The sequence below is a fragment of the Thalassophryne amazonica genome, chromosome 16 (genome assembly GCF_902500255.1).
Source record: "Thalassophryne amazonica chromosome 16, fThaAma1.1, whole genome shotgun sequence".
In the NCBI taxonomy this organism is placed as follows: domain Eukaryota; kingdom Metazoa; phylum Chordata; class Actinopteri; order Batrachoidiformes; family Batrachoididae; genus Thalassophryne; species Thalassophryne amazonica.
This window is the reverse complement of record NC_047118.1, coordinates 68,643,611-68,704,558: the sequence shown is the minus strand read 5'-3', so window position 1 is coordinate 68,704,558 and position 60,948 is coordinate 68,643,611. Positions and strand designations below refer to the sequence as shown.

Below are 60,948 nucleotides of genomic sequence, written 5' to 3'. Positions count from 1 at the left end.
TTGGCAAATTGTAACCTCTTCTACGCGTGTTTTATTTAACAGAGGGACTTTGCGGGGGATTTTTGCAAATAAATTCGCTTCACACAGGCGTCTTCTAACTGTCACAGCACTACTATTATTCTGAACACTATTGTATGTATGAAATTTCCATCCAAAACACTGATTAGAATTATTCACCTCTGAACCTCTCAAAGCCTTCAGATCAAATTCATAAAGACAAACACATGGTTTCTGGTCAATAAATTCATGTTTACATTTTATTACTTCATAGAACCATAAAAGTATTTCACACAGTGTAAAGAACAAAAGTTTTCTAGTCAGTTCTGTCATCTGAAATATCACTTTCGCATATGTTGGAAAAGTATAAACTTGAGGTTGACAGTAGTTTCTTGCATCAGGACTCTGTGTCTTTACGTTAAGAACTCCGGGATTGTTGCATGTACAACTTTACTGTAGGGTCCGTAACGACCAAACTTGTCCTTTCCCACCACAGTGACACACACCTTGTAGCCAGGTTTGTACTTGCTCACCAGCACGCACATGGGCAGCTTGATGGCCGTCACCTCGCCAAGACTTCTCCATTCTGGAAAGACGCCACTGCCTTTAACTTTTTCCACCGCCATGTAGATGCTGGAGGAGGCAGACAGAGGGGGCAAACACATGCACAACATCATTTAAAACTATCACTGTGTGATTCTTTTTGCTCCAGGTCAGAGTGGTAAAACGGGGTGTGACCTCAGACCACTGAACTATATACTATGTGGAATGGGCCCGATCGATCACCGTACCTTGATTTGCCGCTGAGGCGTGAAGGCGGCGGAAGTACAGAAAATGCCATCTTGTGTCCCCCAGAACTTCAAATGCCAATATAAAAAAAGACGCTTGTCACACATGTACAATTTAGATTAATAATCGCTGATTTAGCTTTGTTTTATATGATTTAGCTTTGTTTGCACTGCAAAATGCCATCTTGCACTGCAATTAATTGCACAAATCGTGATACTTGTGAAAGTCGTGAGAGAGGACTTTCAGGATTTTCAGTTTTGCTTTATTATTATGAGTTTTCCATGAAGTTGACAGGCCAGATTCAGTAATATACATTAGTCAGTAATATACATATAATACATATATTATACAGTAAAATATATATATATAATATATTCTAATATATATGTAATATAATATAATAATATATTCTAATATATATGTAATATAATATAATAATATATTCTAATATATATGTAATATAATATAATAATATATTCTAATATATATGTAATATACATTTCGAAAGTTTCAGCCTTTAACTTGGTTTGGCTTCTTTGAAAATGTCAACTTCTTTAGAGCATTATCATATAATATTACTATACTATTTTTTATTTTGGATCCAAATAAGATGCTGCTCCATCTGATGATGAAAGTGAGTACACGCTCTGTACATACATAAAAAGGTATTTTTCAAAATGTGTTCATCACATGCTGTAAAGTTTTGAAATGTAAACTGTAAACAACTCTTTTAAAATTGGGCCATTGCTCTAGTTGTATTTTGTTGTTTCAGACACTAAAGCTGTCACATAGTTAATTTTCAATTTGATAGTGTACATTGACGTGTGAATGGATTGACTGCTTTACATTAACTGTGATCGTGATTTGCTGCAGTGTTCCTACTTCTGCAAAACTAAAATGCATTCTAATATTTACTTTAACTGATTGACCAATTACTTGTGTGCCTTTCTGCGTGTGTGCATGACATTAAAAACTATTTGTGCATTTGTTCCAGCGTTCACCTCATGAAATATTACCACTGAACTCAAACATTCATTATTTGTATATCAATGCAGGGAAATGCAGTGAAAATTCTGTCTATCACACCTGCTATTATGTTTCATATATAGGGGTTGTTTATAAATTTATACCTTGGAAGTAGGGTTATTATTATTGTTAAGGCTTGCCGGGATCAAATAAGAAACATAAGTAATGCATTTTTCTCTGTGCCAGTACACCCAGATAGTCAATTCTGGTTTGCTTTTACCTTTAATGGACAACGATATACATTCACCAGATTACCGCAGGGTTACGCAGAGAGTCCAACTATTTATTCTCAAGTCATGTCAGCATGTTTAGCCAATTTCGTTCCACCGGCAGATAGCCAACTATTGGTGTATGTTGATGACATTTTGATTGCCTCTGACACACGAGAAAACTGCATAACTGACACAGTAGCATTATTATGTTTCTTATTTGATAATGGCCACAAAGTGAGTAAAAACAAAGTTCAGTTGTGTAGGGATAAAGTAAAATATTTAGGACATGAATTATCAGCCACAGGGCGTACTATCCTGTCTGACAGGAAGGAAGCAATTTTGCACGCTCCAAAACCACAAACCAAAAAGCAGATGATGTCATTTCTTGGACTGACTAATTACTGCAGGGCATGGATTCCCTGCTATGCAGAATTGACTAGTCCACTATCTGATTTGATGTACAAGGATGATATTTCAATGTCAACTGTGTTGGAATGGAACAAAGAAGCTGAGGAAGCTTTTGTAAAAGTAAAACAAACATTAGTGTCATCCACAGTTTTGGCACTACCAGATTATAGTAAACCATTCATTCAAACAGTTGATTGTAAGAATAAGTTCATGACTAGTGTTTTGGTTCAAGTATATGGCTCAAAATTGAGGCCAGTTGCCTACTACTCATCTAAATTGGATGCAGTAGCAAGTGCTTTACCACCATGCGTACAGGCTGTTGTTGCAGCCTCTATGGCTGTTCAAAGTAGCAGTAATGTTGTTCTATTCCATCAGTTGACACTGAAAGTTCCACATGCAGTTTCTGCACTTCTGTTGCAGACAAACATGAGCCTTTTGTCCCCAGCAAGACATCTTTCGTGTATGTCCTTGCTATTATCACAACCACATCTTACGGTAGAGCGCTGTACAACATTGAATCCATCCACATTGATACCTTTACCTGAGGATGGTGAGCCGCACAATTGTCTTGATGTAGCTACGGTCTGTACGAAAGCACGCCCAGACCTCCAGGACACACCCATCCCAAACAGTACAATTGTGTATGTGGATGGTTCTTCCACTAAAAACGCTTACGGACAAACACAATCTGGATATGCTGTTGTCACAAATTCAGAAGTATTGGATTCTGCTTCATTGCCATCATCATTTTCAGCACAAGCAGCTGAATTAGTTGCTTTAACTGCAGCTTGCTATCTGTTTAAAGGTACGGCTGTAACAATTTATACAGACAGCCAGTACGCTTTCAGCACAGTGCATGTGTTTGCAAAACTGTGGGAAGAGCGTGGAATGGTGACATCATCTGGAAAGCCAGTGACTCATGCCACACTCCTAACTGCACTACTGAAGGCTGTGAAATTGCCTAAACAAATTGCTATATGCAAATGTGCGGCTCACACCAAAGGCTCTGACAGTATTTCAAAAGGAAATGATTTTGCTGACAGAGCAGCAAAAGCGGCAGCAGCAGCTTCTTCTATTTTTGTTGTACAGGACACTACTCCAGATTTGCATTTAGGTCATACACTGCTTGCTGACATGCAACAGCAGGCAACTGACAGAGAAAAACAAATGTGGATAGCTAAAGGGGCTACGTATGCAAATGATTTGTACGTATGACCACAAAAGAAACCCATATTGCCAAAAAATATGTTTAAATGGGCAGCTATTATGAACCATGGCGTGACGCATGTCTCATCAGGGGGTATGATATCGCAATTGCAATCTATTTTTTGTCTTTATGGGTTCGATGCATATGCAAAACAGCATTGTAGAGCATGCATGATATGTGCAAAACACAACTCACAAGGCAATTTGAGACCCCAAAGAGGCAAATTTCCAACACCACAATATCCCTTTCAAGTGATTCATATGGATTATATACAGCTGAGTAAACATGAAGGGAAGGAATTTTGTTTAGTCATAATTGATGCCTTCTCAAAATGGGTAGAATTGTTCCCTACAAAACATGCAGATGCACTTACAGTGGCTAAGGCATTGTGCAAAGACATCATTCCACGATTTGGAATACCAGAAACAGTCTATTCAGATAATGGAGCGCATTTTGTTAATACAATAGTGCAATACGTAGGAGAAGCGCTACAGGTCAATCTCAAAAATCATTGTGCTTATCATCCACAAAGCGCCGGATTAGTGGAAAGGATGAATGGAACAGTAAAAAACAGACTTAGAAAGACAATGGAGGAAACAGGCAGACCATGGACACATTGTGTAGATTTGGTAAAAATGTATATAAACATAACTAGTACCATGGGGTTGACACCGTATGAAACATTGTTTGGCAGAAAATATCGATTGCCATATTATGGGCAAATTTGGGATGTACCTGAGGAAGCCAATTTGGCGGATTACATGAGAAAAATGTTAGAAGGACAACGAGGGAGAGTTCCAAACACTGATGATCCCATTTCTCCACAGGAGGACCCTAAAGTGGTACCTGGAGACTGGGTGTTGATAAGAAGCATCAAGAGAAAACACTGGCATTCACCTAAATGGGAAGGGCCCCATCAAGTACTACTCACAACACCCACAGCCTTGAAAATTGGGGAAAGAAGTACATGGATTCATTTGACTCACTGTAAGAAAGTCATTTCTGCAGACACAGACAAACAGTAAGAACAGTAGGACAAGACTAGTAATAGTGTGTGAGCTTGGTGTTAAGATCCAGGTTAGACACGAAAGCTAGCAGAAGACATTAAGAAGCCACTGTTCTGAACATAGGTGTGCTGTAGTGTGCAGAAATGGCGAAAGAAAAAAAACAAAAGAACGAGGGTTTCTGGACCCCATGGACAGTCCTTGTTATGCTACTTTTCTTTTTCGGATTGGGCTTATTATTAAAAGCCATAAGCACGGGACATGATAATAAGGATCACCTCCGCAGATTGCAGAGACCAAAAAGAAGTAACGAAGACCCCAGTCCGATAATAAATGCCACAGTACATAGCTGTGATAGGAACAATGCGTACCGATTTGGTATACAAGCCTGCATTCCTAGAAAAGCTTCTGTGGTCATCTCTGTACCATATAGTGCTCTTACCCATGGAATATGGGATGGTGGGGATGGTGACAGAGGGACTAATTACGGAAATAGTTTCTCATGGTATATGACCAATGATCAACAAGATAAGAGATGGGAAACGTTGGTAGCCGATGAATGGAGTAGATGGACACCAAGATGGGCACAAACCGAGTGGGCTAAGTACCAGAGTCAAATTCTCAAAATGTATCAAACAGATGATAAGCTGTCTATAGTGGTGAATACCACAGAAAAAGGAACCATATTCCCACCTGATATAGAGGGAGACTGTTGGTTGTTCCTCCTTTGGGTATACAAACAAGGAAAAGATCCGTATTTCCATTTTTTCCTCTGTGAAACAGATAGAGTACAGCAACCAATATTGACCGAATTAAGTACGTCAAAGGGGGTGCCCATACAAGCAAAGGGGGTGCCCATACAAGCAAAGGGGATGTCCGTACAAGGCACAAAAGACATGAAGGCAGATGACTGGTTCCTAGTAACTACAGGAATTAGTGGACAAAATAACAATTGGCTTTTAATTGCAGAACAAGCAGGACTAGCAGCAAAGAAGGACTGTGTTGTATGTATGGGACCCAGACCTATATTACAGGTAATACCGGCAGCATTACCCAAAGACTGTCTGCTGACGGTTATGACACAGACATACATTGCAGCAAACAACAAATGTTCTAAGTGGGACAAGATCTATCCATTGACCAAATTGACTAAGATCAAACCTTTATTTTCAAGCAAAGTTGGGCATGCTAACCATACATGTGTACACTTGACAGGGACAAGTAAGACTTTGGGTAGCTTAAGCCACACTGCCTGGTGTAAGAATGTGGTCCATAGTACTCCCACATTCAAACCTGTCGGTAGGAGTGATGTATGGTGGTGGTGTGGTGATAACAGAATCTTTGACAGACTGCCACGAAATGTGTCAGGTTATTGTGCATTAATATCATTATTGTTACCAGTTAAAGGACGACATATGCAGCCTCTCTTATTCCTGAAGATTGGCAGAAAGGCATAGCCAGACATAGAGTAAAAAGAGAGTGGAAAGGAGTAGGAAATCCAACATATATTGACGCAATAGGAGTCCCCAGAGGAGTGCCTGACGAGTATAAACTGGTTGATCAAATAGCAGCTGGATTCGAATCTTCCATCTGTTGGTGGTGTTCAATTAATAAAAACGTGGACAGAATAAACTACATCCACTACAATGTACAGAAATTAGGAAATTGGACTGAGGAAGGATTTAAGGCTGTCCATTCACAGTTAGAAGCCACGTCCCTTATGGCCTTCCAGAATCGTATTGCTCTGGATATGTTGTTGGCGGAGAAAGGAGGTGTTTGTGCCATGTTCGGAGAACAATGCTGCACATTCATTCCCAACAACACGGCTGCAGACGGCAGTCTCACTCAAGCCATTGACGGGCTGAGAACGTTGAACAGGAAGATGAAAGAGCACAGTGGAGTAAACACCGAAGGCTGGGATTGGTGGCTGGAAGGGATGGGAAGATGGAGGTCTTTGATTTCTTCACTATTAGTGTCTATAGCAGTATTTGCTGCAATTCTAACATTGTGTGGATGTTGTTGTATTCCATGTCTCCGAGGCCTTGTAAATAGAATGATAACCACAGCAATAAGTCCAGGACCAGGAGGGGGACCAGCATCATATCCACTCCTGGGGCAAGACGACACCGAGGAGGACGATGACTCCCATGACCTGTACCCAGACCAATGGAAGTATGATGACCCAGACACCGATGATGGTGACAATGATGACATCACCTCTGGGGTGTAAGCCTATAGAACATACCATGATGAACCTCTTAGTGAAAATCTCAAAAAGAAGTGCTAAGCTAGGTGATAACTACTACTGTATGTTTAACAGGTGATAAACAGGAGGGGAATGTTAAAGATTTTATATATATGTTATCACTGTTAAACATTTGTACCTTTTGTCTTCTTTCTGATGAGAACGGTGTTGTGCTGTTTGCACCTGACCCCGAGAATGTACGTGTTATTCAACCTTGTTTTAGCATGCTGGGGTCAATCTGAACTGGGAATGAGGAGCTGGATGTACTTATTATTATTATTATACAACTTGTTTTTGTAGCCGCTAACGACTGGGAGTGAAGCATGACGGGGTCAGTCATGAACTGGGAGTAATAGACCTGAAGGTTGTTTTGACTGTTGTGATGTGATGCTTAGCGTGAAGACCAGGACACTCCAGGCAGATGCACAACAGCTGATAACTGCAACAGACGAACGAGATGTGCTGACCTCCGACGATAAGAGTAAAAGAAAGAAACTGTTTTTCCTTACAGCTGCGCTTATTGACGTATGTGTTTATGTTACGGGAAGAAACTTGTCTCGCGTTGTCCCCCCCCCCCTTAGGACAAGTTTTATGATGTAATGAGGGCATCTCTAATAAAAAGAGCGGGAGCACAGGCCAGACTTTAGTGTAGCCTTGGTGTACAGCCTGGCCGCACTCCGCGCGTGATTAATTTGACTTTCTGTCTCACTGGTGTTTCTTGACTCTGTTTGTCTTATCAAAGGTTTTAAGAATGTTTGGAGGAGAAAATACCCAACACTTTCTGAACAGATATGTCGCATAACGATGGTGCAACTTTACCCTATACCTGTGATGTGATTGGTTGTTTATGTGTCACTTAGTTCCACACTCCACTGATTGCCTGTTGCATGAGGAGGAGAAAGTTCTTCGCACTCATTTTAAACATCATACAGTCAAACTGGACACATAATCTGTGCATATGAAACACTGCTTTCTTTTTTGGTATAATGAAGCTGAATGACTGATGCACAAAACCATTTAAACTGTACACGAGGCGAAAGCTTTGCACAAAAAAAAAAAAAAAACCTCCATATGCTGCCCCCTGCTGTTCCCACCTGTAACTGTCCATAGGTGGTGCTGAAGGGTCATACTCCTCCACATTCCAGAGCACAGAGAGGCCAGGGGGGTTCCTGATAAGTGCCAGCTGCAGGCTGGGTCTCTGAGGAATGTTGTAAGAGGCAGCCTCCACGTTTAGGACAGAGGGGAAGATGGTGGGAGGAAGGGGAGGATACACCAGCTTGTCCTAGGAGGGAGGAAGCACAGAGGCAGTGTAAATCAAATGAAGCAAACAGTAAAAGAAGTGATTTCCTCATTCTGTGGGTGTGCATTACCTTTGAATGTGCGTGTGTGACGGCCCTGTGATCGCCAGGAGAAAGGCATTCTTCTTTCCTCTTCTCAGGCCTCACTTTCTTTGGGCTTCTACAATGATCATCTGGCTCTTTCTTTACTATGTTCACCTCAGTCTAAGTCAAACAACATATCAAAGACTGAAAACTTACAGAGGAAGAGTTATTTCCTCAACAGAGGAGTTCATCACTGGAGCATACGCATGTGCGTTTACAGGATGACTCAAACAGGGATGATTAATATTCATTTTGTTATAGACACATTCAACAAACAAACATTTGGCGGGTTTAGATCAGGATCTGTTCAGTAACACATGAAACAGACATTCATAACTAATGAAACATGTTTGTCCCAAAGCAAAGTGCCATATTTTCTGGAGTATAAGTCAGTTTGTTTGTTTGTTTTTTTAACTACAACCCCAGTTCCAATGAAGTTGGGACGTTGTGTAAAATGTAAATAAAAACAGAATATAATGATTTGCAAATCCTCTTAAACCTATATTCAATTAAGTACACCACAAAGACAAGATATTTAATGTTCAAACTGATAGACTTTATTGTTTTTGTACAAATATTTGCTCATTTTGAAATGATGCCTGCAATACGTTTCAAAAAAAGCTGGGACAGTGGTATGTTTACCACTGTGTTACATCACCTTTCCTTCTAACAACATTCAATAAGTGTTTGGGAACTGAGAACACTAATTGTTGAAGCTTTGTAGGTGGAATTCTTTCCCATTCTTGCTTGATGTACGACCTCAGTTGTTCAACAGTCCGGGGTCTCCATTGTCGTATTTTCCGCTTCATAATGCGCCACACATTTGCAATGGGCGACAGGTCTGGACTACAGCCAGGCCAGTCTAGTACCCGCACTCTTTTACTACGAAGCCACGCTGTTGTAACACGTGCAGAATGTGGCTTGGTATTGTCTTGCTGAAATAAGCAGGGATGTTCCTGAAAAAGACGTTGCTTGGATGGCAGCATGTGTTGCTCCAAAACCTGGATGTACCTTTGATGGTGCCATCACAGATGTGTAAGTTGCCCATGCCATGGGCACTAACACACCCCCATACCATCACAGATGTGTACGTTGCCCATGCCATGGGCACTAACACACCCCATACCATCACAGATGCTGGCTTTTGAACTTTGCGCTGGTAACAATCTGAATGGTCTTTTTCCTCTTTTGTCCAGAGGACACAATGTTCATGATTTCTAAAAACAATTTGAAATGTGGACTCACCAGACCACAGCACTCTTTTCCACTTTGCGTCTGTCCATTTCAAATGAGCTCGGGTCCAGAGAAGGCGGTGGCATTTCTGGATGTTGTTGATGTGTGGCTTTCGCTTTGCATGGCAGAGTTTTAACTTGCACTTGTAGATGTAGCGATGAACTGTGTTAACTGACAATGGCTTTCTGAAGTGTTCCTGAGCCCACACGGTAAAATCCTTTACACAATGATGTCAGTTTTTAATGCAGTGCCGCCTGAGGGATCGAAGATCACGGGCATTTAATGTTGGTTTTCGGCCTTGCCGCTTACATGTAGAAAGTTCCCCTGATTCTCTGAATCTTCTGATTATATTAGGGACTGTAGATGATGGAATCCATAAATTCCTTGCAATTGAACATTGAGAAACACTGTTCTTAAACTGTTGGACTATTTTTTCCACACAGTTGTTCACAAAGTGGAGATCCTCACCACATCTTTGCTTGTGAACGACTGAGCCTTTTGGGGATGTTCCTTTTATACCCAATCATGACACTCACCTGTTTCCAATTAGGTGTTCTTTGAGTATTCAGCAACTTTTCCAGTCTTTTGTTGCACCGTCCCAACTTTTTTGAAACGTGTTGCAGACATCCAGTTCAAAATGAGCAAATATTGGCACAAAAACAACAAAGTCTATCAGTTTGAACATTAAATATCTTGTCTTTGTGGTGTACGAGGTCTATTAGAATAGTAACGGACCTTATTATTTTTTTCAAAAACTATATGGATTTGAATCACGTGTGATTACATCAGACATGCTTGAACGCTCGTGGGCATGCAAGAGTTTTTTCACGCTTGTCGGTTACGTCATTCGCCTGTGGGCAGTCTTTGAGTGAGGAGTGGCCCACCCTCTCATCGATTTTTTCATTGTTTAGGAATGGCTCAGAGACTGCTGCTTTGTTTGATAAAAATTTTTTCAAAACCTGTAAGGCACAACTGAGTGGACACCATTCGATAAATTCAGCTGGTTTTTGGTGAAAATTTTAACGGCTGATGAGAGATTTTGGAGTTTTACTGTCGCCGTAAGGATGGCCCACGGCGCCTGACGGCGATCTGCGCTCCGAGGCAGCGTCGTCTCGCTGTTTCAAGCTGAAAACTTCCTAATTTCAGGCTCTGTGGACCCAAGACGTCGTGAGATAACAGAGAACTTTCAGAAGAATTTGGGATCAGGAGTTTATCCAGACATTCCACTGTTAAAGGAGATTTTGTAATGAAAGAACGTGCGGGCAGATTCGCATGTCGGGCCGGACCCGACCGCGGGGGGTCGCCAACTGGAAAACACCTCCCTTGGAAACCTTAACGGACAAGTTGGAACATGCCCAGCTGTTAAACAATTTCTCAGATACTCACTTGCTGAAAGCCATCAAAAGCCGCCTGAATTTTACAAATGGTTTTCAACACGGAGGTGTTTTTCATGTCGCGGCGCAGACGGATTTGCCACGTCGTCACGGATCCGACTCTGCAAATTCGTCCGCATGTTCTTTCATTACAAATTCTCCTTTAACAGTGGAATATCCAGGTAAACTCCTGATGCCGGCTTCTTCTGAAACTTCTCTGTTCTCCGACGACGTCTTGGGTGAACAGAGCTTTAAATTAGGATGTTTTCAGCTTGAAACAGCCAGACGGACGCCACCTCCGACCGCCCCACGCGATCCGCTTTGTGGGCTGTGCTTAAAGCGAAAGAAACTCCACAATCTCTCATCAGCCGTTAAACTTTACACCGAAAACCAGCTGAATTTCTCGAATAGTGTCCACACGGATATCCCTCACCGGTCCTGAAAAAATTTGATAAAAGCAATGCGCGCCGTCTCCCTGCAGCGTCTCAGACAAAGAGATTCTGACGGGAGGGGGAGTCCACACCTCACTCAAAGCCTGCCCACAGGCAAATGATGTCACCGACAGGCATGACAAAACTCACGCATGCACACGAGGGTTCAAGCTTGTCTGACGTAAAAACATATGAATCAAATCCATTTATTTTTTGAAAAAAATAAAAAGGACCGCTTTTTTTTTTATCACAGACCTCATATTCATTTGAATACAGGTTGAAGAGGATTTTCAAATCATTGTATTCTGTTTTTATTTACAAGTTACACAACATCCCAGCTTCAATGGAACTGGGGTTGTAGTATGGGAGGTCCTGCGACTTAGGCCCCCGTCCATGGAGATGGCGTTAGGCGTATCCGCAAAAGTTTTGTATCTTATCGGCATTTCGTCCACATGCAACTGGCATGCTACTTTTTGAAAACGGGTCCCTGAGTGGATAACTCTGAAAATGTCGTCTTTGTGTTTCTGTCAAGATGCAACACTGAATTTTTCTGAAATGATGATATGATAGTCCCGCCTCTCTAACATTACATAACCAGAAAAAAAGTTTCAATTAACTTTCTCATTGAGCGTACCGGTGTCTTTCGCTCATAATGGGCGACATGATGTTGATTTTAGTAAAATAATTAAACTTTTTTGTCTTTTGTCTTGCTGGATCCTAAATGGGATTTATTTTCTTCACAAGCAGAATCCTGAAGAGATGAAGAATAGCTGTAGGGGAACTCTGGCGGGAATAAAAGGAAATGCACCTGGAGCAGACTTGTCTGTCGGCCTCCAGTCCACACGCATCAATGGCAAAAACAGACCGTATTAAAAACACTGACATACGCTGGCGTACATCTAATAAGTTATGGATAAATTTTGTATAAGTTAAGAGCACACTGAAGTACACTGATATACGAGGTCTGCGAGAAAAGAAACCGACAGTTTTATTTTTTTTTAAAACTACTATATGGATTTTAATCAAGTGTGATTACATCAGCCAAGCTTGAACCCTCGTGCGCATGCGTGAGTTTTTTCCACGCCTGTCAGTGACGTCATTCACCTGTGAGCATGCCTTGTGGAAGGAGTGGTCCAGCCCCCTCGTCAGAATTCCTTTGTCTGAGAAGTTGCTGAGACTGGCGCTGTGCTTGATCAAAATTTTTTCAAAAACTCTGAGGCACATCCGAGTGGACACCATTCGAGAAATTCAGCTGGTTTTCGGTGAAAATTTTAACGGCTGATGAGAGATTTTGCATTGTTTCTATCGCTGTAAGGACTTCCCACGGAGCGGGACGTCGCGCAGTGCTCCGAGGCGACGTCGTCATCCTGTTTCAAGCTGAAAACCTCCAAATTTAAGCCTCTGTTGACCCAGGATGTCGTGAGAGAACAGAGAACTTTCAGAAGAGGTCGGAATCAGCAGTTTATCCGGACATTCCACTGTTAAAGGAGATTTTTTTAATGAAAGACGTGCAGACGGATTGGCGCGGCGCGCCCGCCAGAGGAAAAACACCTCCGTGTTGATAACCATTTGTAAAATCCAGGCGGCTTTTGGTGGCTTTCAGTTGAGTGAGTATCTGAGAAATTGTTTAACAGCAGGGCATGTTCCAACTTGTCCTTAAGGCTTCCAACGGAGGTGTTTTTCCTGTGGCGGGCACGCCGCGCCGGCTGCGAGCCAACGCGCCAATCCGTCCGCACGTCTTTCATTAAAAAAAATCTCCTTTATCAGTGGAATGTCCGGATAAACTGCTGATTCTGACCTCTTCTGAAAGTTCTCTGTTCTCTCACGACGTCCTGGGTCAACAGAGGCTTAAATTTGGAGGTTTTCAGCTTGAAACAGGATGACGACGTCGCCTCGTAGCGCTGCGCGACGTCCCGCTCTGTGGGAAGTCCTTAAAGCGATAGAAACAATCCAAAATCTCTCATCAGCCGTTAAAATTTTCACCGAAAACCAGCTGAATTTCTCGAATGCTGTCCACTCGGATGTGCCTCACAGTTTTTGAAAAAATTTTGATCAAGCACAGCGCCAGTCTCTCAGCAACTTCTCAGACAAAGGAATTCCGACGAGGGGGCTGGACCACTCCTTCCACAAGGCGTGCTCACAGGCGAATGACGTCACCGACAAGCGTGAAAAAACTCTCGCATGCCCACGAGGATTCAAGCTTGGCTGACGTAATCACACGTGATTCAAATCCATATGGTTTTTAAAAAAAAATAATAAGGTCGGATACTTTTCTCACAGACCTCGTATGTCATAATACAGTAAGTACTTCGAAACATTTTTAGCATGCACAATATTTTCGACGTGTGCCAGTGTATGTCTCATACATCCCACATACACGGGTCATAAGCTGGAGGTAAGTTATGCAATTGATGATACAAGTTTCTTGTAAGTTACTCCTAAGTCGAAATACATCCAATACGACAGCAGCACATCTGACTCTCTCTTCACCCAAAGTGATCAAAGGGAATAATGTGATTATTAACCGTCAGATGACAAAGTAAAACCTCTTAATTCATTATAAAGTCAGTTTTAAGCAGAAACAAGGCGATAATCAGTGAATTGCTACTGACGCATGCGCAGTGAAGGTGCAGTGAAGGCACGGCGGACGGATTTTTAGGGGGGGACCGTTTGTTTGGTGACACCAACTTGCCTCCTAACAGGTTGGCTTATGAAGTGCACACCTGGCAACCTACCCAAAAACGAAAGTAAGGAGCTGCGCCCTCAGCTAAAAACTACAACAAACGCTGCTTTTGCTTAAAATTTTTACCCCGATGTAGCACAATCAAGTATTTTAAACCACAGTCACTACGAATACCCAATTAAAGATTTCAAGAATCGGTATGAAATTTTTGAACAATTCAAAAGTTCAATTTCAAATCTGGTGCCGATGATGGCCGAGGCTATTAGGTATGTCAAGTTTGTTCAAGACTGACAAAGACGGATCAATAAGTTACTATAATGCTTCACTACATGCCCTGATTTGCTATTCAGGATTAACAGGAAGGAACGGCACTCTGTGGAATAGCCCTGTTAGCTTCTGAAATCTGACTGCATCAGGCTTATGGCCCAGTCACACGGCAGCACTTAATGAAGGGCAACGAAGCCTTGACAAAACAAAAAATCTGGACTTTTGCTGGCATCGTTTAACCTTCACACAGCTTCGTTAGTGCAGCTGGCGCTTCGTCGGGATTTTTGAACTGTTGAAAAATTTGAACGAAGGGCAACGAAAACCTCAATTCTTCTGTTTCGTTTTGCTGTCATTCTTGACGTTTGTTAATCGTTTGTTTAGTTTTTGTAACGTTATTGTTTAGTGTGACTTCGTTCGACCAGCTGAATGTTTTCACACAGTGCAGAAGCTGGTTTGTGACCGCTGAGGCTGCTGCTGCTTCCTTCATGTACAGTCGGAAATTGCAGGGCAAACACAGCCTGTTTGCTTGGATTTTTTTATCTGGGTGGGGGGTCAGCTTCAGTGGGCTCAGGCAACTTATATAGGCCTGAATTAATCTTTTGTGTGGTACAATTAATTATTTTGCCTCAAGCAACTGCTGAATTTGAAACAACAAAAAAGTTGTGTAATTTCCGACGGTACTTGAACGCACTGGTAGCAAGAGCAGCAGCTCCTGCGTGCGCTTATTATTTTTTTATTAAATTTAACAATATGAGTGTATCAATGACAATCAAGCCCTTCTGTACATGTGGCAACAGGTAGATGATTCAGATGATTATATTAAGAGCTGTTCTGGAAGGAAGAATTCATGTTGTGGATCAGCTGCAGCTGATGGAATAAACGCACGTGAGTCAATGCGCGGTGTTCACACGCACTGATCAATTTACTGCTCTGATATATTCAATCATCTTTATCTTTTTGTTCTGAATGAGGAAGCAGGTGGTCCCACCGATATGCACACAGATTTCCACAGCTTCTGTTTGCAGTTTCTCCAGGACTCAGGCGCTATGAGCTCTGTCCCAGCGCCGAGTCCTGGAACTCAGAGATGCAGACACACACTGTTCCAGCTGTGGCTCCAGGCGCTTTGTTAATTTCCTCTTTCGTCTCTTTTGCGCTCTTGCTTCGCAAGCTATTCGGTGATAAAGCTCTTTCGTCCACCTTTTCTCAACGAATTGTGACTTTTTTTAAACTTTTTCCTTTCATTCAGGAATTGTTGTGTGCCGTGTGACTGGGCCATTACACACAGCACAATGGCTGCCCAGAAAATACAGTATACACTAAAAAATATGTATACACATACATAGCTCCAAAACCCATAAGGAGATGTGATGTGTAAAGTTCCATAAATCACGTTTTACCTGTATGTGGCAGATTTTAGAGAGAAGTCCTACCTTACATGCAGCAGGGATGACAGAACCACAAAGAGGAAGATCAGCCTGAGGAACCTCCTTTTTAAGATTCTGTATGGTGGCCGGCAAAGCTGAAACATTGATTACATGCATTCACATGAAAGAGAAGACAAAGAAAAGCAAAGTGATGAAATACATGTTATTTATTTTATAATGATTAGAAGCATGCCCCTAACTGTGTATCATTATTGCCCAGAAAATAATGTCACAAAAAAAGATTAAACTAATTATTCATTTGCTTTGTATTCCAAAAACTCTTACCTTCGTTATCAGTTTGGACCTTTATCTTCGTCTTTGCAGTTGATTTCTGGAAGAAAAAAAATAACTAATGTTTTCTGTGAAGATTTACTGTTTGTGGACTGTAAAGGACAGGGAAATGTGTCACATTAAAGTGTAACTTCTTAAAAATGTTACTTTTCACCTGAAGAACAAATGCAAAATTAAAGTCCAGACGATCTGAATTTAAACTGCTTTGGGATAAACTGTCTGCAAACCCATAAATAATATTCTAAATGTCCTAATATTTAAATATTAAAAAAAAAAATTATGACCAGCTCAGAGGACGGCTCATATGGATAAAAATAAGATTGTAGCTCATTCCTTCCTGAGGTTAGAAACTAGTGTTTGTTTTTCCACAACGTTTCTCTTAAGATTTATTGAGCCGTAAACTTCAAATCTATGAACATTTTTCTAAATTTACCGGAGTCTTCAGGGGAGGTTTCTGTCCTTCCTGAGTTTGACACCTAGGCTACCGTTTGACAGGTGTACCGTCGCACTCAAACTCCTCACCTGCCACTATCCCCAGAGTGGGTCGGTCGCTTGACACCAGAAATGAGAGCCCCTTTGGGATCAGCTCACCACCCCCACAAAAAAACAAACAAAAAATAATTTTTGCGGTGATAGGGTTTGTGACCAAGATTTCCTGTAGTAATTGATCCAGAAACTGAAATCCGTACACTACTTAAACTGATATATATACATACATACATACATACATACATACATACATACACACACACACACACACACACACACACACACACACACACACACACACACACACACACACACACACACACACACACACACGAGGTCTGTCCGAAAAGTAACGGACCTTTTAATTTTTTTCAAAAACTATATGGATTTGAATCACGTGTGATTGCATCAGCCAAGCTTGAACCTTTGTGCGCATGCGTGAGTTTTTTCACGCCTGTAGGTTGCGTCATTCGCCTGTGGGCAGGCTTTGAGTGAGCACTGGTCCAACCCCCTCGTCGGATTTTCATTGACAGGGAAATGGCTGAGCGACTGCCGCTTTGCTCCATGAAAATTCTTTCAGAAACTGTGTGAGACAGCCAGGTGGAAACCATTCGTAAGATTCAGATGGCTTTCGGTGAAGATTCTATCGGCGTTACACGGATTAAGGATTATTACAACTGGATTAAAGACGGCCCACAGCGCCGGAGGGTGCGCCGCACTCCAAGCGGCCATCAACAGGCTGAAACGACCAGATCATTTCCAAAGTGAAAGCTGTGTTGATCCGGGACGTCGTCTGACTACCAGGGGAATCACAGAAGAGGTGGGCATCAGCACTTTTGCGGCACATTCCACTGTTACAGGAGATTGTGTAATGAAAGACGTGCGGAGGAATTCGCGCGTGGGGACGGAGCCGCTCATGGCGCATAACAAAAAACACCTCCATGTTGGAAATCATTCGAACGATTCAGACGGCTTTCGGTGGCTTTTCAGTCGAGTGAGTATCCGCGAAATTGTGTAACAGTTGGACATGCCACAACATGTCCTGTGAGACTTCTAACACGGAGGTGTTTTTTGTTGCGCGCCATGAGCGGCTCCGTCCCGACGCGTGAATTCCTCCGCACGTCTTTCATTACAAAATCTCCTGTAACAGTGGAATGTGCGGCAAAAATGCTGATGTCCACCTCTTCTGCGATTCCCCTGGTAGTCACACGACGTGCCAGATCAACACAGCCTTCACTTTGGAAATGATCTGGTCGTTTCAGCCTGTCGATGGCCGCTCGGAGCACGGCGCGCCCTCAGCCGCCGTGGGCCGTCTTTAAGCCGGTTGTAATAATCCTTAATCCGTGTAACGCTGATAGAATCTTCACCGAAAGCTATCTCAATCTTACGAACGGTTTCCACCTCGCTGTCTCACACAGTTTCTGAAAAAAGTTTCATGGAGCAAAGCGGCAGTCTCTCAGCCATTTCCCTGACAATAAAAATCCGACGAGGGGGTTGGACCAGTGCTCACTCAAAGCCTGCCCACAGGCGAATGACGCAACCGACAGGCGTGAAAAAACTCACGCATTCGCACAAAGGTTCAAGCTTGGCTGATGCCACCACACAATTCAAATCCGTATAGTTTTTGAAAACAATAAAAAGGTCTGTTACTTTTTGGACAGACCTCGTATGTGTGTGTATATATATATATATGAAGAATTCAGATGCAAAACCCAGTAAGTCCTTTTTTTTTCCCAGTGGAGAAAAATGCGATTGAAAATAGAGATTTAAAGGAAACCCTATGCGGAAATGCACAGACTTTCATCAATAACATGAAAACAGTTTGTTCAAATTCTTTCATATTTTGCACACTGATGGTCCCCTTGACAGCCAAGTCCATGTTGGCATCAACTAAAAATTTATGGTTTTGCATCTGAACAATTTCACACATATATATATATATATATATATATATATATATGTGTGAAATTGTTCAGATGCAAAACCTATATATATATATATACACACACACACACACACACACTACACTTAAGGAAAGACAGCTGAAGAGCTTAGGGAAATGGTATAGGGCGGACCTCAATGACAAACACAGTGTGAAGGAGATGTTTAGCCAAACAAAAACTTGGATGACATCCCTGGAGAAGAGCGGTTTACCTGGCAAGTACAAGGCCTGGGGGTACCAGCACGGGGTACTCCGTAGGTTGCTGTGGTTACTGCTTGTTATTAAAATACCGGTCTCCTCTGTTGAGGTACTGGAGAGATCAATTTCCACCTATCTAAAGAGATGGCTAGGTGTACCGAAAAGCTTTAGCTCCATCGGATTGTACAGCAAGCTGCCTGTAACATCGGTTGTAGAGGAGTTTAAAGCGACGAAGATACGGCAGGCCATGATGTTGCGAGACAGCAAGGATGAGAAAGTGCGGAAGGCAGCCATTACCGTCAGGACGGCTCGCAAGTGGTCAGCCAGCAGAACACTCACAGAGGTAGAGAATCAGCTGCACCAGGCGGACATCGTGGGGACAGTAGCTAGGGGCAGGCTTGGACTGGGTTGTTCAACTAGGACAAGCTGGGAAAAAGCAAATCCAAATGAACGACGACACATGGTGCAGAGAGAGATCCGTAAGGTCGAGGAGGAGACCCGGCATGTAAAGGCCATAGCCATGAAAAAGCAAGGCAGCTGGACAAGATGGGAAGGAGTGCAAGAGAGGGGTTTGACCTGGCAGGACATCTGGAGTATGGAAGCATACCGGATAAAGTTCCTTCTGTGCTCGGTTTATGATGTTCTGCTGACCCCATCAAACCTCCATATATGGGGTTTGGTGGACAGCCCCAACTGCAAGCTCTGTGGGAAGCCAGCCAACCTGGGCATGTCCTCTCGTCTTGCCAGTCAAGCTTGGCCGATGGAAAATTCCGGTGGCGTCATGACAAGATTCTGTCGCAGTTGGCAGATGGGGTCGAGCAGGCAAGGAAAAAGTCAAAAGATCTTTCCAGCAGGCCCTGCTTTATCAATTTTGTCAGGTTAGGTGAGGAAGCTGCCGCAGGACGTAGGAACAAAGGCATTTTGGCCTCAACAAAGGACTGGGGAGATGCGGGCAGACCTGAGGGAGCAGCTCAAATTCCCAGAGGAGATAGCCAACACCAGCCTTAGACCAGATATGGTCCTCTGGTCTAGGAGCACTAAACAGGTTGTACTAATAGAGCTAAACGTACCGTGGGAAGAGAGGATTGAGGAGGCGCATGAGCACAAGAAGGGGAAATATCAAGGCCTGATACATGACTGCCAGCAAAACGGGTGGAAGGCCTGGAATCTTCCAGTAGAGGTCGGCTGCAGGGGCTTTGCTGGGCAATCACTTTGTAGGATGCTGGGGCAGTTGGGAATTGAAGGGGTGGCCAGGAAGCGCTTGATAGGCAACATCACTAGGCAGGCAGAGGCAGCATCCAGATGGATTTGGATTCATAGGGATGTGAGGTGGCAGAGCCAGGCTACGGAAGGATCAATGGCAGAGAGTTGAGTGGCGGTCAGCGGGGTTAGATCCAGGACGCTGGATTTTCTGTCAAGCCCTCCCGATGTGTCATGCGCTTAATTTGACGAAACATCAAAAGAAGGGAGGGTGCCCATCTGATGACCTGCGGTAGCCACTCAACTCCTGCCATGTGCTGGTGCCTGAAAAGATGGAAGGAGAGGAGAGAGCGATGCCACTGGCCCACAGATGGTGCAGGGCAGAGTACCTGTAAAGGTGGGCCAGTTGCGATAACCCTATCGTATTTTATATATATATATATGTGTGTGTGTGTGTGTGTCATGAATGATGTTCACATTTTGCAAGACCCACGTTGATGTTTTGGGAGATTTTTTTTTTTTTTTGAGTACAGTGGTCCCTCGTTTATCGCGGGAGTTACATTCTAAAAATAACCCGCGATAAGCAAAATCCGCGAAGTAGCCAGCGCTATTTTTTGCAATTATTATAGATGATTTAAGGCTGTAAAACCCCACACTTTATACACTTTTCTTAAATAAGCATTAACATTTTCTTACTTTTCTCTCCTGTGTAAACACTCTCTTTTTTCTTCTGGGCAAGAAGATTATACGAGGTCTGTTAGAAAAGTATCCGACCTTATTATTTTTTTCAAAAACCATATGGATTTGATTCATATGTTTTTACGTCAGCCAAGCTTGAACCTTCGTGCGCATGCGTGAGTTTTTCCAAGCCTGTCGGTTGCGTCATTCGCCTGTGAGCACGCCTTGTGGGAGGAGTGGTCCAGCCCCCTCGCCGGATTTTCATTGTCAGGAAATGGCGGACTGATTTGGGCTTTTTTCCATCATAATTTTTTCAGAAACAAGTTGGTACATGCCCAGCTCTCCACAATTTCTCTTATACTCACTGGGCTGGTAAGCATCAAAAGCCGAGATAGGCATGTCCCAACTTGTCCCCTGGCACTCCGAAACGGAGGTGTTCCTTTGTCTCGCTCGATCAGCGAAACGGTCGTGATGCGTGACGCGCGAAGCCTCCGCGCAGCTTTCCATGACAAAATCTCTTGTTAAAAGTGAAATCTGCCGGAAAATGGCTGATGTCCAGCTCTTGTGTTAACCAGAGAAATTGCTCACGACGGTCCCAGCTCCACACAGCCATCCATTTAGAAATGATGTGGTGTTTTCTGCCTCTCGATGGCGGCTCGGAGCGCGGCGCGCCGTGCGCCATTGTGGGGCGTCCTTAAAGCTGTAGTAACAGTCCTTATTCTCTGTGAAGCCCGTAAAATTTTCACCGAAAGCCAGATAAATTTTTCGAATGGTTTCCAGCTGCTTGTCTCTAACAGTTTCTGAAAAAATTCTGATGGAAAAAAAGCCCAAATCATTCCGCCATTTCCTGACAATGAAAATCCGACGAGGGGGCTGGACCACTCCTCCCACAAGGCGTGCTCACAGGCGAATGACGCAACCGACAGGCGTGGAAAAACTCACGCATGCGCACGAAGGTTCAAGCTTGGCTGACGTAAAAACATATGAATCAAATTCATATGGTTTTTGAAAAAAATAATAAGGTCGGATACTGTTCTAATAGACCTCGTAAACAGACACAGGCAGAACTCTCCCTTCATTCACTGCCTCCGGAGGTACAGATGCAGGACCTGCAAAGAATCCAAGTCCTCTCTCGGTGGCCACAGAGCTCTGCGGCTACGGTCAACATCCACATCAAAACAGCAAGCGTAATCTCTGGACCTGTTGCCAGATTTGGCGCAGCTCTGCACAGCAGACAGGAGGGCAGTGTGAGTGGCTCGCTGCTGCGTTTACCGAGCCCACAGACTCAGTAAGCACATCGGAGGCAGTGAGAGCAATCGCGGTGATGCTGACCGGTGCCGCGACCGGCCCGCCTGATAAGGACGCAGAACACAATGCGCTGTTAAAAAAAGCATGCAAAATTGCTCTAAAAAAAAAAATCTGTGAAACTGCAAGGCCGCAAAAGGTGAACCACGTTATAGCGAGGGACCACTGTATTCACTTTTTGCAATTAACAGTTTGGGGATAATTCATGATTTGCAGTTGATTCATGTTTTGGGGGTTAATACACCCCAAAGTGCACACCAGATCCTGTCAGTTATCAAAACTGCAGCTCCTTTTACTGGACAAAAGATTAAGTTTGTTTTTGTTGTTGTTGCTGTTTCCTGGTTGCTTGCTTGTTTGTTTTTTAAGTAGTTTGAGAATTCCTGTGACTTACATATTGCAAATCAAATTATGTACGGAAAAAAAAATAGCCAAGCTAGCTGGGAGACGACTCAGGAACACGAGAAGCTGCACACATTTCTAAACATAGAACTGAAGTGGCATCAGGAAAGGCATATGGTGTGAAACTTGTGACAAATTCCTATGCAGATCCCTACTGGCACCACTGTGGTAACTAGGAAGAGGCAAAAACACAACATAAATAAATAAAGGTTTTTGTGAGAAGTCTTACCTTACATTCAGCAGGGACAGTGGAGCCATATTGAGGAAGATCTTCATGAGGCACCTCCTGTTTTAAATGCTGTATGATAGCTGTCAAAACGGAATATTGATTATGTCCATCCACATGAAACAGAAGACAAAGAAAAGTAAAATAAAAAGATTTAGGTATTTATTTATTTGCAGTGCATCCAAAATGTATTCACAGTACTTCACTTTTCCACATGTGATGTTACAGCCTTATTCCAAAATGGATGAAATTATTTTTTCCTTAAAAATCTACACACAATACCCCGCAATGACAATGTGACAAAATTGTTTTTTTTTTTGTTTTTTTTGCAACTTTATTAAAAATTCAAGAAAACTAAGAAAGCACATGTACATAAGTATTTGCCATGAAGTTGAAAACTGAGCTCAGGCTCATCCTGTTTCCACTGATCATCCTTGAGATGTTTCTGCATCTTAAATGGAGTCTACCTGGGATAAATTCAACTGACTGGACATGATTTGGAAAGACACACACCTGTCTACATATAAGGTCCCACAGTTGACAGTGCATGTCAGAGCACAAACCAAGCTTGAAGTCAAAGGAATTGTCTGTAGACCTCTGAGACAGGATTGTCTCAAGGCACAAATCTGGAGAGGGGTACAGAAACATTTATGCTGTTTTGAAGGTCCCAACAAGCACAGTGGCCTCCATCATACATAAATAGAAGAAGTTCAGATCCACCAGGGCTCTTCCTAGAGCTGACCCCCTTCTAAACTGAGTGATTGAGGGAGAAGGCCCTTAGTCATGGAGGTGACCAAGAACATAATGGTCACTTGGTCAGAGCTCCAGTATTCCTCTATGGAGAGAGAAGAACCTTCCGGAAGGATAACCATCTCTGCAGCAATTCACCAATCAGGCCTGTATGGTAAAGTGACCAGACAGAGGCCACTCCTTAGTAAAATACACCTGGTAGAGAACTTTTTTATGTTGTCATTATGGGGTGTTTAGTAGAATTTTGAGGGGAAAAAATGAATTACTCCACTTTGGAATAAGGCTGTAACATAAAATGTGCAAAACTGTAGCTGTGAATACTTTCTGGATGCACCGCATTCACTTTATTAGAATTATAAATATGTTTATAACTGTGTACCGCTATTGAGAAGAATGTAAATGTCAATGAAAATAGTTTAAAGTTAAATTACTCATTTGCTGTTAGAACCAAAACTTCTCACCTTTATTGTCAGCTTGTGTAATCACTGTCTCTGTGTTTGTTTCCTGTCGGTGGTGGGGAGGAAAAAAAAGAAAAAAAAAATCACCTTACGCTCATTAGCTACACAACAAGCCATATTATTACAGATATTTGTAATAAAAGGCTCATAACAGAGCCACTCAGTCATGCACACACTAGTCATTGGCAACTCTCTATATGATGCTCCTGACTTCTAAATTAGGTCTCTCTCTTCTAAGTGCCTGTTAGCAAATGATATAATAATTGATCAACATATTGATTTATTCTGCCTTACAGAAACCTGGTTACAGCAGGATGAATATGTTAGTTTAAATGAGTCAACACCCCCGAGTCACACTAGCTTGACTCTTAGTCTTGTCCATCCAAATTGGAAGTCCCAAAAACCAGTTTTATTTGTTGTTATCTATCGTCCTCCTGGTCGTTACTGTGAGTTTCTCTGTGAATTTTCAGACCTTTTGTCTGACTTAGTGCTTAGCTCAGATAAGATAATTATAGTGGGCGATTTTAACATCCACACAGATGCTGAGAATGACAGCCTCAACACTGCATTTAATCTATTATTAGACTCAATTGGCTTTGCTCAAAATGTAAATGAGTCCACCCACCACTTTAATCATATCTTAGATCTTGTTCTGACTTATGGTATGGAAATTGAAGACTTAACAGTATTCCCTGAAAACTCCCTTCTGTCTGATCATTTCTTAAAAACATTTACATTTACTCTGATGGACTACCTAGCAGTGGGGAATAAGTTTCATTACAGTAGAAGTCTTTCAGAAAGCGCTGTAACTAGGTTTAAGGATATGATTCCTTCTTTATGTTCTCTAATGCCATATACCAACACAGTGCAGAGTAGCTACCTAAACTCTGTAAGTGAGATAGAGTATCTCGTCAATAGTTTTACATCCTCATTGAAGACAACTTTGGATGCTGTAGCTCCTCTGAAAAAGAGAGCTTTAAATCAGAAGTGCCTGACTCTGTGGTATAACTCACAAACTCGCAGCTTAAAGCAGATAACCCGTAAGTTGGAGAGGAAATGGCGTCTCACTAATTTAGAAGATCTTCACTTAGCCTGGAAAAAGAGTCTGTTGCTCTATAAAAAAGCCCTCCGTAAAGCTAGGACATCTTACTACTCATCACTAATTGAAGAAAATCAGAACAACCCCAGGTTTCTTTTCAGCACTGTAGCCAGGCTGACAAAGAGTCAGAGCTCTATTGAGCCGAGTATTCCTTTAACTTTAACTAGTAATGACTTCATGACTTTCTTTGCTAATAAAATTTTAACTATTAGAGAAAAAATTACTCATAACCATCCCAAAGACGTATCGTTATCTTTGGCTGCTTTCAGTGATGCCGGTATTTGGTTAGACTCTTTCTCTCAGATTGTTCTGTCTGAGTTATTTTCATTAGTTACTTCATCCAAACCATCAACATGTCTATTAGACCCCATTCCTACCAGGCTGCTCAAGGAAGCCCTACCATTATTTAATGCTTCGACCTTAAATATGATCAATCTATCTTTATTAGTTGGCTATGTACCACAGGCTTTTAAGGTGGCAGTAATTAAACCATTACTTAAAAAGCCATCACTTGACCCAGCTATCTTAGCTAATTATAGGCCAATCTCCAACCTTCCTTTTCTCTCAAAAATTCTTGAAAGGGTAGTTGTAAAACAGCTAACTGATCATCTGCAGAGGAATGGTCTATTTGAAGAGTTTCAGTCAGGTTTTAGAATTCATCATAGTACAGAAACAGCATTAGTGAAGGTTACAAATGATCTTCTTATGGCCTCGGACAGTGGACTCATCTCTGTGCTTGTTCTGTTAGACCTCAGTGCTGCTTTTGATACTGTTGACCATAAAATTTTATTACAGAGATTAGAGCATGCCATAGGTATTAAAGGCACTGCGCTGCGGTGGTTTGAATCATATTTGTCTAATAGATTACAATTTGTTCATGTAAATGGGGAATATTCTTCACAGACTAAGGTTAATTATGGAGTTCCACAAGGTTCTGTGCTAGGACCAATTTTATTCACTTTATACATGCTTCCCTTAGGCAGTATTATTAGACAGCATTGCTTAAATTTTCATTGTTACGCAGATGATACCCAGCTTTATCTATCCATGAAGCCAGAGGACACACACCAATTAGCTAAACTGCAGGATTGTCTTACAGACATAAAGACATGGATGACCTCTAATTTCCTGCTTTTAAACTCAGATAAAACTGAAGTTATTGTACTTGGCCCCACAAATCTTAGAAACATGGTGTCTAACTAGATCCTTACTCTGGATGGCATTACCCTGACCTCTAGTAATACTGTGAGAAATCTTGGAGTCATTTTTGATCAGGATATGTCATTCAATGCGCATATTAAACAAATATTTAGGACTGCTTTTTTGCATTTGCGCAATATCTCTAAAATCAGAAAGGTCTTGTCTCAGAGTGATACTGAAAAACTAATTCATGCATTTATTTCCTCTAGGCTGGACTATTGTAATTCATTATTATCAGGTTGTCCTAAAAGTTCCCTGAAAAGCCTTCAGTTAATTCAAAATGCTGCAGCTAGAGTACTAATGGGGACTAGAAGGAGAGAGCATATCTCACCCATATTGGCCTCTCTTCATTGGCTTCCTGTTAATTCTAGAATAGAATTTAAAATTCTTCTTCTTACTTATAAAGTTTTGAATAATCAGGTCCCATCTTATCTTAGGGACCTCATAGTACCATATCACCCCCATAGAGCGCTTCGCTCTCAGACTGCAGGCTTACTTGTAGTTCCTAGGGTTTGTAAGAGTAGAATGGGAGGCAGAGCCTTCAGCTTTCAGGCTCCTCTCCTGTGGAACCAGCTCCCAATTCGGATCAGGGAGACAGACACCCTCTCTACTTTTAAGATTAGGCTTAAAACTTTCCTTTTTGCTAAAGCTTATAGTTAGGGCTGGATCAGGTGACCCTGAACCATCCCTTAGTTATGCTGCTATAGACATAGACTGCTGGGGGGTTCCCATGATGCACTGAGTGTTTATTTCTCTTTTTGCTCTGTATGCACCACTCTGCATTTAATCATTAGTGATTGATCTCTGCTCCCCTCCACAGCATGTCTTTTTCCTGGTTCTCTCCCTCAGCCCCAACCAGTCACAGCAGAAGACTGCCCCTCCCTGAGCCTGGTTCTGCTGGAGGTTTCTTCCTATTAAAAGGGAGTTTTTCCTTCCCACTGTCGCCAAGTGCTTGCTCACAGGGGGTCGTTTTGACCGTTGGGGTTTTTACGTAATTATTGTATGGCCTTGCCTTACAATATAAAGCGCCTTGGGGCAACTGTTTGGTGTGATTTGGCGCTATATAAATAAAATTGATTGATTGATTGATAAAGAATGATGTCATGTTCAAAAAAGTAAACGATTAAATCCATCATGAATCACCTTGGCCACATCATCAGCCACAGTCTGCAAACAAACTTTTGTAAATAAATACAAATAAAACTACTGCATCGGAGTATTTGAGCATTAATTGTTATAAGTCAATACAATACAGAATGTGAAACAATAAAATGAAAAGTGAAATAATCAAAATGTGTAATAAATATCTTAACATGAGGAACAGCACAAGCACAGGTTTGATCATTTTAGTATAATCATACAGCACTTTTAAAAACAGAACAAAAGCACTCTGAGTACTGTACTTGATTTAAACCCAATAACCACCATATTGCTGCTTTTTATTTTTTCATGATTTATTATATCTTCAAGTTAGTGATCTGCAATCAAGCTCAGAAAATCACCCCCCTCCCCCCACTACTAAATGGTTGCATGCTTTGTATTCCACTTGAGCATGCTGAATTGGAATTATTTTTCTTCGTGCACATATTCAATTTGATTCAGATTCATGGGGTCACAGTTTGATTCAAAATCATTCCTTGATTCAAAAAATTTTTGATTGTAAATCAATTCAATACACAGAGTTGCTACTTTGGAGATCTCCTAAAGTGTGCTAAGAAGTGTGGTGTGGCAGATTATGCCATGAAAACAAAGTGTCTCAAATTATATACGAGGTCTGTCAATAAAGTAACGGTCCTTTTTATTTTTTTCAAAAACTGTATGGATTTCATTCATATGTTTTTACGTTAGACATGCTTGAACCCTCGTGCGCATGCGTGAGTTTTTCCACGCCTGTCGGTTACGTCATTCGCCTGTAAGCACGCCTTGGAAGGAGTGGTCCTGCCCCCTCGTTGGATTTTCATTGTCTGGAAATGGCGGAATGAAAAGGACTTTTTTCCATCAGAATTTTTTGAGAAGCTGTTAGAAACTGGCACCTGGAACCCATTCTAAAAATTTATCTGGCTTTCGGTGAAAATTTTACGGGCTTCACAGAGAATAAGGACTGTTACTACAGCTTTAAGGACCCCTTTAAGGACGCTCGGCGCGCCGCGCTCCGAGCTGCGACGACACGGCACAAGCCACCGGACCATTTCTAAATGGATGGCTCTGTGGATACGAGACCGTCGTGTGCTCTTTCTCTGGTTATCACAAGAGCTGGACATCAGCCATTTTCTGGCAGATTTCACTTTTAACAAGAGATTTTGTCATGGAAAGCCGCGCGGAGGCTTCGTGCGTAAAGACCGATTTGCTTTGGAAGCGAGAAAAAAGAACACCTCCGTTTCGGCGTGTCAGACGACAAGTTTGGACATGTCTAGCTCTCCACAATTTCTCTGATACTTATTGGACTGGTAAGCATTGAAAGCCGAGATAGGCATGTCTCAACATATGAATGAAATCCATATAGTTTTTGAAAAAAATAAAAAGGACCGTTACTTTATTGACAGACCTTGTAGTTTTGTATTTGAAAAATGCAATGTAAAAAAAAAAAAAAAAAAAAATCTGTGAATAAAGGGATTTGTTTTCCACAGTGCTATGAAGGAACAGGTCTTTTTGAAATGAAACGGGTGATGATCTAGTTATTCTTTTTGCACAGTCAGAATTAGCTGGAAGATTGTTAAAGTCATGTATTGTGAACTGGTCGGCTCCTGATTTTGTCGCACCAGCTGTCCGACTCCTTTCAACTCGGGCTGATGATGTACTAAATGTGCCCAAGAATTTGTTGTGTTTCAAAACACTTGACCTTCGTTTTGCACTGTGCTGGAGACCCTACTGTCCTGTGCACCACCTGCATTTCCTGTATATTTGTTTTTGTGAATTGTTTCTGTAATTTATGTTTGTAGCATGGCCCAAGCAGAGGGTCACCCCTTTGAGTCTGGTCTGGTTAAGGTTTCTTCCTCAGAGGGAGTTTTTCCTTACCACTGCTCCTCTGTGGGTTAGTAAGGTTAGACCTTACTTGTGTGAAGCACCTTGAGGCAACTGTTGTGATTTGGCGCTATATAAATGAAAATAAATTGAAATTGAAAACTGCACTGCTTACATATTGAAATGGTCATATGAAGCTCCTTGTTACTGCAAAATTAAAGAATCCACAGAATCCAAGAAGGCCAAGGCCAAAGCCAGAGAAAAGAAGATGAGAAGTGAAAGAAAAAGGAGTGGCTGTTGAAGAGACAAGTGGCATGTACGAGAAGCTCATGAAGCACCTTAGAACCAGAGATCTCAACTCCTTCAGCAACTTTGTCAGATTGGCCCTAGACGGGTTAAAGACGCCTGTGATTAGGCATCCATATGAGATTTGGATGGTATGATAACTAGGGATGGGTATCGAGAACCGGTTCCTTTCGGATATCGTTAAGAAATGATTCGATCCACTGACATCAATAAGCTTTGTGCTTAACGATTCTGTTATCGGTCCTTCAGAGCGGCCGTTGTTTTGGCGGGTGTTTGTCAGGAAAATGATCATTTGTCTACATTGATTACAGACCCTGCAGCGGGTCCTTAATCAACTTTTCTGCAGCGCGGCTTTGCTTTGAACCTTGAACCAATCGAAGCGTGGTTCGCAGATTGAAGCAATGCTTCGGTCGATTGCTTCGTTTATTTCTTTCTTTCACTTAATTTTCCCCCGCTAAAACCCTAAAGAGCATACGTCTGTGAGTATTATTTACCTTTTCTATGTTAAACCGACCTATTATGGTCTTCTGAAACAGTTGATAGATGTATTTTATAACTTAAAAACGGGAGCGACGTTAACGCGTTAGCATGTCTATGGCATTTTCAATGTTAAAAGTTAGCATTTAGCAATTGCAGCCGTCATCACGTTCGGGGGTGCATTTGTTTTCAAATTGTAATATTCCTTAAATTTATTTTTGCTTATATATTAATAATCTAATGATTATTATATACAATTTCAGAGAAAGAGACAAAAAGAACCTGAATAGAAACACAACAGAAAATATATAATAGCAATTAACAATGAACATAAATAAATAAATACATACAGAAATAAGTGTTTCCTGTGAACACCTAGTGACTCTCACACCTCCATTTCATCCCTGTCTTATTTAAGTTTAATGACAGTTTGTTTCGGTCAAACCATCATCTCAATTTGTTAATTTCTTCAGTGATTTCCTCCAGAACTATCTGCCAAACTAGAAAACTGCGGCATCCTAGTAAGAGCAGAATACTACTGGAATGAATCCGAATAAGGAAAGTTGTATTTTTTTTTCTCACCTAAATGGATGCTGCACTCACTCCAGTTTATTGTCTGGAATAGTCCCAGATTGCATTTCAGAGCTTCTAGAATTCAAACATTTTCGTGCAGGTAGTGTTGGGGGGTAATTTTGGGTTTCAGCTTTTTTTGTTTTTCACCACTTTCATCCCTGAATATGAGTTGTGATTCACTTTTGTGCGGATTAAAGTTACTAACTGGGACTCCTGTCTCGTTGCGAGAAAGAAACGAGAATCATCCTCCGTTCTGTTCACACAGCTCCAAACGTTGCGCGGCTCTCTGACAAGTCAAGATAGAACGATAGAATTCAGTCTGAATTAATAACTTCAAAGCGGCACAGTTTTATTTTTATTTATGTCCAGAGATCAAGGATACAGTTACTAATCTCATATTTATTTACTTTAAGACTCAAGGAAATACATACATGTAAAGCCTACTTTTAGTACAAAATTAACGAGGTATCGATAAGGGAATCGATAAGGAATCGGATCGATAAGCAGAATATTGGCATCGATATCGATAAAACCTTATCAATACCCATCCCTAATGATAACCGTGGGCAAAAATACCGCGGGTTCAGTTTCACAGTATTATGTATAGCTTTAAAATGTGCTTTAACAACATTATGGCTATTTGCATATGAAGCGAGCGTGATTCAGGCGCACTAATTGACGCGATGTCTACTGCTACGAGCACTGTACCACTGATAACTTTAGAGAAAATACCAAAATGATCATCTCTCTTTTAGATATATAGCATCTGCCCCATGGGAAACATGACTTACTTGCTTAGGGAGAAACGTGGCTGGAATCAGGTCTGGAACTCTGGATGCTCAATACTTCACCAACAAAGTGCTTGGAATAGATGTATTGTCATTCTTGACATGTTTGTGGGAGAAATTTGGTTGACCACAAGCACGACTTGAGTCCACTGCTTGTACTTCTCAGTGGTTTCAAAGATGGGATAAAGTTTACTTCTTCCATGTAATCCTTTGCAGGTATCTTGAATCGCTCAGAGTCTGACACAGGCCATAGCTACGGTGCTTTGTTGCCATCGTTTTTGGCATGAAGGGCTATTCCGCAGAAAATAAAATGAAAACGCCGACTTGGTCCTTTTAGACGGAGGGATAAGGTTGGCGCAGGCTTTGCCTCCTTCAGCCATGATGCAGAGCTCACTACCGATAGCTGCCTGTTTGTAAACAGAGACAGAGGTGCGCGCAGGGGGAACGGCGGCAGCGGCTGCATCCGCTCTTCCTGTCAAAAATTCTCATAACCCGATCATACCATAGGGACGGTATAACAGAAAATTTTAGTGGTTTTGATACCGTGGCTTTTTCATACCGCGGTACACAGTGAAACCGGTTATCGGCCGATGTCTACCTGTGATGACCAAATTTTAGTGGTTTTGATACCGTGGCTTTTTCATACGGAGGTATACCGCAAAACCGGTTATCGGCCAATGTCTACCTGTGATGACCAAGAATTTTGAGAGACAATTTGTCAGACAAATTTTCTGAACATGTTCAAATTCTACTGACACAACAGCAAAGCCCAGCAACTCACGCAAACCTCCGCAAAACATTTGGAAACGTTTTGGAAAATCCCTAGTGAATGGCATTCACAATTTGTCACCAACAAGTCGCAGGCCAGTGACATACTGTCTTAAATGTCCAACAGAGGCTGCCCGAGTTACCTGTGCTGCCGCCTAATGGGTAAAAATTTGTGTTCTTGGAAAAAGTTTGACAAGGCGTGTATATGTGATCATGTCACTCTACAGTTTTGTTTATCTGGTGTGTGTTTAAGGTGATTTACAGTGTGGTTTTCTTCTATAAAGCTGCATAATACAAGCAAACACAAAAAGCTGGATGTTTACCCGTGGATGTGGAGTGTCAGCTTCTCCGTTCATGTTCAAACTCCTCATGATCACACTCCCCAGGATCCCAATATCTGCCTTCTATGAATGCTAATAACTCTTGTTTTTGTTGCCCAGATGAGACACAAATTTTTACCCACGAGGTGGCAGCACACAACTTGGGAAACCTCTACTGTTCAATGTTTATAGAAATCATAATTAATCATTATCACAAACTGGGTTCTTTGTCTTACAAGGATCATTATTTCCACCAAGTTTCATAAAAAAATCTTTTATTTGCAGGCCATAAAATACCATTTATAAATATTTAGTATGCTTTAGGCACAAGTCTTACCTTATGTTGAGCAGGGACAACAGAGCTACAGGGAGGATGATCTGCCTGAGGCGGCTGCCTTTTCAAATACTGTATGTTGGCCGTCAAATCTGAACATTGATTATGACCATTCACATGAAACAGAAGATGGACAAAGAAAAGTAAAAATCCATGTTTTTCTTTTACCGCTTACGTGACACAGGCATGCTTTCATAACTGTGTATCACCAGAGAAAATATCACTTAAAATACTTTAAACTATTATGTTGCTACGTCTCACCTTCACTAACAGTTTGGATCTTTCTCAGTGTCTTTGTGGTCATTTCCTGGAACAAAAAAGAAGAGTCAACTTCAACCTGAAAGTTTACAGTGTTTACACTAAATAGTCTCCCAGGCGTCCGTGAAGATCTCAGAGAGGGGCCATGAATGCTCCAGCTGCTAATTCGAGTGGAGAGAAAAAGATAGTTGCCATTATGAAAATACTCAAAACTTTTACTTCTTCATTGTCAGTGATTTTAGTTTTGGTTTGGCGTTAACACCTCAAGTGTTTTTCGATATATAACAGTGGTGTCCAAACTATTCCAGAAAGGGCCGAGAAGGTGCAGGTTTTCTTTACAGCCACTGACTCCAGCAGGCGATTTCACTGATTAACATCACTTTGAGCAGGTGGGATGAGTTCATCAGTGAAATCACCTGCTGGAGTCAGTGGCTGCAAAGAAAACCTGCACCTTCTCGGCCCTGTCTGGAATAGTTTGGACACCACTGATATATATATAAAAAACTATTTTTAGGTATTGAATCAAGGTCATTTTGAAAGTCAAAGTCAAAACAAAATATGACGTGCAAAACTACATAGCGCCCCCTATCCATACCTGACAATATTCCATTTTTATCTGTAGCCGTCTGGCAGGAGTTATGTTAATGAGATTTTGTAAACAAATGACAGATGGAGGGATGCCAATCTTACAGCTCACCCAATGTATTACAGTTGGAGCTAAAAAGCTTGTTAAAGGCTGAGAGCCTGCACGAGCATCCATGGCATCACAGTGGATTAGTGGTTAGCACTGTTGCCTCACAGCAAGAAGGTCATGGGATCGATTCCCACCTGTGGCCTTTCTATGTGGTGTTTGCATGTTCTCCCTGTGTTTGCGTGGGTTTCCTCTGGGTGCCCTGGTTTCCTCCCACAATTAAAGACATGCAGGTTCGATGAATTGGAAACTTTATAATTGCCCAGGTTTCCCTTGCAAAAGAGATCTCGATCTCAATGGGACTAACCTGGTTAAATAAAGATGAAATTCAATTAAAATGAAAACCCACTACACAGTGCACAGGGGAACAACCACAGATTCCTCTTCTTTTTGTGGTTTTAGGGCATCACTACAAAATGCAAAAAGCAGATTAAATATGTCCATTTGGAACTACCGTATATCCGTGGCAATGCAACATTGTATCCTCCATGAGGGGGCCACTCAAACACAGATATGAAAGGTTCATTCTGAAAACACATCGATTCATTGTTGCACCTAATTACGGTATACACAAATGAATAGATGCGGATGAATGCTATATTTGACTCGGTAATAATTTATTCCTAATAAACACCCTGAAATCCTACACACTGTAGCCTTAACTGAAAAATACACACTGAATAACTAAATAAACATACCATCATTTGACATATCTCTCTGTTTTTGTCTGACTGCTTTTCGTGGTCTAGGGGGGAAAAACAAAACAACATGAACACATGGCACATAAACACAAATGGGAATATTTGTGAGGGCACATTTGTTGGTCTCTCACTGTGTGATGCAGTTTTCATTCGGTCATCACGTGTTGTGCAGAAACAGAGAGATCACGTTGGAGCAACACAGACAAAAAAACAAAAAAAACAAATTAACGCAGAATACAAATTCACATTTTTGCAACAGTAACATCTCACACATACACTGAAGTCTCCAAATTGCCAAGTGATGGCAGCGGACCCTGAAAGTCAAACATTTTTGACAGTGTGACACAATTATTCAGATTAATAAGGATCATAATGATCACATTTGACTGAATCAAAACCTAAATCTGTGTACGTGCGCACTTATAAACAGAACTTTGTATTTATTTATTTTTTTTCCCTTTTTCTTAAATATGTGTCTCTGCAAGTCAGACCTGACCCTTGATGTCCTCAGGTTTCGTGATCCCGGTCTGCATGACATATGCCAAAGCTGCATCGGCTCTTTTCTTTACCATGTTGAATCGAGCCTAAGGAGGAGTACAGGAACATTAACTTTCATGTTCGGAGCATGTGTCACTGTTTCAAACGCACCACTTTTTTACTGGCATGGGTTTAACATAAAAACCACTTCTCATTCTCTTACGTTTTTTGTTTTTGATGATGCACCCTGTTGCAGCGGGTAAGCACATTATTGTATCCAATCCAGTGTGATTTGGTGACCAGATAGGGCTGTGCGATATAAATATTAAGTACAGTTGTGTTCAAAATAAGAGCAGTTTGTTTAAAAAAAAAAGTGAAAAGCTTAAAACCCTTATTTTTTTATTTTATTTCATTTTATTTATATAGTGCCAAATCACAACAAAGTTGCTTCAAGGCGCTTCACACAAGTAAGGTCTAACCTTACCAACCCCTACAGCAAACACACAGGTGAAAATGGTAAGAAAAAACTCCCTCTGATGATTTGAGGAAGAAACCTCAAGCAGACCAGACTCAAAGGGGCGACCCTGTGCTTGGGCCATGCTACTGACACAATTGACAATACAAATATACAGGAAATTTTGGGACTTCATGCTGGTGCACAAGACCGGAGACTTGCAAAAAAGATGCCCACTCCCACTTTTGGATGGAGCCGCAACTCAAACAGAGAGAAAAAACAGAATCAGGTGGCAGAAAGACAACAAATACGGTATAATTTGTCAGCATTAAGCAATAAGAAAAACAGAAGTAATACTAAGGTGAACGCCGGCCACTAGCCCTAAGCTTCTCTAAAAGACCCAGACTTTAGATAAAGTTGAGGCTGTGACCCGTTTTGTTTACTAATAAAATGAATTTAAAAGGGTAGAAAGCATAGCACCATACTTTGCCAGTATGCTAGCCATATGAAAGGGAATATAAATATGTCTTAAGTCTGGACTTGAAAGTCTCTACAGCAGGGGTGGCCAAGTTCGCTCCTCGAGAGCCACCTTCCTGACACTCTTAGTTGTCTCCCTGCTCCAACACACCTGAATCCAATGAAAGACTCGTTAGCAGACTTTTAATGAGCCTTTCATTGGATTCAGGTGTGTTGGAGCAGGGAGACAACTAAGAGTGTCAGGAAGGTGGCTCTCGAGGACCGAACTTGGCCACCCCTGCTCTACAGAATCTGACTTTTATTGATGCAGGGAGATCATTCCACAGAGCAGGTGCTCAATAAGAGAAAGCTCACCCTAGAGGAACAAAGTAGTCCTGCACCCTGAGAATGCAGAGCTCGGGCCGGTACATAGGGTGTAATTAGGTCAGCTAAGTAAGGAGATGCTAGTCCATGAATAATTTTATAGGTTAATAGCAGAATCTTAAAATCTGATCTCATAGGGACAGGAAGCCAGTGAAGAGATGCCAAAATGGGTGTAATGTGGTTAAACTTTCTGCTTCCTGTCACAAGTCTGGCAGTCCCTTATAATAGCTTTTATTTACATACATGCAAATGTACTGTGAACACTTCACATTCTATTCCAAATCAAAACATGATAAAAAAATGTATTAAATTTACACAGCTAGACTTTTCCTGAAATACACAATCATCTCCACTCTCATTTAAGCATTGAGCTCCAAGGTATTCTGTCTGCACCAGGTCACCAACCAGTCGATCTCCCCCCTGTAGGTGGACTCATCTTCAGTCTGTCATCCCGCAAACTTCAGATATTTAGCAGACTGATGACTGGAGGTGCAGCTGTTGGTGTACAGGGAGACGACCAGAGGAGAAAGGACACAGCCTTGAAATGGTCCAGTGCTAATGGTTCTGGAATCAGAGACATGCTTCCCAAGTTTCATGTGTTGCTTCCTGTATGACAGGAAGTCAGTGCTCCACCTGCAGGTGGAGTCAAGTATGCTTAGATAGGAGAGCTTGTCCTCTTGAAGGCAGAGCTGAAGTCCACAAATAGGATCCTGGCGCAGGTTTCCCAGGGAGTCCAGATGCGGGAGGATGAAGCGCAGAGCCAAGCTGACTGCATGGTCTACAGACCTGTTGGCTCTGTAAGTGAACTGCAGGGGGTCCAATTGCAGGTCAGTGATGGATTTGAGATGGGGCAGCACCAGACACATTTCATTACCACTGAAGTCAGAACAGCAGGTTGGTACTTAAGTTCTGTGAACCTTGGCTTCTTGGGGATGGAGATGATGGCTGAGGATTTGAAGCAGCCTAGCACATGATATCTGTGAACACTGGAGATAGCTGAATAACACAGTGCTTCAGGGTGGATGGAGAGAGTCAGGTCCAGCTGCTTAATGGGGGGTTTGTTTTTTTGAAGATCCTGCTAATGTTCCTCTCCAGGAAGGAGTGGTTCATTATCCTTGCAGAGGAAAAATTATGTTTCCTCATATTGTCAGGGCAGAAAGTACTGGGCCAGGGTCATCCCCTGCTAGCATTCATCTTTGTTGATATAACACATTGTGTTTCTCCAAATTAATGACAAAACATCTGATCATGGCCCAGACTAGGCAAAGGCCATGTCTGTATTACGATTTTGTTTCATTATAGGAAAGGTCATTAACACAGCTCACTGAGTGTGTAAAGCCAGAAGGCTCTGTAGGTACGGATGCATGACCTTTTGGAACTTCTCCAGGTGCACCTGTTTTCTGCTTCGTACAAAATTAAACCTCTCTTCATCCTATGTCTGAATCCTGAGTGCTCCTTGCGACGCCTGTCTCATTTTATGCTGACATCATCACAGAAATTTCCCAACAATCCTGATGGGGGAGGAGGAGGCCACAGAGTTAGACATGGAGATCCACAGGCTACTACTGAGGTGGGGGAGGTGAAGCTGGGGATAGTGAAACTGGTGGACTGCAGCTGCTGAGTGGGGTTGTGAGCGATGGTCTTTTCAAAAAGACAGCAGAATTTGTTCAGATTGTTGGCCAGGTGAAAGTCATTGATGGAGTTGGGGGCTGCAGGTTTTTAAATTGGTGAGCTGCCTGAACCCCTTCTAGACAGAATCTAGTGTGCCTAAATTGAGAGAGTGGCGACATGAGTCTAAAAAATTCTGTCATGTGACTCATGGTGCCATCTTGGGTTCAAAATAACATACGCTGTTAATCTATCTGCGTGTAAATCCAGCTATTTTATTTATTTATTTGTTGAAAATGCCGGGTTGCTGTGCATTTGGATGCACAAATAGACACAGCAAGGGCTTCAAGATGTACATATTCCCTTCAGATCCAAACAGAAGAAAAATTTAGGAAAACAAAGTCAGCCATGTGGGATGGAAGCCGACTTCATTGTCAAAGTCTTGAGAGGTAAATTTATTGTTCAAACTCACCTAAACTGTCATCGTATAAACCAGATATTCGCAGTAACGGGACAAAAAAAAGTCCAAAAGTTTTTGTATTGTTTTCTATGTAATAAACACCGTATATAACGGATTTTGTACAACGGATTTTCGCTCACATCAGATAAAATGTCCCGTCCAATCGCAATGTATTCCCATTAAACCCCTCGCATGTGGGACCGGAGTCATTTCCCTGATTAAAAGTCCAACCATTTATTTTTTTCAAACAGTGTTAAGACTGGGACCTGAAGCCTGACGTGCATCTGTTAATACAGACACAAAAGGCTGTGATTTGACACTTTTCTGCTTTCAATTGTTCATATGCCATCATATTTTAATACTTTTTACAGTGCACACGCTGATAAATGGATCAGAAAAGTCAGCATGTTTACAGCACAAAGCCGGTAAAGAGGAAAATTTACAGCTTACCTTTGATTTGGAGGTGATGATTGTAGAAAGAAAAGCTTGTTCATGGTCAAATTAGTCCAGAATAAAGCATAATGCACAGACAGAGATCTTTAAAACTGCAACGCACGTCATTGCATGACATGGTTACATAGCTGCAGCTGCATAAATCAGGCTTTAAATCAATAAATCATCATAAATTTTAAATTTTTGTAAATTTGACAGCTTAACTATTTTTATATTTATTTTGATAGTATCTGTACCTGGATGTGTTGTTGTATGTAGTTAAATTATTTTAAAAAATGTTAAAAACATTAAAGGTTCATTCAGTAGTTCAGCGCAGTTGGACCCAAAATGGTGCCATGTTCTAAGTTGACGCCACCACAGATTTATTAGATAGGCAACACCTGTTATAAAAGAACTGCCCCGAGCGGATCATGGCCCCGCCATCTTGAAAGGTTGACGCACTGCATCGGTCACTTGCTGTCAGTGGAAAATGTATGCTCTGAGCTTGTAATCACTGTCGATTCTGTGGCCGACTTCTCCGCTGTTATTTAATTTAAGATGTGAATACTTGTGTAGATTTGATTTCTGAAGTCAGATTTATCATACCTGTTGATCCTTTCTCCCTATAAAGCTGTAAATGGAGCGTAAAGTTCGGCTCCTGTTAACAGAAAACTCATGTCATCAGTCAGCTCTCTGGCTGATTCCATTTTTTTTCTCTCTGTACTTTGACAGCAAAGGATTAGAGTGAAATCATCCCGCGCTGGACCACAGCCCCCAGCCAACTGCGCACACCACCAACCAAGGAAGGGTATCGGAGACCCCGCCCACCCAACGACCGTGCTCACCGCTCGAGCACCCGACCACCGAGATCCCCGAACCGCCCGACAACGGCGCTCATGAGCTCCTCGTCATTGCAGACAGCCAGCTGCAGGTGACGGGGAATAATACGATTCTTCCTACTGTTCCGAGCAGCGCTGACGGCCAGCGCTAGGATCCCAGCAGCCAGACACTCGAGCACAGCTGCCAGGTAAACGGGGGCTCCGGCACCCACATGCCCTGCAAACTTGTGAGACACAGCAGTTCCAAGAACAATTGTGCACCATTGCTATCTGTCAGATGTGTTTGGATGTCAGGAGTCCACTGACCTCCAGTTTCTGCATTGAACTTTCAAAGTCGATATCACACTCCATCTGCTGCAGACCTTCTATTAAACTGTCCAGCCTGGTTTCATTCCGTTTTATTGCACAGCGGACCTCCTGCTCAATCAGTGGCAGCACCTGTAAACACAAAACACAGCAGAGCTACAGATGTTAGTTACTGTTACCTCGAAAGGGGCACTATCCTGCCAGAAACACAAGAAAATATTCATATTAATCTGCCTTAAATCTGAACTTCATAAGTTTTGAATACGACTGATTAAACATCTGTCTCCAACTACGCACAAGACAAACAGCTGGCGTAATATTAATAATTTATTTACATATGTAAAGGTGACAAACACGTGACTTAAATTTTGTGAATATCGATAATGAGTCATAGTTTTATTACTGAGGTGATGATGAGACTTGAGGCTGGAAAATCAAAGGAAAAGAGGAATGAATGAGGCTAAATATGGATAGAAATTCATAAGAATAAATCTGGTTGGAATTTAGTGAATTTTGAGTTCACAGAATTATTGTTATTATTATTATTATTATTAAGAAAAATAAACCCACTTTGCATCACTGATAGCAAAAACCATCAGAACACTTGAAGCATCACTTATCAGGGCCCTCTGAAGGGGGTGGAGAAGTTCGATTCCATCCAGTCTGGTTTCCTGGCTGGCCATTTGTTGGCCTTCCCAGCAAGACTGAACATGGAAGTTCAGTGGCTCCACTGAAGTTACAGACCCAGGAGGAAGATTTCAATCGGTGTCTGCTTTCAGACGATAGTTCCAGTTGACTTTTAAAACTTTTAGAAGATCAATAAATTTTTTTTACAAAATTTTAAAAGACGTAAGATTTATAATAAGAGAGCCTATTATTTGTTTCAGGGTTCTTTTAAAGAGTGCTTTGAACATGGTCATAAGCTCTGCCCACCTGGCATCAGATTGCTTTTGAACAAGAAAGCATTTGAAGACCTGAATACATCAGATAAAGTAAATGACATGATTTATACCTTCTTTTTAATAAACATATACCTGAATGAAACATCTGATATTCATTAATAATAAACAGATAACACGGAAGCATGCAGTAACCCATTATGCAAAGGAATGCTCTTAACAAATGTGTAAAGAATTAACTTGGAATATAAATTTCATCTTTGGTTCAGAAAAATATACAGAAAAATAATTTTTTTTCTTCCTTTGTTAAAAGTACATACACATGGTGAGGTCTGTGTTCAACTGATCTAGAAGGGGGCACTGTGATCCCTGCATTGATCATTGTATGTCTGGTTTGTGTCTTGACTTCAGTTTGACAGGAAACTTTTGTTTATTGAGATGTTCGATAGAAAGTGCCCTGTTCTGGGTTTGGAAGTTCTCCTAACTGGACAGGTTCCATTTAACTGTCAAATAAATTATGTTTGAATTAGGGATCGACTGATTATTGGCTGGAATGATTATTGGCCAATTACCGGCTCACCAACTATGGGCCCGCCCAATCATCGGCCGATGATTGGCCCTGCCAATGTGAAGAACCGATCATCGGACGATCATTGGCCCGGTCAATCATCATCTATCCCTAATTTGAACCAGTGCTGACTGGAACCAAAGTGCAGTTTGGAACAAGAGTCTTTTGATCTAGGTACTGCTGGCTGACATTTTACTGAGGTGTCATAAATTCAGCCAGGAAATGTTTGGGCTCTTCTTCAGACACTTGATGAAAAAGGGAGGGGGAAGACTTGGTGCCTGGTACCAAGCCGAGTGATGACAGTCATTCAGCTTAAGCATTGCAACCTTAAATGCAGTCCAGTGCTTTGTTAAAGATGCTTTGGGGCATTTTCGCTACACCTATGCTGCAATAAGAAAATGCACCTTGTTTCCAAAGTGTTTACCACCGAGAGCATCACATCTAAAAATTCATAACACACTGCCAAGCTAATTTGTAGTTTCATTTGTATTCTGCAATGACTCAATCTGACATCAAGTAACAGAAGTTTAAGTGCTTTTATTGGTCTCCATAACAACAAACATTAACCTGATTTAATGTTAGACAAATGGGGAATTCAGACAGTGTTTAAAATGTGTTTGGTGAACATGAACTGGGAAAATATGACATTGTGAAGTCTGGATCAAAATCATATCGACAGGTTGCCTGGATCACAATATTTTATAAAGTGTTTAACAATTCTTGCACATGGATACAATGTGCAGTGTTTAGTTTCTATGCTATATATGAGTACACAATCATTCCTCTTACTTCAGACTGGCATAAGTTAATCCGTTTTTCACTGGCTCCAGATAATGGTGATTTGCAGGACGACCTCTTCATTCTTCTGGCAAATACCAACTACAAGGGAAACAGGAAACAAAATATAGCTACGTCAACAACAACAGCAGCAAAGTTACAGTTAAAAAGGCATCTCTGGTAAATGTCAGAGTCCTGAAGAGTTGTTTGGGTTGTTTGCCCCCTTGCCTTCCCAGAATGCATCATGCACAGCCAAAATTATGGTATCTGCTAGCAGTCTATGGATGAACACGTGACTGGCATCATTGGTCACTTTTTTCCACGGGATGCAAAACTAAAAACTACATTTTTGAATAGAAACCGACTCTCACATCAAAGTTTCCTTGTTCTGGAAATACAATGAACTCAGCAGCAATTCTGTAAAACCAACAAACAAAAACTATGCTGTCATGGCGGATAGTGACTTCAGCGGTTGCCGCTAACAACAGAAATCAATGCTACCGCCTGGTGACACTAAACACCGACACGAGCCAGTGGGAGCCAACAGGTGCCAATAGAAGGCCTAGAATCAATATTTCTACATGTATTATACTGTAAAAAAGCTTTTGGTGTTGTTAGAATAGAAAATCTATGTAATTTTCAAAGAGAACTTTGAGCATACATACCGCAACGACTGATAAACAAGGCATCGAAGACAGATCCAAAACGCCATTGGAGTTAACACTAGGGATGGACCGATCCACAATTTTTCACTTCCGATCCGACCCCAATACCAGAATTTGGATATCTGCCGATACCGATAATTTTCCAATCCAATACCAGAGCTCTGTTTGCTTTAATATTATTATTATCATTATCATTATTGTTGATTGTATATGAGGATTTTCTTTTCCAGAAGCTATATCTAAGATAAAAGCCTAGATTTGATGTTATGGTGAAAGAATTAAGTACTTTTATTTTTTATAGACTTTTATAGCCATATTTGTATAGACTTAAAGAGAAAACAGCACTCCCTCTCTGTCTCTCTCCCTCTCTCTCTTTTTCTGTCTCTCCCTCTCTCTGACTGTCTCTCGCTCGCTTTCTCTCTCCCTCCGTCTCTCTTTGTCTTGCTCTCTCGCTGTTTTCGTGCTGCACAAACTTCAAACTTTTGGGAAATACGAAGCCTTTCAACTGTAAAATAAATGTGTCATCACTGACGCTCACGCACAGGATTTTAATGGAGACTTTTTCCCCTTCAGCGGACAGAATCTCTGTTCAGCTTCTCCTCCTTGGCTGCATGCTGAGCTTGTGTTTTACAGCCTTGGGACAGTGAAGTGGCTAACTTTTTATCACACATTTTCAGCAACAATTCATGCTTCACACATCTACATGTACAAGCAGAAAACATAGTCAAACAGAGATTTACAAACCAGTACACTGCATTTTAAATGATTTCATATCGGAATTATAAAATGAGTAATTAAAAAGTCTGTTTTTTGGGGGGGTTTTTTTAGAAAATGCACCACTTTATTACAAATTATCTCACATTCAGCTGTGCATTAAAATGATCTAAACCTAACATTCAAATAAACTGTGGACATTTTCCTCATGCAAAAGATACTACATCTTCTTATGTGCCTGGCCCATATGACAAAAACTTTTTATGCAGTCTTCATCAGAAAGATTAGAATCTGAAATTCAAAAGTGTTGTGATGGTCCTTTAGTCACCCAACTCTGAACATTAATTTAATTCTGGATCAATATTTATGCTTGATTGGCTTTTTACTTGTACAGTAGTATAGCATTGCATATGGGGTAGTATCCATAATTATTTGGCATTTATCTGAAAATTAATAATTCAGCTATGGGGAAAGATGCAAATTTAGAGTAAAGCTTTCACACAAGCTGATTAAGAGGAGCATTACGGTAAACTAGCTACTAGTGAAGCCAGGACAGATCTGGACTCAAAAGCCACCATTAAAAAGCAATTTTCAGTTTACAGCAAAAATAAGGGATGTTTTAGGTTTACTGTGTACATGGAAAATGTTGACCTCCATGGTAATTCTAGATTGGGTAGTGTTTATAAAACAAATAGCTGGCATTTTTCAAGGGTGGCAATAAATTATGCAAAGTTTCTAATAATGAGTTGGAATAGTGTGTGAGTCCAGAATGTTTTAGAACCTTAGACCTCAACAGTTTTTAGAAGAATAACTCAGTCCTTTTATTTCTTGTTAATTATGTATTTTTTAATGTTAATTTACTGTCTTAATGTATTTATAAATTGTTTCGGTTCTTGTTATCATATACAACCCATTATTATTATAGCATTATTATTGTTATTATCAGTAGGATGGGTAGTGATAAGATTTTAGCAATATCGATGCCATTATCGATTCTGCTTATCAATCTGATTCCTTATCGATTCCCTTATCGATATCTCTTGTGAATTTTCTGTGTACTAAAAGTAGGCTTTACAGGTTTTCTATGTCAACAACATTTTATTGAGTCTTAAAGTAAATAAATATGAAAATGGTCACTGGATTCTTGATCTCTGGACATAAATAGAAATAAACAAAATCTGTAGTTTTTGTCAAAAGCATTTCCTTTCATTGTGGCAGGAATATTTCTCCATACCTCTGAGCAGGATGTCTAATTTTGGGAGGAAAAAAAAATATTGATCGATTGCAGTTTGTTTGTATTACAACGTTTGGAAAGAGGTGTCAATTGAAAACAGCATTTCGCTTTATTTATTAATTCCGACTGGACTCTATTGTTCTAACTTGACTCACCAGAGAGCCGCGCAGCGTTTGGAGCTGTGTGAACAGAACGGAAGATGATTCTTGTTTCTTTCTCGCAACAAGACAGGAGTCCCAGTTAGTGACTTTAATCCGCACAAAAGTGACTCACGATTGACATATTCAGGGATGAAAGTGGTGAAAAGCAAAAAAAGCTGAAACCCAAAATTACCCCCAAACACCACTCGCACGAAAATTTTTGACGTCAGTTGGTAGTATGACCAACAAAAAATCAGATTAAACATGGAAACATATGATAAAATATATGACATAGACACCAATATTGATGAAAGTATATTTGACTTGACTACAATTGGTTGTGAGTATTATACGGAAAAACAGTTAAATAGTGAAAAAATTACTGAAGATACCCTGTCACTCATACATATAAACATCGAAGCTTGTACTATAAAATGTAAAAAATAAAAGATTATTTAAACCAGTTTAAAAATTGATTCAGCATTGTTGCAATCACAGAATCTCGGCTTAAAAATGACCTCATGGCTGATGTAGATAGAGAGATATGAGTTATATTATGTAAATAGAAGAGAAAAAAAAAGGTGGAGGTATTGCTTTGTACATAAAACCAGATCTGACATGTAAAATTGTAGAAGAAATGACAATTATAGATGTCATAGAAATTGTGACAGTGGAAATTGTACATGAAACATCTAAAAATATTCTAATCAGTTGTGTATACAGAGCACCAAACTCTTGTGTTGAGAAATTTACAGATAAAATAATAGAATTATTCTATTAAATCAAAAACAAAACGCTCTTTATGTGTGGAGACTTTAATGTTAATGTGGAAAGCTCCAGTTGCCAATGAGTAAGTGATTTTGTGAATTCAATGATTAGCTTGGGTTTATTCCCATTGATAACAAAACCAACCAGAATTACATTGCAAAGTGTAACTGCAACTGACAATATATTTACAAATAGAACAGATGAAATTATTAAGAATGGGATATTGATGACAGATCTCAGTGATCATTTACTAGTTTTTTCAATATTTAAATATAAAAATAGGTACAAAAAAAAACTGTTATAAACTTTAAAAGAGATAAGTCATTAAAAGCCTTAGAGGCATTAAATTATAATCTTAAAAATCAAAATTGGGAAGAGGTTTATGTCGGTGACGTTAATGTAGCATATAGTTCATTCATGAAAATACTGATGAATTCATATAATAAAAATTGTAAATTAATAAAAACTAGTAAGAAAAGAGTAAATAAACCATGGCTGACCAAGGAAATAAAAAACGCTTGTGTAAAAAAAACTATTTATATAAGTGCTTTTTAAAAATGCAAACAAAGGAAACAGAACACAGATACAAAAAATATAAAAATAAACTATTGACAATAATTAGGAAACAAAAAACAGATTATTATAGTGAACAATTGAATAAGAGTAAAGATAATATGAGGGCAACATGGGGAATTATAAAAAGTGTGATGTGACGGAGTGAAAAAAAAAGTGACGGAGTGAAATCACCTTTTCCGAATTACCTTGTCAAGGAAAATAAAGAGATAAATGATATAAAAGAAGTTGTAAATGAGTTTAATGATTATTTCTCAAAGGTGGGATCAAATCTGGTGGGAAATAAACCAATAGTAGAAGATAAATTAAATACAATTGTAAATATGGTCAACAGTATTTTCCTTGACAATGTGGAAAAAGATGAAATAAGGAATATTGTAAAAAACTGTGTAAGCAAAAGATCAACTGACTATGAAGATTTAGACATGATGACTGTAAAAAGTATAATAGAAACTGTTATTGAACCATTCGCTTACATTTGTAATCTGTCTCTGTTAACAGGAATTTTCCCAGACGAAATGAAAATTGCCAAGGTAGTCCCGTTATATAAAAATGGAGACAAACATAACGTTTCAAATTACAGGCCAGTGTCATTGCTTACACAGTTTTCTAAAATTATGGAAAAGGTTTTTGTGACAAGGTTGGATAAATTCATTGAGAAACATCATATTTTAAATAATGCTCAGTATGGATTCAGAACAAAACATTCGACAGCTATGGCAATTATGGAATTAACAGAGAAAATATCAACAGCAATAGATAAGGATTATATGGTAAGTGTTTTTATTGACTTGAAAAAAGCTTTTGATGTTATCAATCATTCAAGATTGCTTCACAAGTTACAACAATATGGAATAAGAAGAGGGATTGCACATCAGTGGGTAAGAAGCTACTTAGAAAATAGAAAACAGTTTGTTCAGATAAATAATATTAAATCAGAATTCTGTAACATTATTTATGGTGTGCCACAAGGGTCGGTACTTGGACCCAAACTGTTTATTTTGTATATCAATGATTTTGTGAATATATCTAATGTACTTGGTAGCATTTTATTTGCTGACGACACAACATTATTTTACTCTGGATCAGATATACAGGAAGTAGCACAAGTGATAAATACAGTGATAAAAATATTGGTTTGATATAAACAGACTGTCACTTAATCTTAATGAAACAAATTTCATATTGTTTAATGACAGAGTTAAAAAAATGATGTGTCATTAAAAATAGATGGAATGGACATTCAAAGGTAAAAGAAACAAATTTTTTAGGAGTTATGATTGATGAAGATTTTACATGGAAGTCACACATAAATTACATAAAAGGAAAGATAGCGAAAGCCATTGCTGTTTTGCATAAAGTTAAATATTCATTAAATAGTTATGGATTATTAACATTGTACAGTTCATTGATTGTTCCATATTTGACTTATTGTGTAGAAATCTGGGGATCAACATGTACAACTTATACACAACCTTTATTTTTGCAGAAAAGAGCTTTAAAAGTGATTGGCAACAGTCGATTTAGAGATCCATCTAATCCATTGTTCATTAAGTATAGGGTACTTAAATTTCATGATTTAGTTGATTTGAAATTACCACAAATAATGTACCAAGCGAATAACAATACCTTACCAACATTCAAAATATGTTTGAAAAAAGAGTAAGTAGTTATAATTTGAAGGGTATAGAAGTCTTTAAAAAAACCAAGATTCAGAACCAAGATAAAGGAACGGAGTATTGCAGTGAATGGTGTAAAATTATGGAACATCCTCAACAAAGAAATCAAAGAATCAAGGTCGCTTAAATTATTTAAAAAACGTATTAAACTTGATGTATTTCGTAAGTATGAAACTATGAAATAAGTCAGTGGGCTGTGACAAAGCCAAAAATGTAATCTGTTAATAATGTTTAGAATGTTTGAAGTTTAAAATGTAATCTATTAGGGATGTAGTCTTTTAAATAATGGTTAAAATTAGGAAAGAAGTCGGTGGCATGTGACAAAATCATAGAAATGCAATGATGTTGATTGATGATGCTTTGCAAGATTGTGTTGTAAAAAAGGGGCAGAATATATAAGACTTGTTCTTCCAAACTGCTCCTTTTCGTTCAATGGTTTGTAATGTTGTTAATTTTGCTTTTGTTTTTCTTTTAAATGAATGAAATAAATCCTCAAAAAAAAAAAAAGTCTAGAAGTTCTGAAATGCAATCTAGGACTATTCCAGACAATAAACTGCAGTGAGTGCAGTATCCACAACTTTCTTTATTCAAATTCATTCCAGTACTATTCCGCTCTTATTAGGATATAGCAGTTTTCTAGCTTGGCAGATAATTCTGGAAGAAATCACTGAAGAAATTAACAAATTGAAAATATGGTTTGACCAAAACAAAATGTCATTAAACTTAAATAAAATAGGGATGAAGTGGAGGTGTAAGTCACTAGGTGTTCACAGGAAACAGTTATTTATTTCTATATTTATTTATGTTCATTGTTAGTTGGTTTTATCTTTTCTGTTGTGTTTTTAATCAGGTTCTTTTTGTCTCTTTCTCTAAAATTGTACTGTAGCATTATTAGTTATTATTACTGTTATTGTTGTTGTTGTTGTTGCTGCTATTATTATTATTATCATTATTAATATATAAATAAAAATAAATTTAAAAAATATTAAAATTTGACTCTTTTACGACAACAAACGCTGAGCCATTAATTATTATACAGAAAACAAATGCACACAAGTGTGCTGAGATGTGAACAGCTTAATGCTAACTTTAACATTGAAAATGGACATGCTAATACATTAGCATCAGCCCTGTTTTTAAGTTATAAAATACATCTATCAACTGTTTCAGAAGACCATAACAGGTCAGTTTAACATAAAAAAGGTAAATATTACTCGCAGACATATGCTCTTTGGGGTTTTAGCGGAGAAAAATTAAGATAACGTGAAATAAAACAAAGAACCAACAAAGCAGAGGGTTGGATCACTACTTCATTGTTTCAAGCTTCAAAGAAGAGCTGTGCTGCAGAAACGGTTGATTACCAGACCCTGCAGGGGTTCTGTAATCAATCAAATGATCACTTTCCCAACAAACACCTCCAAAAACAACGGCCGCTCCAAAGGACCAATAAGGGAATCGTTAAGCAAAAAGGCTATTGATGTCAGTGGATCGAATCACTTCTTAACAATATCCGAAAAGAACCAGTTCCCGATACCCATCCCTAATTATCAGTATTATTATTTTATAATTAACTGTACGGTGAGCTGGCAGAGGGCACTCGCTTGGCTGGTCGACCAAGCCTGCGCTTCAAGGATGTGTGCAAGAAGGATATGAAAATGTGCTGCATCAATGTCAACACGTGGGAGCAGTGTACAGAGGACCGTGCAACCTCACACCTTACTGTCAGTCAATCAATAACACTAACAAATGGTAAATGGAATGCATTTATGTAGCGCTTTTCCTCCTGCATCAGATGCTCAGAGCGATTCACAAAAAAATAATACAATAACATGCTTTTGGAGGGCGGTATGCATTTTCAGAGGCCTGACATCCATGCCTTGCCCAAAATGACATATGCGTCGACGTAAATCTACGCTACCGCCCTAGCAGTGCCTCGGTAAAGTGATAATAATGCCTCATATTCACCCCGATGTGAGGGTGCTGCCATACAAGGTACTCACTACACACCGGGCGCAACTACAGGATTAAGGACCTTGCCCAAGGGCTCTTAGTGATTTTCCAGTCAGGCTGGGATTTGAACCAAGGATCCTGTGATCTCAAATCCAACGCTTAACCATGAGACCATCACCTCCCCCTAACAACACTTTTACACTAACTCCCATGGTGCACTGCAGCACAACATCCACTGCACCCTGCTCAGCATGCCGCTCTCATTGGAGCATCTCTGCTATTTTGACATTGTGGGATAGCTCGCCCACAGATTGAGCAGACTACTTTCGCCTGACCCAGTTTCCGATTGTTTGCAAAATGGCACTGAATTTTCAGACAATGAGAAGATGCTGCTGGATGCGTGTGAGTACTGACTTACTGTCATTTAGGCGTAAAAACACACGCGATACACAAGTTCGTGCGCCAAATATCACATTTATCTTGTGAAGTACTTTTTGCGCAGGAATTCATCAAGCACGTCGACCGCGGGCGCGTACTAACACAAAACATACAAAAACTGTATAGACGTTCGGCCACAAAGAGAGCGTCCACTTTTAGCTTAAGCTAAGCTAGTGGCACTCGTGAGAGTGTGCATCCATTGTTCACTGTTGTTTGCTAATATCGCTATTTTTTTTCAGAAATATTAGTCCTATCAACTTTACGTTTTCGCAGCGTTCATCGTTGACTCAAAATACGTAAACATACCAAACGGCAAATAACAGCTTTCCCAAGTTTCTCTGCGATCGAAGCTATACACACACATGCACACAGTTGACTATTATAATGTAGATTAGGCTTTCTATCGGCTCCAGTCTGTGTTCAGTTTCACAGCTGCCGCCTACGAGGGGTCAATGGGTAATAATATAACTTTCGCTTCCTCCTTGAATATTAACTCGTTCAGTCTGACTAAAATTGTATTATTATTTGTACATTTGGCAGCAATAATATTGAACAAGTACAACATTAAAACGCTAACTAGCATTTAGCTTGTAGTAAAGTCGTAAATAGCTAACGAGCTGAATATTAAAGCATAAGTTAGTTAATTACATACTTGAGTGGTACCAAACAGTCTGCACGTCCAACAGATTCAACTGTTATTCTGCAGCATTTCCGTGCCAGGTTCTGCTTCTTCTGCGTCTTTTTTGTGGCGGTTGAATCCAGGTCAACGACGCACTAGCGCCACCTATTGCTCGGGAGTGTAGCTCAGACAGTAAAGTGCAATCTCCGATGGTACTACAACAGGTTCTCATCGTCAAATAGTACACACGATCGATCGATCGATAGATAGATACTTTATTAATCCCGAGGGAAATTGTGTGGCGTCCCTCGCTCTCATTCATATATCTAAAAGTTACACAACAAGTTAAAAAATAAGTTAATGAATTAAAAACAGCACCAAGACAAGTTAATAAATAAGTAGCACAAAAACAGTATACAAAGTGCAACAACTTACAAGAGTCAAGGCACCTGAGACTATGTTTAGGCATTTATAACCCCTCGTCTGCTGCCCCTGGCTGATGTGGCTGCATTATACAGCCTGATGGCCCAAGGGACAAAAGAGTTCTTCAGTCTGTCAGTGGAGCGTTTGAGGGAGAGGAGTCTGGAACTGAAGGTGCTCCCCTGCTTGGATATCACAAAGTTCAGGGGGTGGCTCTGACTGGACAGGATTGTCCTGATCTTGGAGAGTGTTCTCTGCTCCAGCACCTTCTCCACAGGGTCCAGACACAGTCCCACCATAGAGCCTACTTTTTTAATGAGCCGGTTCAGCCTCAGAATGTCCTTTTTCCTCGCACCGCTCCCCCAACACACAATGGCGTGGGAAAATAAAACATTAGACACGATGGACTGATAGAACATGTGCAATAACTTGGAGCAGACCCTGAATGAAGCCAGCCTCCTAAGAAAGTACATTCTACTCTGTCCCTTCTTGTAGACATCATCCATATTAGCTGCCCAGCTCAGCCTGTTGTCCAGTTGCAGCCCAAGGTACTTATAGGTGGAAACCAGCTCCACCTCGGATCCGTCAATTACGATGGGCTGCAGAGAGGCTGGCGCCCACCTGAAGTCTAGTATCACTTCCTTTGTTTTGGTGGTGTTGAGCAGGAGTTTGTTTTGCTGGCACCATCCCAAAAAGTCCTTCACCATGCTCCTATACTCCCCTCTTCACCACCCTAATACATGCCACAGTTGCAGTGTCATCTGAGAACTTCTGCATGTGACATGTATCGGAGTTGTAGTGAAAGTCCGTAGTGTAGAGGGTGAAGAGGAGGGGTGAAAGCACCGTGCCCTGAGGTGCTCCAGTGCTGCAGGTCAATGTAGAGGACCTACATCCCCCCACTCATACAAACTGTGGCCGGTTGGTCAAATAATCCAAAATCCAGAGCACGAGGTGGGGGTCCACAGCCAAGATGTTAATTTTCTCCTGGAGAAGACTAGGATGTATTGTATTACAGTTTTTATTGATTGCTTTGACGCAACAGTCAACTCAAAATCCACATTTTCAAAACAGTTAACACAGAGGCCTAAAACAGTGCCCCCAATGGTCAAAATGACACATTTTGTTAGCAAACGGCTATAACTGTGTCAAAACATTTAAAATGAGGAACAAAAGCAAATTTTGCCTTCAAACAGCACATCTTGCCCACAAGTGTATGAGCACTTCCAATCAATCATAACACAATGGACAACAAAATACAAAACACAGCACTCAGTGTGAATCAGTGCACCATTGGTTGACATTGTAGCCCATAACTGTTACATGCCAGTGCCGTTTTCTGCCTTCTTGCAAAAAATGGATCCAGACTCAGACTCATATGCTTTGATGGAAATTTTATTGATTCCATTACATTCTTTTTTTTCAGGCTTTTTCATGGCTGACAATTGAAATATTCCTACAGAAAGTATGTAAATCACAATACATAAAATCCATTACTGTAGGCCTATAAGAAATTAGGAAAATTAAAAAAAAAATCTATCTTTTACAGTAAAGAACAAAAATCTTTAGTAGGCCTAATACTATAAGAGTATAGAATACAGTAAGAGTACAGTACAATTGATACTCAGTCTCTTCTGTCTTGACGAATGGGCCACATGGCCTCATCTACATCACATTCAATGTTCTCTCTGGCAATGCAGCAAGGGAACAACCTTCTGGCATGCCTGATCCAGCCTTGGCATGCCTCTGCATCAATATCTTGGGCTGCAGCAGTCATTGCATTGAGCAAGGGCATCCGATCATAGGGGTGATGATCATAAACCTTCCATCTCCAAGCACTAAAGAATTCCTCTATTGGATTAAAAAAAGGGCAATACGGTGGAATGAATTGCGCCATCATCCAAGGGTGGACTGCAAACCACTCATTTACAATACGAGAGTGGTGGAATGCCACATTATCACATATGATGAGGAACAGTGGCAAGCCAGGCCTCAACAGCCCTCTCTCCTGAGGTGGGATCAGCATGTCATGAAGAACATTCAGGAATGCTCTGAGGCGCTCGGTGTTGTAGGGCCCAATGGGGGGGATATGGCACAGGATGCCATCATTGGAGATGATAGCACACATACTTATGTTGGCGCCCCTCTGCCCTGGACCTGCAATAGTGGCCCTATGCCCAATGAGGTGCCGTCCTCGTCTTCTGACTTTACACAGATTGAAGCCGGCCTCATCTACATAAATGAAGACGTGATGTGACCCCTCGGCTTCAAACTCCATTACAGTTTTTATTGATTACTTTGACGCAACAGTCAACTCAAAATCCACATTTTCAAAACAGTTAACACAGAGGCCTAAAACAGTGCCCCCAATGGTCAAAATGACACATTTTGTTAGCAAACGGCTCTAACTGTGTCAAAACATTTAAAATAAGGAACAAAATCAAATTTTGCCTTCAAACAGCACAACTTGCCCACAAGTGTATGAGTACTTACAATCAATCATAACACAATGGACAACAAAATACAAAACACAGCACTCAGTGTGAATCAGTGCACCATTGGTTGACATTGTAGCCCATAACTGTTACATGCCAGTGCTGTTTGCTGCCTTCTTGCAAAAAATGGATCCAGAATCAGATTTGCTTTGATGCAAATTTTATTGATTCAATTACATTCTTTTTTCAGGCTTTTTTGTGGCTGACAACTGAAATATTCCTGCAGAAAGTATGTAAATCAAAATACGTATAATCCATTACTGTGGGCCTATAAGAAATTAGGAAAATAAAAAAATCTATCTTTTACAGTACAAAAATCTTTAGTAGGCCTATACTATAGGAGTATAGAGTACAGTAAGAGTACAGTACGATTGATAGTCTCTTCTGTTTTGAGGAATGGGCCACATGGCCTCATCTACATCACATTCAATGTTCTCTCTGGCAATGCAGCAAGGGAACAACCTTCTGGCATGCCTGATCCAGCCTTGGCATGCCTCTGCATCAATATCTTGGGCTGCAGCAGTCATTGCATTGAGCAAGGGCATCCGATCATAGGGGTGATGATCATAGGGGTCCAAGGGTGGACTGCAAACCACTCATTTACAATACGAGAGTGGTGGAATGCCACATTGTCCTATATGATGACAAACAGTGGCAAGCCAGGCCTCAACAGCCCTCTCTCCTGAGGTGGGATCAGCATGTCATGAAGAACATTCAGGAATGCTCTGAGGCGCTCGGTGTTGTAGGGCCCAATGGGGGGGGATATGGCACAGGATGCCATCATTGGAGATGACAGCACACATACTTATGTTGGCGCCCCTCTGCCCTGGACCTGCAATAGTGGTCCTATGCCCAATGAGGTCCTTCCTCGTCTCCTGACTTTACACAGATTGAAGCCGGCCTCATCTACATAAATGAAGATGTGATGTGCCCCCTCAGCTTCAAACTCCATTATTCTCTAAAGAAAAAAAAAGTCAAAATTACAATTACGTAAAAGTGACTCTAGTTAACTCTACAGGAACTGCAGGATATGACAAGGCAGACAATAACAGTATAGTAATGATTCTTTAGCTCCACATATTGGCATCTGACCTCCTTCACAGCGTCAGAATTCCTTTGAAAAGGAACTCTGTAGAACTGTTTCATTGCCATATGGTTCCTCCTGAGGATGCAGTCTATGGTGGTCTCGCGCACAGTATTTCTAAATACTCCCTGATCTGCAATTACTGCAGTCCTGATTTATGGCAGTCTAATGGCATTATTTGCCACAACCATGTTGACAACGGTTGCCTCCTGCTCAGCATTAAAAATTCTTCTTCTACCACCAGTGACAGGTAGCCTTTCGATTCTATAAAAAAATAGATGAAATGGGAATGTGGAAAAAATTACATGAAGTACTGTATATTACTGTACTGCAGATATTTCTGTATATATTGTAGGCCTATAACAACATTACCTGTTCTCCTGTCGAAAAACTCTGACAATTGAGGCAAAAGTGTTTCTGTTTACAACAGGTTGGACTCTTTGTCCAGCCTCTAAGTGAAAGGCCATGATTTATAACATGACCAATTATAGTTGCCCGAATTTCATCAGTAACTTGAGCCCTTCCAACGATACCTCCACCTCGCACACGGACTCCTCTACCTCTTACACTTCCTCTTACTCTCAGTCTCATCTGCCTTAGACCTCTTTGATCCATGTTTGCAAAGAACAACACAGGCATGTCACCTTTTAAGGCCTACTACAGACTGATTGCAAATTGAAGATTTGTGTGAAGAAGTGTCAAACAGGTGCTTCAGTGATTGCATACAGAGCAGATAGTGTTATGTGTCAGACGCGGTCGGAGCACCGACCCAGCGTTTGACAGGACCCAGCACGAAATAAGCAGAGCACGGTTCAAAAGATAACAGAATTTAATAATCATAATGAGTGCAGTGATAAACAACCAAAAATGTCCGCGGTCTGGTGAGGTGAAAACATGGCGCGCTCTCAGCAGCGCAAACGGTCCGGAGCCACAGCAGTTCGGATCCAGGGACCCCGCCGACACCCCCCCCCAGGTGGCCGTGACAAACCGAGTCTGTGAAGAAAGAAAACATGAGGTGAGTCCAACACTCTCCACCCAGAGAGACACAGCTCAAAAGGGTGCACACAATCAGCAAACACTTCCTGGCTTAAATATCTATCAGCTTCTCACCCTGCAGGCACGGAACAACTCAGTTCAAATCTCCACTGCAGCAGAAGCTGATTAGACAATTAGCATAACGTGACAGCTCACTAACACAAGGTGTGAGGGACACCAAATCCACTGTCATTACTTCATAAAAGTCACCAAAACCAAATTACCTCAGGAAGTGTGCTGAAGAGCGTGAGACCTCACCCAATCCTCCTTCACAGACTGTGGCGTCAAACCTGGAGCGGTCTCTGCGTCCGTAATGGTGAGATTGTTCTCCTGACGTCGATCTCACACGTCTGCTCACAAGGTCGAGTCTCTGGCAATCGCACACTGTGCATTCAAGGTTTAAGTGCAGCAATCTCTGATCAAGACAGAATACACCACAGCTGTGAGTCCTGATGACCTGCACGTGAAAACAAGCCCCAGGTGTTCAGGGTGAGGTCCTAATGCTCAGCCACTCAGTCCTGAATGCATACCACCTGGTGGGAAAAACAGAAAACCAAGCCAGCCAAACACCCCAGCACACAACAGATAGTTTCTAATCGCCAGGAACATATGCTTTCTGTTAGGATACTGTAGCTAAAACAGTGGAGTTTTGACTGCTTGAATGTCATCTGTGTTAACTGTTTTGAAAATGGGTGGGGAAATGTGTCAATCCAATGAGAATGGGTTAACACATTTGCAAGAGGTGTCTTTTGCTCTGCTGAGATGGTGATGATGAAGTTTGTGTTGGGAAAGTGTAGTGACACGGACCCACAACAGAAGGGCGTAAATGAACGGACAATAGAGGAAGTTAAATGTGAACACTTTACTGTTGTGAATGTCACAACCACACACAGCAGATTATAGAATAAATACAAGTCAATGAATGAAGGTGTCGTGTGGGCAGGCTCGACGATAGGAGACGTCCGTCTGGAGATGAACCGGAACCACACGATTTCCACCGCCACCGAACCCGAAGGATACTGGAGCCGCCAAGTCCCGAAGTCCCCAGGTGGCCACCGTCTCAGCGTGTCGGATCTGGTACTGCTGGCGGAGAACAAAGACAGTCAAGTGTGGGTGTGTATACACCCCGTAACAATAACGGTGGGAATTCCACCTCCACCTCTAACACACACTCGTGCAGCATCCGAGTACCACTTATCTGGTGGGAAGTAGGACGAAACAGTCGCGACCCACGCCGGTCCTCTGGGTAGACAGCTGCAACACAATAGCTCTTGGAATCAATCAATATAGTACGCAGGCAGAGAAAGTTACCTCTCAAGAAGTACGATATCTCAGCGACGTGGTGGAGGTGTCATCCTGCTTTTATCCGGGGAGAAGTGCAGATGATCGGTGACAGCTGTCATAGTTGATGAGTGACAGCTGTCACCTCGGCTGTTCCTGTAAGGCAGCAGCGCCCCCTCGTGCCTGAAGCCCGCACTTCAGGCAGGGCGCCCTCTGGTGGTGGGCCAGCAGTACCTCCTCTTCTGGCGGCCCACACAACAGTTTGAGAGGTTCCCTGTTGTGAAAGTGTTGTGACACGGACCCACAACAGGGGGCGTTAATGAACGGACAATGGATAAGCCAAAAGTAACAATTTATTGTTGTGAATCGCACAACGACGTACAGACAATAACAATATGGTGGACTGTCAATTATACACCAGGTGACGTGTGGGCAGGCTCGACGATAGAAGACGCCTGGCGAGAGAAGAGCCGGATCCCACACAGCTTCCACTGCCAACGGAGCTGAAGCACACCGGAGCCGCCAAGCCCTGCGCCCCAGGTGGCCGCTGTCTTCAGCAGTCAGACCCGGTACTGCTGGCAGAGAACAGAGACAGTCCTGATGAGTGTGAGGTCGCACACTCAGTAATCCCACAGTCTGTATTCAGTAAGGAGGGAGAACCTCCACCTCCAATCACACACTCGTGCAGCTCCTGAGATAACCACTTATCTGGGTGGGGTGTGAGGCGAAGCCGTTGCAGTCCACACCAAACGCCAACTCCGCAGACAGGGTATCCGTCCCAGGAAAACGGCTGCAAAAAGAGATCAGACTAATACTCGAAGTTAAGGTTTAGCAGAGAATTACCTGATTGGTAGTTGATTTCTCGGCGAGGAGGTGGAGTTGCAGTCCGGCCTTTAAGGTGGTGGTGATGATGTGGATGAGTGACAGCTGATGCTGATGACGAGTAACAGCTGTCACTCCCGGTTGCTATGACGCCCTCTCATGCTTGAAGCCCGCACTTCAAGCAGGGCGCCATCTGGTGGTGGTGGGCCAGCAGTACCTCCTCTTCAGCGGCCCACACAACAGTTCCCAGTTTCTTCAAACAGGTCACAGCAATCAATAAAAACTGTATTCTCTAAAGAAAAAAAAAAGGAAAAATTACAATTACGTAAAAGTGACTCTAGTTGACTCTACAGTAACTGTATGATATGACAAGGCATAGAGTAACAGTATAGTAATGTTTCATCAGAGTTTCTTTGAAAAGCTGTAGAGCTGTTTCATTGCCATATGATTCCTCCTGAGGATGCAGTCTATGGTGGTCTTGCTCACAGTATTTATATTTCTAAATACTCCCTGATCTGCAATTACTGCAGCCCTGATTTCTTGCAGCCTAATGGCATTACAGTTTTTATTGATTGCTTTGACCTGTTTGAAGAAACGAGGAACGTCTCAGCCTTCATCATCACCATCTCAGCAGAGTAAAAGACACCTCTTGCAAATGTGTTAACCCATTCTCATTGGATTGACACATTTCCCCCACCCTTTTTCATATCAGTTAACATAGATGTCATTCAAGCAGTCAAAACTCCATTGTTTTAGCTCCCGTATCCTAACAGAAACCATATGCACTGAAGCACCTGTTTGACACTTCTTCACACAAATCTTCAATTTGCAATCAGTCTGTAGTAGGCCTTAAAAGGTGCCATGCCTGTGTTGTTCTTTGCAAACATGGATCAAAGAGGTCTAAGGCAGAAGAGAGTGAGAGTAAGAGGTAGAGGAGTTCGAGGAAGAGGAGTCTGTGTGCGAGGTGGAGGTATAGTTGGAAAGGCTCAAGTTACTGATGAAATTCGGGCAACTACAGTATAATTGATCATGTTATAATCATGGCCTTTCGAGGCTGGACAAAGTGTCCAACCTGTTGTAAACAGAAACACTGTTGCCTCAATTGTCACAGTTTTTCGACAGGAGAACAGGTAATGTTGTTATAGGCCTACAATATATACAGAAATATCTGCAGTACAGTAATTTTCAGTACTTCATGTAATTTTTTTCCACATTCCAATTTCATGTATTTTTTGTAGAATCAAAAGGCTACCAGTCACTGGTGGTAGAATAAGAATTTATAATGCTGAGCCAGAGGCAGCCATTGTCAACATGGTTGTGGCAAATAATGCCATTAGGCTGCGAGAAATCAGGGCTGCAGTAATTGCAGATCAGGGAGTATTTAGAAATATAAATACTGTGAGCGAGACCACCATAGACTGCATCCTCAGGGGGAACCATATGGCGATGAAACAGCTCTACAGAGTTCCTTTTCAAAGAAAACTCTGATGAAACATTACTATACTGTTACTGTATGCCTTGTCATATCATACAGTTACTGTAGAGTCAACTAGAGTCACTTTTACATAAATGTAATTTTGAATTTTTTTTTCTTTAGAGAATAATGGAGCTTGAAGCCGAGGGGGCACATCACATCTTCATTTATGTAGATGAGGCCGGCTTCAATCTGTGTAAAGTCAGGAGACGAGGACGGAACCTCATTGGGCATAGGGCCACTGTTGGGCTGTTGAGGCCTGCCTTGCCACTGTTCGTCATCATATGGGACAATGTGGCATTCCACCACTCTCGTATTGTAAATAAGTGGTTTGCAGTCCACCCTTGGATGATGGTGCAATTCCTTCCACCGTATTGCCCTTTTTTGAATCCGATAGAGGAATTTTTCAGTGCTTGGAGATGGAAGGTTTATGATAATTTTTTTGCCAGCTTGCACTCGACCGAGACGGACGCACGTTTCTTCTCTCCCGCCCTCCTTATCTTTCCTGCTTCTGTGGCATGTTGTCTGTGAGGCTGCAGCTTTGCTCTTCTGGAAACGACAAAAATGGGTCTGTTAAAGTGGTCTCTGAACGCAATTGACACTATTTTTTCTACAAGACATTGGGAGCGGAGGATCCGACCTTTCCTGCTGGGACGCATGTGATGGGTTACGTGATGGACTCGTGGAGGGAGATGGCAGGTCATGTGCCTTTACATGCTTTCTGTGGAGGACGTCGAAGATGTGTACATATTCGGCTTGGTGGTGACCGGCTTTCTGATGTGTGGTTGCGGGCACTCTGCTGGTTTACCGGAAAATCAAGAAAGTGGAAGCAGCTTTGATTGGTCGTTCCAGGCTGCCCTATATGATTGATTTGATTGGGAAGGCAGTGCTGCGCAGTCGGCGGGGGTTACTGCGCGTTGGAAGACATCTCGAGCAAGATCGCAGCCCTGGAAACCCGCTATGACCGTCTGTGAAGACCACATTCTACATTCAGATGCATTGAGAGCCACTCTGTTCTCAGAACTGTGGAATCTTTCAGGCGTCTGTTAATCTGGCTATTCATTTGGCTTCCCCAAATACAGCTGCACTTCAAGGTCGCTGTGATAAAAACCTCCTCAGAAGATCAACACTTAAGCCTCGCTCCCTGGTCTTCCCCCCTCCCCTCAGCTTCTCCAGCTCTGACGTGAACTGTGTTAGAACTGTCTAGGACTTCTCAGACCACGCAGGGGCTGTTCCCTCCCCCCTCCAGACTGTCGGACAAGGCCGTTGACGGCGCCGAACTGGCTGCCTTCCGAGTGTTCTGATAAACTGGTCCTTCAAATCTCGGTTGTCGTCCTGTGTCTTTGTTTGTCTCTGTGATTATTGTTTTTTGTGCTGATGGGATTTTTTTTTCCTCATTGCCGCTGTGTAATGCAGCAGCTATGAGGGTTTTTTTTTCTTCTCCTTTTCCTCGTGTTTTGCTTTCATATATATGTTTTATGTACCGGGCCGGCCTATGTGTTGTGTGTTGTGTGTGTTGTTTGTTATGGGTCGGTGTTGGTTTGCTCAGCCCTGCTGTTGACCAAGGCAGGGATGTACATCTGGAGCTGGTCCCGGGCGCCTAATGGCGACTTCTGCTCCTACTGGCAAATAGGATGGGTTAAATGCAGTAGCCACATTTCATTGTGCAGGGAAGATGTTCTTCTGTTCTGTGCATATGACAATAAAATTTCTTTGAATCTTTGAATCATCGCCCCTATGATTGGATGCCCTTGCTCAATGCAATGACTGCTGCAGCCCAAAATATTGATGCAGAGGCATGCCAAGG

General features: G+C 41.3%; 1 protein-coding gene across 4 annotated transcripts; it reads right to left on the bottom strand.

Annotated features, from left to right (window-relative positions):
• Positions 1 to 243: 243 nt before the first annotated feature.
• On the bottom strand, positions 244 to 50,634 carry atf7ip2 (activating transcription factor 7 interacting protein 2). Of its 4 annotated transcripts, none has more exons than XM_034190984.1 (14): positions 50,567 to 50,634; positions 41,766 to 41,855; positions 39,510 to 39,641; positions 34,585 to 34,677; positions 34,091 to 34,126; positions 32,705 to 32,750; positions 32,447 to 32,535; positions 23,621 to 23,663; positions 22,413 to 22,492; positions 15,967 to 16,012; positions 15,688 to 15,776; positions 8,259 to 8,390; positions 7,983 to 8,170; positions 244 to 630 (listed from the first exon to the last, which is right to left on the bottom strand). In XM_034190984.1, the coding sequence occupies exons 2-14, from the start codon at positions 41,835 to 41,837 to the stop codon at positions 411 to 413; spliced, it is 1,266 nt and encodes a 421-aa protein (XP_034046875.1). In that variant the 5' UTR covers positions 41,838 to 41,855; positions 50,567 to 50,634; the 3' UTR covers positions 244 to 410. The 4 variants fall into 4 exon arrangements, with proteins under 4 accessions (XP_034046875.1, XP_034046876.1, XP_034046877.1 ...); XM_034190985.1 differs by having other exon boundaries at positions 34,091 to 34,123; XM_034190986.1 differs by lacking the exons at positions 41,766 to 41,855; positions 50,567 to 50,634 and having other exon boundaries at positions 34,091 to 34,137; positions 34,225 to 34,677; positions 39,510 to 39,565.
• Positions 50,635 to 60,948: the final 10,314 nt, after the last annotated feature.

Bases quoted from the DNA above. Each gene is read 5' to 3' on its own strand.
- atf7ip2 (XM_034190984.1), bottom strand. From the start codon at position 41,837: ATGAAGAGGTCGTCCTGCAAATCACCATTATCTGGAGCCAGTGAAAAA. The intron at 22,493-23,620 runs GTGAGAAGTTTT...CCGTTTTGACAG, and splicing joins TACACAAGCTGACAATAAAG to CTATCATACAGCATTTAAAA. The intron at 8,171-8,258 runs GTAATGCACACC...CCTCCCTCCTAG, and splicing joins TCACACACGCACATTCAAAG to GACAAGCTGGTGTATCCTCC.